Source organism: Apteryx mantelli, chromosome Z (assembly GCF_036417845.1).
Source record: "Apteryx mantelli isolate bAptMan1 chromosome Z, bAptMan1.hap1, whole genome shotgun sequence".
In the NCBI taxonomy this organism is placed as follows: Eukaryota; Metazoa; Chordata; class Aves; order Apterygiformes; family Apterygidae; genus Apteryx; species Apteryx mantelli.
The window spans coordinates 7817699-7889787 of record NC_090020.1 but is presented as its reverse complement, the minus strand read 5'-3'; the positions used below and the strand labels follow the sequence as shown (position 1 = coordinate 7889787).

At 44.5% G+C, this 72089-nt stretch overlaps 1 protein-coding gene across 1 annotated transcript; it reads left to right on the top strand.

Moving 5' to 3' along the window:
- The first annotated feature begins 22109 nt into the window (after positions 1 to 22109).
- Positions 22110 to 26256, top strand: DMRT2 (doublesex and mab-3 related transcription factor 2). The gene is made up of 4 exons (XM_067315677.1): positions 22110 to 22237; positions 22672 to 23079; positions 23171 to 23273; positions 25006 to 26256. Exons 2-4 carry the CDS (start codon positions 22690 to 22692, stop codon positions 26061 to 26063), a joined length of 1551 nt encoding a protein of 516 aa, XP_067171778.1. The 5' UTR covers positions 22110 to 22237; positions 22672 to 22689; the 3' UTR covers positions 26064 to 26256.
- The last annotated feature ends 45833 nt before the right edge of the window (positions 26257 to 72089 follow it).

The following is a 72089-nucleotide window of genomic DNA, read 5'->3' as shown; positions in this document are numbered from 1 at the left end:
CCTCACAGCTCTCAGAGGATGCTCTCCCTCTTGAAGCTGAGTAGAGCACTTTGCTCTTCAGCACTTTTGCGAATGTGGCTTGCTACTTTTTTCCCTTGAATGCTGTGCGGGAGATAAACCTGAGGGATGCAGAGCGGGAGCCCTTGCAAGCCCCTGCTTTGCCCACTGGCATCATGAAGATCCATAGGTCAATTTAAATTTCAGGTGTCTCATCTTCCCTCTGCATGAGATAAAACTAACTGTTACAAGGGCTTTATGGTTATCCTCAGAAAATTCTTAAAAAGCTTAAGTGCTCCGCAAATACCAGAGAGTATAAAATTTTGTTTTTGTTTTTCTTTCCCAAAGAAAACTGGGAATGGCTTTGCATTACCAATAGCACAACTGTGATCGCCTGCAGCAAGAGAGTCGGTTACTGGAGAGCTCAGGTCAGCTCACCTCGGATAATCCTGAGCCAGCTGCTGTCACGCAATGGCTAAAAGTTGTGAGCTTGGCAGGCTTGAGGGGAAATTGCTCACCCCTGTCTCTTCTGGGGCTGTGAGCACACACTGAGACTTCCTGCAGCAGGCAGCATTTCATCCTGGAGGCTGCGGCCCCCCGGGAATGGGCGAGCGTCACGGGAGGAAGGCGGTGCGAGTAGCACTGTCGCAGCACAAAAGTTAAGGCAGTTGTGGTAGGTAATGGAAGAAAGCGCTTTCCTCTATCGCTGCGTGTAGTGGAGCTGAAATGCCCTTCCAGACACATCTTGGTTTGGAGACTGGTCCCTCTGCCTTGCCCGTACGTTGCTGAGATTCCTTCTTGCTACAGTGAATAAAAACTGGAAGGACAGAGCAAGAAAGTTCAAATTGTATAAAGAACTATAAAAGACACATTGAAATATAGAGAAATATAGAGACACTCTTCCTCATTACTTGTCAAATCTAGATTTTTTTTTTTGTCAAGTGTTAGGGCCACAAGACTGATTTGACAAGGGATGCAGAAGTAGTCCTAGTGGGGAAAGATACCTGAGGGAATGCTGCAGTAAAAATTTAGGTTTTGTTCTTCTGCCCCTCCTTGTTAATTTCTCAGCTCACTCACTAGCAGCAGGCTCCTGATGGTAGAACTTTTTCCTAATAGTAAAACTAGCAAATTCACCGGGAGCAGAACTAGGTGGATTCTAGCTTTTATTATTGTCTCATTCCCCAGTAAAATAAGGGCCATGTCGTGTATGGCTACACTTCATCGAAAAGCAACACTTTTTCAAGAAGAACAGTTCATAAGCTACAGAGAATTATTCTACATGGCTCCACGTTTACTGCAAACCCCTTGCCAGGAAACTTTAACACCCTTTATAGATTTGGTCCAACATACAGTCAACTATTACATTTTAATGCGGCTTAGTCACTAGTACTCTTATTGTCAGCTACGTATCGGTTACAAATGTTCTCCTTTGCTCATACCCCTGCAATTTCTTTGTTCTTAAGGGTTTGCAGAGATATAAACAAGAGGAACTTTTGACTCTATATATTTCACCTCTTCTAGCTCCATTGCCTAAACATTCATAACTAAACCTTGTGGATATTGAATGAGTGACATGAAGTGGTCGCATTTTCTCTTGGCAGGAGGGAAGCAAACTTATTTTGAAAATTTTGTCAGAAACACAAATCCTTCAAAGCATACATGGCAGTATTTCTAAGGGGAGAAGGAATTTGGTTCCTCATACCCACTCACTTCATTTTGTTATTCACACCTACCCTGGGCAAATAGAGAATAGGTGTCAATCACTGCAGCCCACGTGCTTGGATGGGCATTGGGCTGGATTTGGTGTCACTTTGCACAGCTTAGGTAGGAGCATAAATGCGTGTAAAGGAGGGAGGAAAGGAAGGGATCAGTCCTGAACTTCAGCGGTTTCTGGGGAGTCGTGTTTTCTAAGACCTGGACCTGCACCGTTGGAGTCAATGTGCACATGGCTCTTGCCTTGAAAAAGGAACAGGATGATCTATAGCACAAGTCCGGCGGTAAGACGGGCTAGTATCTCTGACAGGCTGTGCTGGTTCCTCCCTCCTCCCTGTGGAAAGTTCATCACATGAGGATTTAGTAGACTCGTATGATGTATGGATATGGAAAGCTATGACTAACTCCCCAGACGATTGGTATATATTTAACATCCGAAATCACAAGCAAACATCCTGCTTGTTGAATTATTATCTGGCATTCACCTATTTCCTGATTTGGCCATCGCTGCTGGCTGCTGTTTTAACAGATTTTCACTTTTTCTGCTGTCCTGTTGGTCTGGCAGTGGGAGAAATAACTGTGGTTGTGGGTGTGGTGAGAGGGAATACGATCACCACCGTCCCGCTCACGGTCGGTGTGCGCTGACTCCTCACCTCCTTTACAGCATTGATCTTCCAGTCTGTTAAGCACACTTTCAGGACTGAAAACACATGCCAGGGACATGTTACTGTGACCTGGTTTTAATCCAGCTGTAACTGATTCAGATTTGTCCCTGAAGGAACTTCGGTTGCTTTTTTGTTACACCAGCACCCACAGAAATCTCTGATGCTGCAAAGCTGGTCTGTGACTCCAGCCCTTCAGCCCAAGTCTCCCTTCTCCTCCCTCAATTGGCAAAGCACAAGTTCAGCTGAAAATGAACTGTGTGTACAAGATATTTGAGAGCTCCTTGGGAAATGGACTATACTTTTGCCTTCCAAATGTCTGGAATTGCAACTTTCTTTGAATGCATCCCTGAGCTGAGCTTAGAGGAGAAACAGTCAGTCACAAATGACTGTAACATATATTATTCAAACGTATATCTACAGTAAATTCTGTCTTGCACAGCTTGACCTGGACATCAAAGGTATGGCCTTGTCTTCGCATAAAGTAAGGCAGCCTGGCAATATTTCAGCCAAATACTAGATGGATTTGAAAGAGCTAAAGAGAGATATTTCATTTGAAAAGGGAACCAGACAGAAAACGACTTTGTGACCCTGGATTTTTTTTCTTCTGACTGGTTCCTTCTAGCCAATGGCTCCATCTAGTGTCAGTGTAGTCACAACACCGACACTGTAGACACAACGTTGCAGTCACGACACATCCAGTGATGTGCCAGCTACAGCCACTGCAAAGATCATCCCTCTGCCTTGTTTTGGGGGGTCGTGCATCCCCTTTACTTCAGCCCAGGGACTCCATGCACTGCTTTGCTTACATGGGATTATGTTACTTTATACTAAGTACACCGTACATGTTTGCTATCAGGGTGGGACAGCTCTGTCCTCCCTAGTGCTGCATGGCCCTCTGGAGCTGTGCTGGGGTGGATTTGGCATTTGTTTTATCAGTCAGCTCAAAGAAATGCATGGGAGTCACCTGGGCTGGGTCTCTCTTGCTGCAAACTTGTATTTTTGCAAACCTAAAAGCAGGTGTAAAACAGCACCACAGGTGCTGGCTTTGCAGCCCTCGCTGCCCTTCTGGCAATCCCGTTAAGCTTCCACCTCACAGCCTGGAAGTCAAGTCTCAGGCATTTGCGAAGCGCTTGGCCTGACGTCTCCACGCTGCTGGCAGATGGGGAAGCGGATGCCACGGCAGGCGGCTGGCTCAGCGTGCCGAGGTGCCTGCTGCCTGCCCGGGTGGCCTTGGCAGCTCCATGACACCCCCGGTCCCCCGATGCCACAGGATGGCCCTTGGCGAGTGAAGTTCCTGCAGGGATGGATGTTTCCCTGGGGCCTTTATGTTGGCAGCTCTGCACTGCTGAACAGTACACCTTGCACGGTGGACCTGGGAGGGCAGCGAGCGCGGCGAGGGCATCGCAGCACATGACTGGTGTGCCCTATGCCTCCCTCATGTGATGGTATTTCTGCTCTGCAGAGTCTTGAGGAGGTGTCAGCGCTCACCTCTTCTCCTGGGTCCCAGCATGCGCAGGGTAGGAATCCTGTGTTCACAAGCATGCAAGCGAGGAAAATAAATGCTCTTGCAACACGCTCTGAAAAATCAATAAATGGGGATGGCGGTGTCAAGTTTTGCTGATATTGAAAACGACTGGTGCTGTGAACTCCTGGAAGAAGTGCTTCGTAACATGGAGCTGCCAAATGTTGCTCCCAGTTTCATTGCTGGCTAGATTTACTGTGTGGACTGATATAAAATGCATTACAATAGTTCGAAGCATGGATGATGACTGCCAGGTCCTCTATCAAAAGACAGGAAAGCCTTTTGATTTTACTTGTAGTATACTGAACTGTTCTCAGGTAGGAACTCGGAAAGATCCCTGTATTATGCACCTGCTTCATAATTTACAAACAAACCCAGGTTGTCAGAAGGGAAGACAATATCTTTGCCATCTCCTCCTGTGTTTGTTTATTTATTTTAGCCCATGCTGACTGCTGTTACCTTCATCTTTTCCATAAGACTATGTCTGAGCCAGCTGAGGTCTCTTCTCCATGCTTTTGGTTTGGCAATCAATTATTTTGATGGATCAAATGTCCTAGAGATCTAGTGGTGGCCATCACCAAATACGAAGGCATCAGAGGCCGTTCCCTGTTCTCTTTCCCACCCAGCCCCACCAGCGCACTGGTCAGACGTGGAGCATGTGCTCTGAATGGGAAGCTGCCAGGAGAAATCCTCTCCCTTCTGCCATAGATGCACAAGGGCCAAAGACAACTCACATGGTCTGTATTGGATATGAGCCCCAGATAAGTCCCTACACTGACAGAAATACAATGAGTTTTGAGGTTCTCGAGCCAGTGAGTTTGCTGCCATCTCTTCAGCAGGTCATATCAGAAAAGCTGAGGGGATCCCATCTGAAACTCAGCTAGATCACTCAGGGTCAAGTGCTGGTTCATGAGCAGGGGCTGCACTGATGCTTCCATATGACTAATAATTCCAAAAGATATTTTTCTACCAGCAAAAGGTAAAGCCTATCTTCACTAACTGATAAGAACATGGGTCCAGAGCACAAATACGGGATGAATTTTCCCCACAGTTTGTGCTGCATGTAATTTATTCTGTTTTTATTCTCTGGAAATAACAATTTAGTAGAGAAGATGTGTCTTTTGTCCCTTTGAAAACTTTCTTGCTTTGCCTGAAAGCAAGCTGTATCCATGCCTAAAGTTTTATTCAGAAATTACCTCACAACGGAAAACTACTCCTCTGAGCAAGTGAATGGAGGCACCTGGCATCAGCAGTGTGACCTCCCACAAGAGGATGACCAGCTGGTGACTCAAAGAGGGGCACAGGCATTTTTGTGTGCTCCGTGTACAGCAGGGACATAGACCTTTACTTTTCAGTGTACTAATCAAGTCAATCTTACACCAAAACTTCTACTACTAGCACTCCAGCTGCCTTCCTTCATGATGAACCCTACTGAAAACCCTGAAGCTACTGAAAACATAAACCAATATAACCTGTGAGGCTGAAGCTGTGCAAGAAGTTATTGAGGAGGCCATTTCAACAGGTTAAGGTCAAGGAAGATGTCACCATATTTCAAGTACTGTAGGGAATTCTGTATCAGTGAAGGTCATCTGTAAAGGTCAGTGTTGCAACACTATCTCAACCCTGCCCAGGATCAATGACATCAGAGATGATGATGATGGTGGTGAAAGAGGAAACAGTCAATTTTCATCGGTGAAGGCCGGTGAAGGCAAATCAGAAGGCTGGATCCAAACCGTTCAGCCTTGGTGGTTCTGTGTATAAACCACCGTCGTCTGCTGGCTGGAGCTGCTGGCTGTGTTTTACACTGATGAAGATAGGTTTGATGTCATGTTTGCTGCGACACCCAGAATTGTCATACAGTATTTGGTTGCATTCTCTGTAATATTTTAAGCTCTTCAAGAAACAAACTGCATGTTTCATGTTACCTAATGTCATCTTTATTCATTAACATGCTAGTTGCTGCTCACCTAGCCTTTCCAGATGCATGACTTCAAAACCCCAAGGTAACTTGTGAACAGATCCTCACATCCCTGTATTTTGCTTTCTCAGGGTATCCTCTGGGAACACTGTGTCACTGCACACAGGGAAATTAGCTCATAACTGAAGATAACCAGATTGTTAACATCGCTATCACATGCACACACACACACACGCACACACACACACACACACACACACACAACCATTGGTAATGGCATTGGGAGACAGCTGCAGAGAAAACTACCAAAGCTTCCAAACTCCATCTAGTGGGAGAAAATCAGAAGCAAAAAATGATGTAACAGGGTCTGCTTGCTTATTCATATGCTTTACACAAACATGTGCCATGCACACTCATACATGCACAACTTTACCTTGAACTTTTCTTTCGCAGAAAATCAAAGGTGTCAAAAGTGTTTTGTTTATCATATTTGGCTATACAAAGGGGTCCAAAAAAAAAAAAGAAAAAAAAAAAGAAAAAGGAAGAATACTTGAGGAAACCATATGCCAACCTTTTTGATCATAACTTCATCAAGCATCTTGGGGTGTCAGGACACTTGATATTGCCTTGCTCCCTTATGGCTTAACAGGCTTATTTTTTCTCAGCTTGCCAAACATTTTTGCTGTTATTCAGTAAACTGGTGGTATGGAGGAAAGCTAGCTAGTGGCTAACCAGTCCAGAGATGACTGGTGACACTGGTAGTCTGTGATACAGGTGGATGATGTGTACGACCTTTTAACTGAGGTTATTTGGCTACTCTTAGTCCTTGACTTCTTTTGAATTTTCCTAGCTGCTTTTGGATATGTAGAGCAAGCCTTTTTTCTTGATTACCTCTGATTTAAGCATTGCAATACATTCCTTCATTCTTATTATCATGCCTTCCTTCATTCGTAGTCAACAGCAGATTATTTCAGTGCACTCTGTCTGGGGATAAACTGTAAGCTTACCTGGAAGGTGAAGCTGATGCGAAATACAGCAGTTTGGTTGTTCCACGTTCTTGAATGTTTTGGGAGGAATATAGGAATGTTGTCACAGGATGCAGGGATGCGACGAGGAAGGCTAAGGCCCGTTTGGAATTAAATCTGGCTAGAGATGTCAAGGACAGCAAGAAGGGCTTCTTCAAATACATCAGCAGCAAGAGGAAGACTAGGGAAAATGTGGGCCCTTTGCTGAATGGGGTGGGTGCCCTGGTGACGAAGGATGCAGAGAAGGCAGAGTTACTGAATGCTGCCTTTGCTTCAGTCTTTACTGCTCAGGCCAGCCCTCAGGAACCCCAGACCCTGGAGGCAAGAGAGAAAGTCTGGAGGAAGGAAGACTTTCCTTTGGTCAAGGAGGATCAGGTTAGAGATCATTTAGGCAAACTTGACACCCACAAATCCATGCGCCCTGATGGGATGCACCCACGAGTGCTGAGGGAGCTGGCGGATGTCATTGCTAAGCCACTCTCCATCATCTTTGAAAGGTCATGGAGAACAGGAGAGGTGCCTGAGGACTGGAAGAAAGCCAATATCACCCCAGTCTTCAAAAAGGGCAAGAAGGAGGACCCAGGGAACTACAGGCCAGTCAGCCTCACCTCCATCCCTGGAAAGGTGATGGAGCAGCTCATCCTGGAAGCCATCTCCAAGCATGTGGAGGAAAAGAAGGTGATCAGGAGTAGTCAGCATGGCTTCACCAAGGGGAAATCATGCCTAACCAATCTGATAGCCTTCTGTGATGGGATGACTGGCTGGGTAGATGAGGGGAGAGCAGTGGATGTTGTCTACCTAGACTTCAGCAAGGCTTTTGACACTGTCTCCCATAGCATCCTCATAGACAAGCTCAGGAAGTGTGGGTTAGATGAGTGGACAGTGAGGTGGATTGAGAACTGGCTGAATGGCAGAGCTCAGAGAGTTGTGATCAGTGGCGCAGAGTCTAGCTGGAGGCCTGTAGCTAACGGTGTCCCCCAGGGGTCAGTACTGGGTCCAGTCTTGTTCAACTTCTTCATCAATGACCTGGATGAAGGCACAGAGTGCACCCTCAGCAAGTTTGCCGACGATACCAAACTGGGAGGAGTGGCTGATACACCAGAGGGCTGTGCTGCCATTCAAAGAGACTTGGACAGGCTGGAGAGGTGGGCAGAGAGGAACCTCATGAAGTGCAACCAAGAGAAGTGCAGGGTCCTGCACCTGGGGAGGAATAACCCCAGGCACCAGTACAGGTTGGAGGTTGACCTGCTGGAAAGCAGCTCTGCGGAGAAGGACCTGGGAGTGCTGGTGGACACCAAGTTAAGCATGAGGCAGCAATGTGCCCTTGTGGCCAAGAAGACCAATGGTATCCTGGGGTGCATCAGGAAGAGTGTTGCCAGCAGGTGGAGGGAGGTGATCCTGCCCCTCTACTCAGCCCTGGTGAGGCCCCATCTGGAGTACTGCGTCCAGTTCTGGGCTCCCCAGTACAAGAGGGATGTGGCACTACTGGAGCAAGTCCAGCGAAGGGCCACAAAGATGATTAGGGGACTGGAGCATCTCTTTTATGAGGAAAGGCTGAGAGAGCTGGGCCTGTTTAGCTTGGAGAAGAGAAGGCTGAGAGGAGATCTTATCAACGTGTACAAGTATCTGAAGGGAGGGTGTCGAGAGGATGGGACCAGACTCTTTTCAGTGGTGCCGAGCGACAGGACGCGAGGCAACGGGCACAAACTGAAACACAGACACTTCCATCTGAACATGAGGAAAAACTTTTTCACTGTGAGGGTGACAGCGCACTGGAACAGGTTGCCCGGAGAGGTGGTGGAGTCTCCTTCTCTGGAGATATTCAAAACGCGCCTGGATGCAATCCTGTGCAATGTGCTCTAGGTGACCCTGCTTGAGCAGGGGGGTTGGACTAGATGATCTCCAGAGGTCCCTTCCAACCTCAGCGATTCTGTGATTCTGTGATTCTGTGAAAGTTAAACGTTTTGTAGTCAAAACAAAATGTCTGTGTTAATGCCTAATGTTTCTAGTGGAACTAAGGTTTTCTTAGGATATTTTTCTCTTTATGCCTAACACTGCAGGTTACATCCTGCCTCTGGGGCAGCCCTCATGATGGGGCCTCCACTTTGAAATTCATCCTCTCTGCCTTAAAAATACCCTTACTGCAGCTGTTTGGGACATGCACAGGTCTAGAATTTGAAGTGAGAGAGAGGTAGCATGGATTTGATTTACTGGTGGGATGTTTTCTGGTATGCAACGAGCTGTTTTTTCTCTATTCTTTACTACATATAGCCAAGGTGCCTGCTAAAAAGACTCTGTCTCCCTGCTTGCTATTTTTATACTGGAGTTAAGTGGCCTCATAGGGATTGACTGATCATGCACCATGTCTAAATTAGCCATCATGTTTTGATATGTATTAATTAATGCAACTTGTAGAAATCTGGTTTAGGCACTACTGCTCTTGGCTGTGGACCTTTGATAATAGTTATGTTTGATACAAATATCACAACAAGTGCCTTGTGTCCACACTAGACCATGTAGTCATGTTACCCAACACATATTAGGATATAATGAGGAATGTAAGCTTAGACATACCCAGCAGATGCTGCAGGTGCTGGTACCTGAGAACCAGGATGGGAATCCAGAAATTTCACGGTGGGAGAAGACCAGTCGTTACAGGAAAGGACTAAAGTCATCAGGACAGGAACAACTAGAAATTTGCTTGGACCCTCTGTGGCTCTTTCCCCCCCTCATAAATAATAGCATCCAGTGAAGCGGAGTGTAAAGAAAAGCTTTGGGATTGAATTATATGTGGTACTTCCAGCCGGCCCTGTGTTTGCAGCATGAAGCGTGGGGATCACCTTGCTAGGAGGCAAGGAGTTGTGGGACCCGGGGTTGTATGAGATTCACCCAACATTTCTTCTAAATTGTTCTTCAGTTAATCCCTCCATTTAAAGAACACTGAATTCCCGTTGCTACCACTTTTCTGCTCTTTCCTGTTGTAATTCTAGACATTGGAAGAGCAAGATCCAGCTAGTTCAGGAACCTTTCTCTCGTTATGGGAAGAATACGCAATGCCTTTTTTCCCCCCATTGTAGTTCAAGGCACACTTACAGACAAATCATCAGTGAGAGCATTCATGTCTAATTTAGCTGGTCTAATTTGCTGTGGCTCATGTGCTTTTATGTTCAGTACAGTGACAGTAGAGGACAGTCATGGTTGTCTCCCATGACCTTGCCTCCTTATTCTAGGGCTTTGGGGAACTCCTTTTCAGGCAGATGCTCGGGACACCAGTGTTTTGGGAAACAGTTCCTGGGGAGAAGCTGGTTGCCCATCTCCAGCATGCAAAATTTGGAGAGTAATGAGTCCTGCAAGTGTCTGTAGACTGGTTTTCTAACCTCATGTTCAGATCCTTCTCAGCAGACCCAACCAGTGCTCTTCCTGCTTAGAGCTATCTTGCTGTGGTTTGTTTTGAGTTTGAGTAGGATCTTCATTTTATTAATTGACTGTTTTGCTTTGCATTTGCCTCCTTTCCAGGTCTTTGGCTGACCCGGGGCCCATGGAAGGTGCATTTAATAAAACAGCATTGCATTACCACGAAGTGAGTTCACCATGTAACACTTTGCTGGTACGCATAAAATGAAGACTAAACCTAGGACAGTAATACCTTGGATATGGCCTCAAGTGAATTTCCTTATGGACTTTGCTGCTGAGTGTTTTCTGATATTCCCATTAACAATAACATTTTTTGGAACACATCTCCTTTCTCCTTCAGTAGTGATATTGCACTAACGCACAACACAGAGAGTGAAGTTTATGTTAGCAAAACTCATTCCTTGACACGACTGTCAGTAGGTGAACATCATTGTAGGGATCCTGTGCAGGAATCTAGTGCAGATTATTTTACTGAAAGAAGCTTTTCTTAAAATTTTTCTTCATGTTGCATAAGGTATTTATGTTCACACAAAATAAATCCCTTCACCTGTGAGTAAAATACTTTCTTTATAAAAGGTGGCCTGTTCTAGAACTGTCTTTCCTGTGCCCTGATTTCGGACTCTCTATCCCTTTCCTATAATAAAGCTGCTGCTTTATAATGCTCCAGGTACCTTAAAAGGATAGTGCTGTGTTTATGACTGAGCACAGTTTGCGCTGGTAAAAGTTGTGGTTCTTTGCCATGGGCAACTGAGAATAAAACACTGCAAAATGTAATAAACAGATGCTCTGCCTGCCACAGGAGGTCCCAGTTTCTGCTGTATTTATATCCCAGAACTGTCCCTTTCTTCATATGATCAAGTTTTTTTTGTTAGAGATGTGCCAAGCCATAAAGACCACTTCAGCCTCTTTAGCTGTGTCTGCTACCTTTATATGTGAGAAGCAGGAAATGACTGCAGAGCAGAGCATCCTGCAAGGGATTATGATTGGACTTTCCTGCTTGTACTGCAGCATTGCTGAGAGGCTGCTGTCTTGTTTTAGGGGTGCAGCGTGCAAGGTCTGGTACAAAACGCAAGCCTGTAAGCTTGTATTGCTAATGTCACTGACCTGGAGGATCATTTATTTGATGATCCAAAAAGGGTTTTGGCTAAGGGCAGCCTCTGAGGAGCGATCATCCTGTTTCTGATGTTGATCCCTCTTGCCTGATGTACCACCAATAGGTGGCAAAGTGATCTGCGGTGCTAAAGTGCCTTGCCACATGCTGATCCGGCTTCTCTGTAACAATAACAAATTGGTCATTCATACCAGCACATCTGGCTTGTCCTGAGTGTGTTATTTATGGTGGTTCAGATGCTGACATGGTCTGACAGCTGAAAGGTAGACATGCTATGATGACATGCTGTATATTGCAGGCTCTGACATATCCCTGATAAATAACCTTTTAAATGTTGTTTTTTAATTATCCCAGATAGCCTGCCCCCTTGCTTTGTAGTTGTGAAAGCAGCATTGTTAACACTCTGTTCTCATTCACTAAAAAATAAAAAGAAAAATCACAGCAGTTCTTAAAGTGTGGTTGCAGTTGGAAGATTCTTCATGTAACATATTGAAAATATTTTTGCTCCCAGCAAGATGTAGGGTGGCCTTCCTCAGCTTTCAAATTAAAAAAGCATTTTTTGGACTATCAGTATGGCAAGATCAGCATGGTGTATGAAAATCCATACAGCATGTTGCTTCACATAGCAATTCAGAATGTGCTTGGAAGGAGGCTTCCTTTTGCAAGTGTATTAATTCCACTAAACCAAATGCAGAAGAAAACGATTTTATCGACAGATTAAGCTGACATGACTGGGAAGACACATAGACAAATCCAGTTCAAAGATACACATATTTAACCCACATGGTCTCAGTCAAAGTACACATATGTAATTCACTTTAACAATATGGTCCATTGAGTGTAAACAATTCAGGGACAATCTGGAATCAGTTTTGATGCTTCTTTTCTGATTGTAACCATCCATCTGAATTCATATTTCTTGCATTTGCAACACATATGCTCCAACACACAGGGCCAACTGAAAAGTCATTATAATTACATCCTTTACTACTGTGGGCAAATGTGGTTGTGCAAATCATTTGTGTTTGTAGCTACCATAATTTATGTGGAAAACCAAATAAGAAGAATAGGTGGCAAGCATCAAGTCCGTGGCTCTGCGAAGGCCTGCTCTACTAATTATTAATTGCTAAGAACTGTACCTGGAAGGTTGAAGGGTGATCCTATTTGGGACATTCAGGACTCAGAATCATTGGAGGATACTCGGCCAAAATCAGCACAGCCTACTGAAGATACTCACAGCAAGCAGTAGATTTGCTGGGAGGTCATGCATGGCAGCATTTGTTTTTGCATTATTTACATTACCATGCACGCAAATTTCTGTGACAGAATTTTTAAGGCTAATAGTAAGAAGGCAAGCATTAGCCTGTCAGGCCAGATTTGATGTGAAGGAGACTGAGCTGAGGAAGAAAGGTGTTTGCAAGAAAGACAGCTATTCCTGAAAGTTGTGAGGTTACCAGGTAATGAGAGAAGCAGTTTGCATGAAGAAAGGAAATAGAGTTGGTATTGTCTGCTGAAGTGCAGGTGTCTCCTTAAAATAGGTGTGTGCAAAGGCCGCTGGAACTGGTGACCTTCTACCACACAGCAGAAGGAAACTGGAAAGGATTTCCACGGGAAGGCACGTCTCCAGGGCGCCGAGCTGAGGTTTGTGCTATCTGGGACAGGGAGGGAGCAGTGTGCTCCACCTGGCCATGTAAAGGTGTGTTCAGACTCTCTTACTTGCCCGGGCTCTTCCAGAAGGGCTGAGGCTCCCTCAGAAGTCTGGCCCCTTGGTCAGCTGTTGTCAGTGCTGCTGATGTGCAGCTCCAGTTTGCAGGTGGGAGAAGTTCCTTGCTGGACGGTGCTGTCTGTCACCTTGCTGGCAACGGCGCTGCTCGGCAGGAGCAGGGCGAGGGGCTTTTGGGCCAGCAGGGAACAGCCCTGTTGCCTCGACCTCCTTCTCCTCCTCCCCAGATTTTCACCAAGAGACGTCCCCTGCACAGCTCTGTCGTGCCTCCTCTACGAGAGGAGTCGTGGCCGTGGATGGAGAGCTCCTGCTCGTCCAGGCGGGTGCTTCTTCATCCCCAGGGACACTTCCAAGAGACCTTTGATGTGAGGCTTCCAGCGCGACCTGGGGCTGGGCTAGCGAGTGGTCTGCTGGGGTCTGCCTGCGGCTCTGCACCGGGGCGGGCGTCCCCGCGGCCCGTATCGGGAGTGAATTAGAATGTTTCATTCTTGTAAGTGATACTTTTTTGAGTAAACATCCCCGGGTTCCTGTGATGTGTAACTAATGGAGTGCTAAACTCTCAGGACTGGTTTAAGACTCAGAAAGTACACGTGTTGCCAATCCATCATGTTCCTAATACTAATTAACATAGCAGGGACACAATAAAGCCCCAGAACCTGCACACATTACTCAGCTCACGTTACCACTCTGTAACAGTCTCTCTATTGACCTAACAAAAGCACACATTGGAAAAATGAGACGCGCTCTCTTCTAACTCAGCTAGGCCCATTCAGCCAAAGAAGAGAGTTGGGGACTCTCATTTATTATTGTCCATTACTATTCTGGTATATCATGGACTGGAATTCTCCAGTCATGTGCAATGACATTTCTACCTTGCCAGCATTCGTATGTGTTACATGGTGCTGGGCAGGAAGCCCTAATGCAGATGCAAGCAGCCATTGACTTTCATGGGAGTGCAATTGCACTGGAGGGCAGATCCTGCCCACACAGATGTTAAAGGACACCTTATTTGTCAATTTGCATCACTGTTCTTTGGAATTCAGTCACAATAAAAATCTCATACTTAAGCTGTCACTAATATCATTGTGTTTTGCATTCTCAAGCTTAAAATAGTCCCTGGGTAAACAAAAAGACAAAAAGGTAACAATTTGATTAAAAATCATTCTTGGCTAGGTGAATATTTATTTGTAGGTCCTAAAAAAATATTCTTCTTCTTTGAACATGTCAACACGCTCACAATACTTCCTTTTAATCTAAGGTAATTCCACTGATTTTGAGAGAGATACATGATGTAGGACTTCCTGCCCTGGATAAAAATTGGAAAGAATCAGGACAGCAAGAGATTAGCATATTCACATCACAGTGATCCCTAACTGGACGTGGTATCTGGCTCTGCGGAAGTTGGGGACAGGCTGCTATTTACTTCCAAAGTTTCACGGTTAACATTTTATAGTGCCATTTGCTGAAATCTCTAGGGCGACTCACCAGCACTGGAAGCTGGGATGTGTCTCCTGTTTTTGCTCATCCTTGTGTGGGTTGATTATGGAGAACATTAGTTTAATCACCATGGAACGACAGTCTGGTAAATCAATCATTAAAGTGATCATAGGTTTTGTAAATCAATACCTCACTACAAGCAAGCCAGGCTCTTGGGCACATTCTTGTGTTTTCTTACTTCTTGGTCAAAACTTTGAAAGAAATTTTTCCTGAACAGGCTGTTCAGATGTATCCTGCTCTCATAAGTGTATTTTGGAAAAGTTTTCTCATAACTATTTAGAAAAGAGAACTAACAATTTACAGTTGTATTTCACCAAAGTGAGTATCGGTGAGGTTACAAGTATCTGATTAAGCCAGACAGTATCCTCTGGTTGGACATTTTGGCTGAAGGGTTGGTGCTCCTGTGCTGGAATCCAGTATTGGATGGAAAATGCCCCCTAGGGACTGGGAAAACTGGGCCTCAGGATAAAACCCTTCAGCCGTGAGCCACAGAGAAGAGAGAAACCTACAGTATCAGATCAAATCTCAGGCAAGCAGTGCTCCCCTAGCCCTGTAGCACAGCAGCGACTCTCAGCGCTGCTCCGAGGTGAATAAGGGAAGAAGAACCCAGCAAGAAACTCTTCAAATGAAGTGTTTCACAGGCCATACCATCAGTGAACTGGTCATGCCGGGCAGGCTAAATCTCTGAACAGAGCATTGTAGTTTCTTTTAAGTCAAAACAAACTAAATAGGGGCCTTACCCAATTTCCACTACCGTCAATGCAGGAGGTTTTCTGTTGACTTCAGCAGAGCTGGTTAAGGCCCTGTACTCCTAAAACTGGTTAATTTTATGCAGTGAGTGGTTTGACACTTTGTATAGTTGATATCATGTTGGATGGCCAAAGACCACGAATTACAGAAGTGTCACAGATGTTAAATCATGGAGTATATGACAGTGTGCTTGCTATGTCATGTGATCTTAGCACAGTTTGTGGAATAGTCCTTTTTATTATTGCAAGTAATCATAAGTGCTGAAAAAATACCTTAAGTAAAATAGCATTTTGGAGCACAATGCATCCAATGTTCTTAATATATATACACATCTGCAATATGTTAAACTTAGACTTATGCCCATTTAATCTCAAGGATTTCAATGGGGTGTCTGTATGGAATGAGAGAAAGAGTTTGATCCCAGAATACTGAACGGCTGCACCTTTCAGGAAGGCTTTATGCTTTAGATTTTCACCAAGATTTGCACATGTGTCCTGTCTTTATGATAATATAGTCTGTATTTATTAAATACGTATTTACACTACATTACACACCTTCAGTGCTTTACCTGATGTAGGAATCATTTCAGGTGTTTGCTTTTCTTCAATGATTTCAGAAAACAGCAAAACCAGGTAAATCATGTGTGGCCACGTGCTTCCATTTTTGAGCCATAGTACCCAGGACCAAGCAGGATGGGTTCTCATCACAGACATGACCAAGGTACCTATTGCAAGCATCAAATTCAAGTCACTCAGAGAGCAGGTGCATGGCCGAGAGGAAAAGAATCAAGGTTGTTACAACTCCCCTTCACAGAACAAAAATAGATATTTCAGTCCTGCTCTCATCTTCTAGGGGACCAGTTCACAAGATAGGGCAGAGGCACCTCTGTTCAACACGCATGTTTGCAAAACCACTGCTTAACACTGCATCCAAGACAGCATCAAGAACAGGGCTAAAGTAGCACCAAATGAGATGAAGCAGCCCCTAAATGCCCCTTAGCGTACAGGTGCTGTGTCCAGCCAGGGCACCAGCTTCTCTGCTGCGGAGGCAACACCATTTCTTCAAAAGATGAGTCTGGTGTCCTGCTCTTCATTTGCAGTGACTCTGAGTTGAGTTGGGCGGCCTGGTGCTGAGCCAAAGAGACAAAGGTTGTCAGAAGACATATATCTCCCCCTCCGAGATGCCTGGCAGGAATCGCTGGGCGTGGGAAATTTCTTGGGTGTCAAAAGAGTTTGCCAGTCTCTTGTTTGAAGGTACTTAAAATACCTCCAATGCAAAGAGCTGCACTTCAAAAATTGTGCAGCTAGCTGCCTGTTTCTACCTCTGTGCCCTATTTTCAATGCTCCTGGTGACATTTTAGGCAGAATCAAGCCTTAACAAACCAAAACAAAAGAAAATAAAACAAAAGAGATATTGAAGGGACCAGTGCAAAAGTACTAGCTGAGTGAAATAACATATGTAAATAGGGCCAGATTTTGTTTGTGAAATGCGTGGCTGCAAAAACCTCTGCCATCTCAAACACCAGCTAAAATCATCTGGAAGGTGGCCCCATGCCCACAAATATTTACTTTTAAGTAAGGGAGCAGTTTGATATGTGCTAGCATCACCCCTTCTGTGCTGAGAGTTCATCCCTTGCTTTCCTGCTTCCTGAACCGGTGCCAGAAGGAGTGGGAGTTTGCAGTACCTGCAGTCCTTGCACCCCTTGGGCACATCTCCTGCTCCAGGGAATTACAGCAAAGGCTTGTTTTATTTTCATGGTAAGTTCTCAGAAAGGTGGAGGGCAAAATCCTCCAGAAAGCTTCAGTGAAAAGGTCACCGGAGTGGATGTATACACTGTGTTTTCTGCACAGTTTTCTGAGAGCCGAACGGTTTTTCACTCACTCTGATGCGCTGTGAGTAGAGCACACTTGCTCCTTCCACTTCAACCACCTCAGGTGTTTGCATATTTCGTAGCAAGCTCTTACTGGACCAGAGTCTGACATTTGTATTTGTGTGGTGCAATATTACGCTCTGTAAATATTTTTGTAACTAACTTCTGTGTTAATAAAGGTGTAACAAGTGGCCTTTAGTGGGGCTTGAATATTTGAGTATATAACCATGATCTGTGTCTATCTTATTTTAAGTGATACATGGTTCTCTGCCAGATTCTGATGCTATTATTTGTGTTGACAAATACCTCAGGCCATCCTATTAATTTCAGCAAGGCCACTCAGAGAGCACAATGCTGCCCAATAAATGAGAACACAATCTGGCTAGTTACGATTATGTGATTGAAGTTTTACAGCTAAGCACAGCATATCCTGCCCACCTTACTTGATTTAGCAGGTGTCTTAGTGGCATTTAAAATATTTGCATATGATTAAAATGTATCCTGAGGTGGGGTGTGGGAGGGAAGAATTTGTTAGAAAGACTTTTTGTTGTTTGGTGAAAATATGGTGATCGAAAACACAAATTTACGTTGCAGAGACTTGACCTTTAGTTTCCAGGACTGTAAAATAAAACCCCAAACCCAGCACTTTCTGCATCTGGTTGACATTTGAATAAAACTGCCAGAGTGCAAACAAGTTTTGAGACAACATCTCTAGCAAACTCTGCAGTGACTCAAAAAATATTTTTGGCCAAGTTACTTTTTAAGGCCATATGTTCAAAAAAATAAAACCCCAAACTTCACTAGAATTTATTGCAATAAGAGATTTGCCAAACTGCTTAAGACATTTGGGAAGATTATAGTGAAGTACATTAGTTGCTGACTTGACAATTTGCTATGCTCACTGCTTGTATATTGGATTCTTGATATCCACAGTGAGAGCTGATCCAACTTTCTAGTGAGTTTTAGCAAGAGACCTGCCAAATGTCTACTGGCTTATTAAGTGCTGGCAAACCAAAGGTCAGCCTTGTTTATGAGCCACAGCAAAGCCGCCGCTGATGGCACACATGCCCTTCTCATGGTATTTTTCTGATTTAAATTCAAAGTTCCAGCACAGGATTGGGTGAGGACGGCTTTGGACTGGTGTTGGAGTCTTTCTAGACCTGCCCTAACGTCCCCCGGCCACAAGCTCTCAGGCTGCAGAAGAGGAAGCTCTGCTTCAGCCGAGCTGTTTTGCTTCCCCGCTTCGTCTGCCGGTCACCACGGCTGTGTGATGCCGCTCGCAGGCGCCTGGGCCAGGCTGGGCCTCGCCAGCGCGGCCGCGGTCGGAGGGGGCCGCTCAGCCCCGCTGGGGCCCGTGGTGGAGGGTGACCCCGCGCACCCCTTCCTCCCCTCTCGGAGCTGAGCTCTGCTCCGGAAAGGGTTGTAGGCACCAAACTCCGCTACACTCTCTGCCTGACCCAAAGCTGCCTGTATCCCTGGGAAACTTTCCGTTGACTTCTCTGGTCTTCCCATCAGACCGTCCCCTACCGCGGCTGAGGTGGCAGCTCTGCCTTGCAAGCGCGCTCCTCGCCTTTACTGCTTTTGATTTCAATCCAGTTTTACACAACTGAAGATTATCTTGGTGTAACATGCAGTCTCCCTATAAAAGCTAACCCTTGCCCTCCTTACCAAAGTAAACATTTCTACAAAGGCAGTGGAATCACTCTCAGAGTCCATAAAATTTGCTTCCATATCATGCCGTAGTGAACACATTGCTGTCGACAGTTGTTTCATATTTATTATATATATTTATCATGTTTTTTTTAACTGACATGCAGGATTAACAGAAAACTCCTCCACTGGCTTTGTACATAAAGCTGGTTCAAAATGCGTCAAGCAAAGCTGTATTAAGCAGTTAGCACTTGACTGCTTAAAGCATTTAAACGTAAAACAATTAACACTTGCTTGTTTAAAACATTTTAACGTACAACCCGTTTAGAAAGAAAACCAGGTAAAAATAGAAAAAAAAAAACTCGGTAAAAAAAGAATCATCCAGGTTTACTTCACTATAGGTGCTGTTTACAAGATATAGAAGGAGATGGATGCAGAAAAAAAATCATATTTTTGTGGCAGAACACTGCAAAAAGAATCACGCATTTTACTGGTTGGGCCACACCGAAAAAAAGTTGTTTTCTTTTTTTAAATTGTTCTTTCGCTGCTGAAATCGCGGTGAAATGTCAGCTCCTCCACCGGAGCAAATATATGGTAGCTGTGCGTTGCGGGGAGGAGAGCCCTTTTAACACGATCCGGACCCTCGGCTAATGCGTGCCGCTGCAGGTCCTGCGCCCCCGGGAGCGCGCCCGCGCAGGCCCGCGGGACGGGACGGGACGGGACGGGACGGGACGGGGGGGCAATTTGTTTCAGATTAACGGGTAACATCTCCGGCCAAACGAGCGGCGGGGCTCGCCCGCGTTTGGCAATGCAATCTGCTGCCGGCGGCGCGAAGGGAGGGCGAGATCAAAGCATTCCTCCCGGGGAAGTCGCACCCGGGGTTGCCGTTTGGTTAGCCTGCCCTAACCTTGCTAATAAATTTCCCGGGGAGAAAAGGGGGCGGCGGTGGGGGGGGGGAGGGGGGAAGGAGGAGGCGAGCAGCGGGGTCCGCGGCACCTGCACCTGCGCGCCCGCCCTCCCCCAAAAGCGCAAAGCAGGTCCCGGCGCCGCCGCTTCCAAAGGGGGTTTCCCCTCGGAGTCTCCAAACCGCCCCAGAGTTGCTTTTTTTTCTTTCTTTCTTTCTTTTTTTTTCTCCCCCCCCCCCCCCCCCCTCCGCTTCGCTGCCCGCGCACCCCGCGGCGGCAAAACGCTGCTCCCGGCTTCAGCCCCCGGCGGCGGCGGCGGCGGCGGCGGCGGCGGCGGCGTGGGAAAGCGCTGCCGCCGCGCCCGGAGGCGCCTGTCCCCGCACGCGGTGGTCGTGGGGGGGGGGTCACCCCACGCGGGACACGGCCACGGCACGAGGACCTGCGCGGGGGCGGCGGGCAGCGCGGTGCCCGGCGGCTTTTCGCCGCTGCCGCGGGGATGTCGCGGCCGAGGCGCCGCTTCGGGAGGGGAAGAGGGGAAACGGGGGCTGGCGGGGAGCGCAAATGCCCGGCAGAAAGGAGCACAAACAGGAGAAGAAGAAAGTTATACAAACACGCTTTAAAATCGTGGCTGGATTTCACAGTTCCCTGTGGATAAAGTAAACAGGAGGCGAACTGTTTTGTAATTTACTCCCGCGGCCCACAGAATCTTTCTTTGTAATTTGGTGTCGGTTTACAAGCAAAGGGGACTTCTGTTTCCTAACCTAGCAGGTCCTTTGTCATGCCCGTGCCTTTTAAGAGGGACCCCAAGGGGGAAAGTGAAATTCCTTGGGTATTTGCCTTTTAGTCATGCTTATAAGTCAAACAGTAGCCAGGGTCTCTTTTGGGATGAATAATACCTGCCATGAGGGGATGCACTTTCCCCTCCCGCCTCTCCCTCCCCAGGCACTCAGAGGTGCTGCGGGTCAAACGCTCCCGCCGGCCGCGGAGGGGCGCGGAGCGGCGCGGAGGGGTGCGCGGAGCGGCCCGGCCCGGCCCGGCCCGGAGCGACCCGCTCTGCGCGGCTGCCCGCGCCGTCGAGGCCGCGCGCGGAGGCGGCGCCAGCCGGGGGGCTGGGGCCGCTTCTCTCCAGCCGGGTATCCCGGGGAAAAATTATTTTATTTTATTATTAATTGCTTTTCTTCTTTTTTTTTTCTCGCCTCGCCGCGCCCTCTCGGCCTATCCTCCGATCATGCAAAACTCGTTTTATTTTTTTTTTCCTCATGCCAGGCCCCTCGCGGGGGCTGGCAATTGGTCTGCGCACTCACCGTGCGTGGACGCGTGTGTTTATTATATACAGGAACACGATCAGTATTTATTATGCACACACACAGCTCAGGGAAAGCGTAAAATACTACCCGTTGTCAGAGAATCGTTTCGGCTGCGTATTCTACAAATCGTTAGTTTTCGATCGGCGCATTGGCGGCGAATTCGACGCTCCGCAGCGCATCTTTTTTTTTTCCTGGGGATACCCTGCTTAAATTTGCTAGCTCTTCCTTTGTCCGATGCTGAAGGTAGTCATATTTTAGCCATTTCTGTCCCCTTGGGAATTCCCGCTTTTACCTGTTGAAACAGTGCGCTCTGAAACACCACTGGCACGACCGAGGCTCCGTACATTATAAATTCGATCATTCTTCGTTTTTCCGGCATTCCCCAATTTCCGAAAAGCAGCCTTAGTCAGGGAGCAGGAGTAGAAAATTACTCAACAGCTCAGTGCCCGGTGGGAAATATCACTACGGGAAGGAAATGCTAAAAAGTAAACGAATATTGCGACTCGCCTTAATTGTCAGTGGGGCAGGAAAACAACGCAATTCCGTTGTGTTTTCCGACTCGAAAAAACACCCGATTACCGACACTCAGCGGGGCAAACAGCATTAACGGCAGCGAGCGAAAAAAGCGGCGCCGCTTTTACTATTTTAAGCCCGAATCTCCTCACCCCGCTCCTTGGAAAAGGGGAAACCGCTTCCCCGCCAGCGTGATTTCTTGTTTCCTACCACCACGCGCGTGAAGACTCCCCCCCCCCCGCCGCATTTATTTATTTTTTTCCCCTTTTTTCCCCCTTTTTGACTTCGAATCGAAAACGACCGTCCCCTGCGCGCCCACGCCGCGACCCGGCGGCGCTGCGCGCTCCCCCCCCCGCGGCGGCACCCACGCGCGAGGTGGGGTGGGGCGGGGCGGGGCGGGGCGGGGCGGCGGCGCGGGCCAATGGGGGCGGCGGGCGCGGGGCGCGGGACCAATGGGCGGCGGCGGCCGGCGCTGATAACGCGGCGGGCGCGGCGCGGCGGGCACTGTGCCGCGGCGCGGGCGCCGCTGCGAGCCGGGCGCTGCCAGCCCCGACGGCGCCCGCACGGCCAGGTGCTGCCGCGCTCGAGCCGCGCTGCCGAGGCCGCTCCGCACCGCACCGCGCCTCTCCGCTCCGCACCGCCGGGCGCCTGACGCGGGTGAGTGCGGCGGCCCCCCGGCGTGGCACAGCGGGGGAGCTGTGGCGGCGGCAGGCGGGTTTCCGCGGCGAGGCGAGGCGAGCCGCGCGGGGCCCTCGCGGGCTGCCGCCGGGGGGTGACAGCCCCGTGTCACGCGGCGAGCAGCCCTGGGCTGTCCCCTTCCTTCTTCTCCACCGTCCTTTCCCACGCGGCAGGCACGGGCTCCCCTGGGAAGCCGGGGGGAGGAGCGGGGTGGAGGGCAGCTCCGCGGGGGCCCGAGCAGACAGCGGAAGGGAGGGGAGGGAGAGGTGGGGAATAACCTGCGGAGCTCGCCGCGCTCGCGGCTCAGCGCGCCGGGGCTGCCCGCGGCGCCGCGTGCGCTTCCGACGGCGGCGGCGGCGGCGGCGGCCCGCGGCGGGCTGACGGCGGGGCGCCCGCCGGCCCCTTTCTTGCAGCGTCGGGCCTGAGGCGCCATGTCCGAGGGCCGCGGCGCCGCCGAGTGGGAGATCGACGTGGAGAGCCTGGAGCTGGAGGCGGCCGCGGGGCCCGGCGCGGCCCCGCCGGCGGCGGCGGCGGCGGCGGAGGAGGAGGAGGAAGAGGAGGAGGAGGAGGAAGAGGCGGCGGCCGTCGGGGGCGGCGCGGCGGCGGCCGCCCCGCGGCGGGCGGCGCCGGCGGAGCCGCGGAAGCTGAGCCGCACGCCCAAGTGCGCGCGGTGCCGCAACCACGGCGTCGTGTCCTGCCTCAAGGGCCACAAGCGCTTCTGCCGCTGGCGCGACTGCCAGTGCGCCAACTGCCTGCTCGTGGTGGAGCGGCAGCGGGTCATGGCCGCCCAGGTGGCCCTCCGCCGGCAGCAGGCCACCGAGGTGAGGCGGCGCCGCGGGCGCGGGCGCGGGCGCGGGCGCGGGGCCGCCGGGGCCGCCGGGCTGACGGCGCGGCCGCGCTTGCTGCCGGCAGGACAAGAAGGGGATGTCGGGGAAGCCGCCGGGCGCCGAGCGCCGAGCCGTCTACCCGAGGCACGCGCGGACGCCCAGCCTGCTGGCCAAGAGCATCCTGGAAGGTAAGGCCGGGCCGTCGGGGCAGCGCCGCCGCCTGCCCCCCCCTCCCCCCCCCGCGGACACCCCCGCGCCCGGCCGCGGGAGCGCGGCGAGACGCGCCGCGTCCCCCCCGACGTGCGCCGGGAAGCGCCGCGCCCGGGCCGCGGGGCCGCCGCTGCGTGACGTGTGCGGGGCGTGCGGTGCCTCAGAAACGTCCTGACGTGCGCCCCCCACCCCACCCCACCTCACCCCACCTTTTTTACTTCTCCTGCGGTTTTTCTCCTTTTTTTTCTTTTTTTTTTTCCCGTTGGAACCGATGTGGCAGAACCGCGGCTGACGTCTGTTGTCCCAGAGGAAAAAAAAAGCAAAAAAAATCCCCCAAACCCCAAATCCAAAATCAAAAAAAACCAAACCCCGCAAAATGCTGGCAACCCTGAGCTGAAATTTGAGAGTTACTGTTACAAGTTAATGTTCTTTTTACATGGCTACCCACCAGCAGTGTTTTGCAGAGCGGAATAATTTATTCTGTTATTTCTATTTGGAAATCAGTGTAATAAATCTGATCTCTCTCTCTCTTTTTTTTTTTTTAACTGAACATCTAGCACAGCAGCCCCGTTTACTCTATTATCAATAGTAAGATGTAGTAAGATAGGCTGCTGTTTTTTCTTTTTTACTTCTTTTTTTTTCTGCCGAAAATGTTAAGTGTAGAAGACTGACATTTTAATTATCCGTATTTTTGTGAGAGGGCAGATTCTTACTCTCTCTTCCACTCTGATTGTGCCCAATTTTATTTCTATGCCTGCTTTAACCTCTCTACAGGGTTGGAAATCGGAAAGTAAAGCATTACAATTTTCAGATCTGGTTTCCTTTTTCGAAAGAAAAAGTTCTTCTCTTTGCAAGTGCAATTCTGTTTGAAATTTTGTCCTGTTAGAAACCTCTCTCTTTTTCTTCTGCAGTTCATTCTTTTAAAAATCTTTTCTGTATTCTTTCCTCTAATTTATCATACATTTATTTTTCTTTTCTCCTAGTTCTCTTTGAATTTTTTACCATCTCTAACAATGTGCACATAATGATTCATCTTTAGAAAACAGAAAAGGCATCAGCCATCGATAGAGATATCTTCCCTGGCAATGGGGAAATCTGTGTGAGATGAATGGGAGTAAAAACAGGCAAAACCCTTTTGCCCTTAGTGGAGCACATAGTTCCACTAATTTGATTGGATTACTTTTCTGGGTAGAGTAAACAGGATTAAACACTAACAGTTTATTAAATGAACTTAGTTCGACAGATGCCCTAAGTGAATATATGGGATTTTTAGGTTGTACTTAAGTTTTCTTTAGTTCAGAAGAAATGGAATATTTGAATACTTTCCTTGTTCGTTAAAAATGCGTAGTTATCTCCTTCAGCTGCATGATGCAATACCACTCATAAAACACAGTGGGGTTTTGCTGTTTTTTTTTTTTTTTTTTTTGCTTTTGCTCCGTCTGCAGTTTTGGAATTGCTGTTTTCAGTGACTAAAAATAGCTCTGAAGGAGACGGTATGTGTCAGAGGAGCGGGGCTTGCTCATCTGTGTTGCAGCGCCCTTGCTGAGCGTGCCTGACGGCGCGCGGGGCTAAGCCCCTGCGGCACGCTGGTGTCGGCCGGAGCTGGTGGCATCCCGGGTTTGTGGCGAGCGCTCAGTGCGGGGCAGGACAAAGACAGCCGTAAGGATTTGCTTACCTGGCTTCGTTCCTAATGCTCCTTTGTTGTTTTAGGTTACCGTCCCATCCCAACAGACCCTTACCTGGGAGGGAGCTCACCCTTGCCACCCCCTGTAAGTGACAGGATGAGAAAGAGACGGGCTTTTGCCGATAAGGAGTTGGAGAACATTATGCTAGAGAGAGAGTATAAAGAAAGAGAGATGATGGAAGCTACGCAAGCAGCTGCCCTTTTCCTTCCTAACCGCATGGTGCACGGACCTGAGTACAGCTCGTATAAAACAGCCTTCAACCCTGCTCAAGTCGATGCTCCGAACAAGGAGTTTTGCAATTTTTTACCAACCTGCCTTGATCTAACCATGCAGTATTCAGGATCTGGTAACATGGAACTAATTTCTTCAAATGTCAGTGTAGCGACTACCTACAGGCAGTATCCCCTGTCTTCCAGGTTCTTAGTGTGGCCAAAATGCGGCCCCATTAGCGATGCTCTCCTCTACCAGCAATGCCTCTTAAATGCTACTACTGTCCAGGCTCTCAAACCTGGGGCAGGGTGGGATGCCAAGGTCTCACAAAGTCAGGACTGTCCCAGCACTGAGCAAGACATTGTGTCTCCAAAACTGGAAAATTCACTTGTTCTGACCCACACTCGAGACATTCAGCAGTCATGTAATGAGGTTGCATGCCTTCCTCAGGAAGCTCGAGAGAGGTCAGCTTTCTCTCCTCCAAAAAGGACTTTCTCTCAGATTTCTGATAAGGATCCTCTGGCTCCTCAAGAACAGATCCTAAGCAAGATCAGCAAAGAGAGCACCAAGCCCCCTCCACCACTCAAATACAATCCATTCCAGTCCCTGTTCCAGCAAACGTTTCCTGACAAATCTGGAGCAGAGTTGCGAACAGCATTTGTCAAAGAGACTTTTGAAGAAGCTTCTAAGAAATACAGAGAGTGCTCCGTTAAAGAGAACCAAAAGTACAAATTTACGATAGATAAATATGCAAAAGACTTCTTTGGGGCCAAACAGGCCACAACAAAACTTTCAACAAATGAGCCACTGTCGTTTTCAGTTGAATCCATCCTTAAACGACCTTCTTCTGCTGTTGCTAATGTCTCTCAATAAATACTGTCAGTGTAAAGAGTTTGAATGCTTTGCTTTCTGCAAAATTGCTACTGCTTGCCTTTTTTTCTTAAAAGATCTGTAAAGAGGAATTTCTGATGTAAATGGTAATTTTTCCTTTTCCTTTAAATGATGTACATAAATATGCATGTTTTCTCCTCTGAAAGAAATAAATATTTAATTTTTTTAAATGAAACTGCATGTACTGTGAAATGTTGTTCTTTAAGCAGCTCTTCAAATCATACAATAAAATGAGATTACCTACAAGCATACACATTCTTTGCCACACCAATAATATCTCCTGATCTCTGTTTTGACTCTAGGCTCTCACAGACAAGTATGCCCTACCTGCAAAACATACATTTTGTTTTATGTGCTATTATCAACATACCTATTAGCTATCTTTATAGTGTAAGCAGTCATCTCTGCTTTGTACCTCCGGTAGCTGAGAGAAGAGGTAGAGACTATTTACGTATGCGAGTGTAAATTTACGTTATTATTATTATTATTATTTTTAGTTAACTTCAGTGAGGTTTTGATCAGGTTCCAAATGCCTTTCTTATTCTGAAGGGGGGGGTGCCTACAAGCATAAAAAAGTGATTTATTCCACAGCTCTCAATAAAAGCTTCTGCCCCTGCAGCAGAAGTGTTACTAGACTGGGTCTGAGGAGGATGCCTCTGGTGAGTTTTTGGGCAACAGGTCTGCTTTTTTATTCAGCTGACTTTATGGCTCCTCTGGATTTTCACCCCCTAGAATATTTCCCTTCTGAAAACTTTTCACCGTTGACCAGCAGGAGTCTGAGATACTCGTTTTGCTTCTATTGAAATGACCCTTAGGCTGTAAAAATGATGCACAGAATCCTCACTGCTAAAAGGAGATTGAGGTATGCTCTATCTTAATTTTATAACTCTGTGCCCTTTTGTAGGGATAGCAGAAAGAAAGGTGGTTAACTAGCAGAGTTTGCCTGGAAAACCTGAAGTGTCACCAGGGTGGTAAGAAAAGACATCACCAGCTCACATTATGACTGAGCTTGATACTTCCTTAATTCATGATTTTTGATTTTTTTCCCTATATTGGGCTGTAGGTACATCTACTTGCTATCAGCCCTTTGCTTACCTTCCTTTCTTAACATTTTAATCCTGTTTTTCATTCTTAGTACTTTCAAAGGATAATTTCCGTCTGCTATTGATGAGCAGAATGTAATGTTTTTCTCATTTTATCATACTTACTATACAGGCTGAATGATTATTTTACTGTGAATAAATCTCAGCCTGATCCTCTAAATATTCCTGAAGGTGTTTGGTGTTTCTGTTGGGAGTAGTGCTGCTCAATAACACGCCCCTTTTCATGGACAGGATGAGCCATCTGTCACGGGTGCTTTTCTGAGCCACTTTCATGGTTTGATGCTATTGCTAGTCACTTTCCCTGTCAAAGCAACCAAGCCTGCCTTTGCTTGAAGCCCATTTTAATTCAGCTATATAAACTTTTTTGTTGTAATTTAACAGAATCTTGGGCACTGGCTAAAGATTCACTTTTCAGAAGAATTCATAGTGGTAATATTTTGCCTACAAGAAAATACATTAAAAAAGAGAGCAAAAATAGCAAAATTGTATTTCAAATAACAGTGGGATGCTTTTCCCCTTTTCAGACTCTGTCCTCTATTCAGTTGCCATTAGAGGGAGTTTTAACCTACTTGGGAGCTGAATCTGCTTGCTAATTTAGCAGTCAGACCAAGCTAAGCAGTTTTTACCCAAGGTAAATGGAGTAAAATTCTTCCTATTTCGTACTTGTTTGCTTTCACCGTGGCTTCCTTCTTTGGCTTAGCTGAACGTAAAATACTAACAAGGGATTTTTAACTTAAGCAATGTTTCCTTTGTTATTATAAATATGATTTGTTTTTCAAGCTCATGGCATAAACTAGGATGACAGATGAAAGGGAGTCCAAGCAATCCTTGTAGTAAACCAATATTGAATGCTGGAATTAATCCTGCGTAAATATTTTTTTGCCTGACAAAGAGTGCATCTAACTGTGCTCAATTTCATGTCTGAAATGTTTTTCCAGGAAGCCATTTGTTTTTATTTATCTCACACACACACACACACACACACACACACAGAAAAAAAAGATTGGAAAACCAACCCCCTCCTAAACAGTAGTACTTCTTGACTTTTTAAAGAATGGTTGAACTGAACAATTTCAAACTCTGAAGAAACACCAAATACTTTATATATATATATATATTTATAAATATTTGTATATATACACACATATAGATACGTTCCAGATAATTTTGTTCCAAGCACAATCAACAGAATGGGAGTGACATTTCTATTAGTACTTGCAAAAATTTGTGACCCTTGAGAAGAAACTTGAACAAATTCTGTTTGCTTCATTTAACAAATTACTCTCACAGGAGTCAGCATTTGGCCACACTGTCTTGCTGTTGCTCGCTCATTTCTTGCTTCGGTTCCATCAGTTATTTCTCCCCATACTTAGTTTCTTTCCATTTCGTGAGCAGCAGACCCTGCTTGAACTGTGAAAAACCTCTCATGCGGCTTGAAAGCTTCTTGCTCCCGCACCCGTTTTCCTTTTCTGTGCTAAAACCCCCCTATAAAGTCTGTTGTCCGTGGAGGGAGCAGCTCGAGGGGGACAGGATGCAGACGCGCGACACGTAGGTGTCCTCGCACGCCTCCGCGGTGGGTGTCCCCCCTCTTTGGGCCGGGCGTCTCCTGAGCAGAGGCAGCGACTTGTCCGTAGCGCGCCGGTGCGGCACCACGAACCCACGGGGACGGCGTCGCTCTTCCTCTGGCGGCCAAAAGCGTGAGGTGAGTCCTGGCCTGCGAGCGACACCGTTCAGCGGTTTGATAGTGACTCCCTATTTCGCACCCGCTCCCTGGAAAACCAGCCAGCTGTTAAAACTTCCTCTGCTCCTTGCTTCTTAAATAAATACGCATTCTGTGGCGTTTCTTAGCTGCGTGGATGCTGGGGTTTGTCGTCTCTGAGCAGCAGACACACATTCGCGCGGTGCTGATTGATGTCCAGTTGAGTTTCTCTCCAGATCCCGGTCTGATCTCACCCTTTCTTCCACGGCTGTGCAACGTGTTTGATGGGAAGCTCAGCTTTCAGGGCAGGATGACAGGTCAAGAACCCGTGCTTGCTGTGGAGCAAAAAGCAGTGATGTAAAAACCATACAAAGAACAATTATTCATTCAAAAGTATTAGGATTTAGGGAGGATTCGGGGGTGGGGGGGGGCTGGTTCCTGCTGGGCGGTGGGAAGCATCCCTGCTAGGCACATGCAAGTTGCTGGCTTTATCTCCGTGCAGACTTCCAGGAGGTCGCTGGACCAGTGCCTCTGGCCTGCCGCAAAGCTTATAGCAAAACTGGCCTTTCTCTCCGAGGCTTATGAATCAGCATGTCCAGCCGCCTGGCTGAGGTCAGCGCACAGTGTTCGGTGGGATGGCTGAATAGCTGGACACAAGTCATTCGGCTGATGTCAAGAGGAAATGCCTGTGAAGTCAGTGTTTGAACGCATTTGTGTTTTGGCCTGAGAACAAGATTCAGTCCTGTGCCATCTGCCTGTCCTTATGCTGTGACAAAGACCTCTCTGAGTTTTGCAGTCTGAGCTCCTCATCTCATCGGGATCATAAAAGCAAACATCACTTTTTGGCCAGCTGTGAAGGCACAGGTCCCTGTGACTGAACATTAAATAGCTCTCAGTTGCTATCGTTTTGGAATTAATTACAGAATTTGACACTCTCTCCATCTCTTTATTAGCAGGAGGGAGGTATGTTCTCATTTTGATTTGGCAATTTGTTGGCACAGTCAAGCCTTTCAGTTCCTGAACCCAAAACTTTCCGTTCAGCTGACCTCCACGTGAAAACTGGCACTACAAGTCCTCCCTTATGATGGATGAGATTCGCACTGTATCACTGAGCTCCTTCCCTGAGTTTTTGCCAGCTGAGCAGCATAAAGTGCACATAACTCCTCTCTTGACTCACAGATAGTAGTGACCAGCCGCTTTCTGTTTGCTTGCATGGAAACCAAGACAAACTGTGACTCATGCAAGACGGGCTGATGGGGAAGCATGTGTGGGCAAGTGAAAAACAGTGGTGGGAATGTCACTGTGACTGGGGCAACAGGAACCAGGTAGCGTTTTATGGGAGGAAGCATCCTTCTTCATAAATGATGAAAACATGTGAACCAGAAAAAAAGTCAAATCATTCAACATTGCCAATTTCCCACCACCACCACCATCACCCTTCCCCATTTGTTCTTAATGAACAAGCTGTCATATGTGTGATACATATGTATATGATTTTGCTGTTGAGGAACAGATCAGAAATCAGGTTTGTGGGCTGCAGCTGTCCCCTTTATTGTCATTTGGAGTAGGTGGCCCAGTGCCAGGGAGCCCAGCTGTTATTCTGGCACACTGGCTGTGGTATGGGATGTTGGGCTGCTCTGTGGGCACAGCCTGAGTGTGGGAGTCCACCCCTTGACCTGAGCTCAGCTCTCCAAACTTTGTATGGATGTCAGGGCATTTGGGCCTATGGAATGAAAATTCACAAGCTAACCTGTCTGTTATCACGTACACAGTGCTGTGACTAGTTTTTGCTAACAAATAAGAGCTTCCACAGTGACTAGCAGAAAAGAAAGGAGTGATTCTTCATATTCAGCTACGCTGAGACACTGCCCTCTTCCCAGTTTTTGTAGAAACTAACTACAGCTGAAATCCACCCAAGCAAAAAACTCTAACTGCACAGGCAAGCCTACCGGTATATGCACAAACTGATCAGGCAGCATAAGAGCCTGCTAAGGTATGTACTTATCTGTACAAGATGAAGTCATCAAATCATTTAAAAACAGATGCAAAGGTTTTAGGAATGTAAGATTTGACGTTGCAGTCATGATGCCTGGCTGACAGCTTCTGTATATACCTCGACGTACCTTGCCAAATCTGGACCTAAAACGGCAACTATATTTTTCACTTGTTCCTTAGCAATCCAGCTGGGTGGGAAGCAGATAAGTTGAACTAGTATCATGCGTAATGTACAGTGTCTACCTCTGTGTATCAAGAACTAATAGTGGCATCCACTGCACTGAGTCTGCCTTTCCCTCTACCCGTTTTATTTCTACACAAACGGTCTCATACAATGAGCTGGCTGTAGTCAATCTCCATTGCTCTGACTCAGACAACGTGGGTGAACCCTTCTACCCTCAGGAACGGTTTGCCTCAAGGTCGTCCAAAGCTTGTCAAGACGTGGTCCTCTGCAGGAAAGATGCTGCAAGTTGCCATAGAGTCAGAGAATCATAGATTTAGAGAAGACAAATATGAATACAGACATTAAAACAATATCTTAGCAGAATGTTTGTATAAGAAACATGACTCCTTTCAGGCAATTTTAGACTTGCAGCAGTGCAAGCGTGAATAGAGAGATTAAAAAAATCATTTAAGATCTTAGTAAGCAGCTGGAGATGTCAAATACACAGAAGCCCTACTTTAACCTGTTGTGGAAAATCACATTCTCTTCAATCTTTCGTTTAATACAGAAACTTATATTTAAACTAACAGCAGAAACTTGTTACCATCTGAATAGTCCTAAACTTGTAAAGACAGTACTACTTCCTCTGTTATATCATCAAAGGTGTTCATTAGCTGGAATTTCATACTAGACAACAGAATCACAGAGCCACTGAGGCTGGCAGGCACCTCCGGACATCGTCTGGTCCAACCCCCTGCTGAGGCAGGGTCAGCTCAGCAGGTTGCCCAGGGCTGTGTCCAGTTGCGGTCTGAACATCTCCAGGGATGGAGACACCACAACCTTCCCGGGCAACCTGTTCTAGGGTTTGGCCACCCTCACAGTAAAAAAAGCTTTTTCTCACTTTTTTGTGGAATTTCCTGTATTTCAGTTTGTGCCCCTTGCCTCTACTCGTGTCACTGGGAACCACTAAAAAAAGTCTGGCTCTGTCTTCTCCAGTTTCCCCCATCAGATATTCATACACATTGATAAGTAAGGTCCCTCCTGAGCCTTCCCTTTTCCAGGCTGAGCAGTCCCAGCTCTTCCAGCCTCTCCTCGTATGTCAGATGCTCCAATCCCTTCGTCACCTTTGTGGCCGCTCACTGCACTCGCTCCAGTTTGTCCATGTCTGTCTCATACTGGGGAGCCCAGCACTGGACCCAGCGCTCCAGATGTGTTTCACCAGTGCTGAGTGGAGGGGAAGGATGACCTTCCTCCACCTGCTGGCCACGCTCTGCCTAAGGCAGCCCAGGACACCTCTGGCCTTCTTTGCTGCAAGGGTACACTGCCGGCTCGTGGTCAACTTGTTGTTCACCAGGAATCCCCCCCACCTCTGCCCAGACTTAATACAAGTCATGCAGGACTTGTATTTTGCAACGCTGCTGTCAACTCCACTGAGATTAAATGACCTCCTCCCTATTAAATCATTGCATACTAGCTTCATGATGGAGTAAGTGCAAAAGGAGCTGACTTTCTGTGACTTTAGTACCTCAAGATCTGAAAAGCAAAGAGAAGATGAGTAATTGTGAAATTCTGAAAGCATACCAACAACCATACTGCAAACCTAATTTACTCTGAGATTAAAGTGATGCTAAAACTTTTCATTCCAGGCTCAAGATGAAGTAGTTGTGTAGACCATGACTAAAAAGTTTTATGTTAGGAAGGGCTAAGTTCTCTCAGCTGCAAACATAATTTCCATTTTGTCACTCCCTATGCCTTTCCCACAGCGTGATCTGTCTTTGCCCTTTCACAAATGGACTGACAAAACAGGAGTCTCATTATCATAGGTTAAAATGATTTCAGTTCTGACTCTAGCAAATGGATCTTGGATTTGAGTTCAGGAGTAAAGGTCTTTATACTGAAATTGCTCTGTCACTGATCCTCCACGAGGACGGGCTTGGAGAGAGCTGGTAGCTGGGTCAGTTTGGGAGGTAGAAATTATCATAGCGTGACCTCAGGGTGCAGAGAGACACAAGATCCAAACTTTCAGTGAGTGGTCTATCTAGCAGCTGGGGGGGGTCAGCTCCATCCCACTCCTACCTTCTCTTTCATGGCCAGTGATGCGATGGCATGGGGCACCATACAGAGCTCAGCATCCAAAACCTTCCTATTGCACTTGCCCACAGCAGAGTTGGGAACCACGGCCTGAGCACCCGAGTGGTCCTGACGGGAAAGCCAGCCTTTTTCATGCTGGGGGTCCTCAGGGGCCAGTTTTGGAGTATCCTGGTAGAGCTTTGTCTGACAAAAAGCTTAAGCTTTTTCAGACAGTGGAGTATCCCATGCTCATTGGGTGCAAAACTGCTCAGTTAGCAAGCTGCTGTATTCTGTGTGAGTGGCAATTCTGGGCTGCAGATGTAGGTGTAGGTGTAGGAGTGTGTGTTCAGCTAGGTATGGAGGTTTTAGGGAGAAGTTGTGTGAGGTAAAGAAGTGAGAGGAAAAAAGGTTTTCCAATAAAATTATTTTCTTCATTCCATTAAATTTCTTGCTGAGAATTAGAGGAGAGTGACTCAGTGGTTTTGAACTAAGAGCAATTGAGAGTAAGCCCATGAGACCATGAGCATTATCTGCAATAATTTAACCTCAAAGCAACAACAGTGTAGATGATAACCGTAAAGAGGTTTGCATCTAACAGAGGAGGATATGAGCAAGAGGTTATGCTGAGTGCATGATCTTCTGTAATTTATGGCAACCAGTAATAAGTCCAGGCTTACAGAAAGGAAAGGATACACATGTTAACAAGAGGGTCCCTGTAGCAATTTCTTGGTTCAGCTTCTGGCGTTAGCCCCAGGCAGTGGGTTCAGTGTCGTCTTGTTTGTGGGAGCAGGATGGGCCTTCTGCAGCTCAGTAATAAAAGGTAGCTGGTTGTTGCACTCCCTCATTTCTTAATGCTCACTGCACAGCAGCTCACACCACTTCCCGCAGCACCAGAGCACACGCTTGGTGGATGCTGGGCTATAGTATTGCAGAAGGGACACTGAAAGCCCTTCCTTCCTTGCGTAGCAGAGCTCACTGCATTCGCTTAGCTGGTTTTGCTTTAGCTTTTTCTTGGCACTCACTTTGACACCTGCAAATGCAAATCAAGTCCTTCTGCTAATGACTTATTTCTTGAAGTCCAGCAGAGGGATGCCTTTGAGTTGGATTCTCTGTTGCCTAATAACTGTTGGGCTCCTTCTGCTACTTCTCTCCTGGGGTGGGGACATATATACAGTCTGTCTCCTCTCTCCAACTGTCTGTGCCTGTGAAACTTGTAGGGTTTGACATCTTTGAGACTGCTGTGCTCTGCAAATGTAGCTGAAACTGTTCAAAAGTGGAGAAGAGTAAGGGATATGTACAATCTTAGTGTGGGGAATCGGGCTAAAAACAACTGCTTGTTCTTGTACCGCTCCCTGTCATCCTCCCCACACAGTTAATCTTATGTATTCTTCTATGCTTCTTGCTTTCCTGTCACACATTATATCCTCTGTTTGTCCTGGACATACCAGCAACTTTTCCAGCACGAGCACTGGGATCTGTACTTCTTTTTACCATGGTAGCTGTTGCGTACTGGAACTACCTGTTGTGCTCAGGAGTGGGTTCTTCTGCTGCAAAACAGCCTACCCCACAAGGGCTTTCTACAAAGCACCAGCTCAGCATGCTCGTGTGGAAGCCACAGAATAAACAAGGAATAATGATACATCTCCCACAGCTGGGAAATGCCACATGTGGATGAGGATAATCCGTTCATTAGGTTCTGAACATAAAGTCCCACCAGAGAGTATCATAAATCCTTGCAATGTCCCTGAATGCTGGATTTTTCATTTGGGCCTATGAAGGAGCTGAAAGATGTGTAAAATGAAAATCACATGTACACCAAAACAGCTCCATAGCACTGGAAGCTGGTAACATCTGCAAGTGAGTAGGCAAAACTGACACATAAAGATGTGCTCTGAGCCAATTTACAGCAAAGGGTAAAGATCACACTGCATCTGAGTCAAAGCAGGGTAGGCGCTGCTCCCTAGTGACTGCACATCCGAAGAGTCTCTTGTGTACTGATTACACCAGAAAATGTATGGAATACATTACAATTATGAATGTTCCTCTGGCATGTTATTTCAGAAAAGAGCATGAGAGTAGTATGAAATATAGGGCTCAGTCTTTCAACCTACAGTCATAACTGGCCCAATTTCCATTGCTGTCAAAGATGAAGCAGAGACATTTATCTCAGCACAGCCACTTGTTAGAAAAGGGAAGTGTTCTGACAGAATGAAGATTTTCAGCAAAAGTAGTTGCAAGCTTTGCTAAAAGTTTCCACTTTCTGGCACTTGTTTGGGATAACAGCTGAATCCAGAAGGCAGGTCTGTTATCTTCAAGCTCTCATGACAATATTCTGCTCAAGAACTTTCAAAACGTGGCCTAAATCTTTAAAAAAATAAAAGGACTAACTCTGTCATGTGGCTGGTATTTTATTATGCAGCTGACCTAATTCAGTATGCTTCAGGAATGTTTTGTCCTTGTTAATGTTTAAAATTGAGGAAATGCATGCTTGTGATAAGCAAATATACCATAATGTTCAGAAGATTGACCCCATGAAGCAGAAAGCTGAGGTACACACTTGGTCTTAGAGCAGAAGGAAAATGAAGGTCTTCGGCTGTGCCATATTAGCATTCTTATTACTAATAAAAGTCTATGACAAGAAGAAACAGTAGGTATTGGGGCTGGTGTTTGGACCAAAAGGAAGGTCAGAAGTCATGAGGCTTCATGTGTTCAGCATATCCCGGGTGACTGTACCCACATATGAGAGAAAGTCAGTTAACTTCTGGAAGCCATCCTTAGAGTTCATCAACATCAAGACTACAAATCCTCTTTCTGCCTAACAGTGTTCTACATTTTAGAAGGTCTAATGAAATGAGTTATAGGCCTAAAAGCAATCACCACTTTCAGCACCGCTTGGCAACCTCTTGTCTCAGCAGGGAGATCAGTGACTGACTGGACTGAAATGGAATAAATACAGGCTGTCTGCTCCCAAGGAAGGGGCACAGCAGTTCTGAAGGAGTTGGTGATGGTCTCCATTGCCCTCTGACAACTGAAGGGAATCCAAATTTGTGGAGCTGGGTCACAGGGAGTATCCAGTGTGGTAACATAGCCAGTCCCAGGGAAGCAACAGGAGCATTGGATGCTGTTTTATTTATTTATTTTTAAGAGTACATTTGCCCAAGAGAAAGGTTGCATCCCAGAAAGCTACACAGTATCTGAAACAGCATCTGGTAAGCCATTGCTGGTTATCCCAGATCTGGGCTGATTGCATAAAGCTCGGCTTAGACAGCAAAAGGATGGCTCCGGTAGTTTGGTCCAGAGTCACAGACCACGGGAAGGCAGCACACTGCTCACACAGCATTTGCATCTGTGCTTCAGGAAGCTCTGCTGTGAGTGTGTGGGAAGGGCTGGTCCTTTGGCCACGTGCCACAGGGAGTTTAGGAAAAGGGGCAAGGTCTTCTCGAAGGTCAAGAGCGCTGCATGGAGGCCTGCTGGGGTTTGGTCCCTAAATGCACTGCAGACTTGCTGCATGACCCAAGGGCCCAGTCCTGCTCCCACCGAGCCGCTGCCTCATCAATGGGTCAGACGAGTGCTTAGTCTGGTCTAAGCGATCTGCCCAAGGTCACACCTAAGACAGAGCCAAATCCAGAAGCCAGAGACATTTCAAGTCTCGTCTCTAACAACTAACCCACATTCTCTGTGGTAACGTAACCTTAACCAAATATAATAAAAACAAACCTTCGCATGCTGTAATCGCTAGACATATGCTCCCTTGAATGAGACACGTACATGAAAAGAAAGAAGGACAAGCCAAGGATAAGAAAGGAACCATGTAAAATTGCTTTAGCATGTGGCTGCTAACACCAAAATCCCCAACATTTATTGCATGATGTTTGGTAATGTAGTTTGGCCTTCAAATGCTTTGCAGAGTTAACAGGACAAGCAGGCCCCTGGTAAGAAGCCTGGCTTGGAGTTGACTGAAACATGCTGCGAAATGTGCAGTGCTCAGTTAAATTTCTTCAAGACTCTGCCTTAGGAGCAGCAAGCTGAATGATGAACCCAGACTGAACTTTGACTGAAGTGTTTACTTTAGTATAATCAAGTGACTGGAATAATAATAATAAAAAGTATCTGTCATTGCAATATCTTTGCAACAAAAGCTAGATAGATACTTTCAAGACTTCTTGTGAAGGACTTCCTTATAATTTACACCCCATAGCTGAAATACAGATTCTGATGCACTAGTACCATACATCTGTTCTCCTGACTTTTTAACCATAGAGTGCTAGTTTATTGCCGAGCTTAAGGATAAAAGAAGCAAGAAATGAAAGTTAAAAAAAAAGAAGTTTCCTCTCCGCTAAGTACATTCAGATGTCAGCCTCCAAAAGCCCTATCCAATGTTTCATTCCCAGATTATTCTACTGTTCTGGTTATGAGGCAATGTTGTTATCAAATAGGTTTAATCACAAAGAGACTTGGTCCTGGACTGGTTATAGAATGGGGAAAAGTTATTTGCAGATACTCTCGGTAAAGTAAATTAAAAATAGCTCCAGTATGTCATTGTCAAGCATCAAAACCTCCAAAAGAACAGATTTGCAAGGTAAGTATTCTTGATTGTGCCATCAGCCCTTGTTTGGCTTAAAGTTTTCAGCAATATCAAGGTTGGGGACAGGAAGTTCAACAGTGATTCGCATCACACATGAACATACAGCTGCTCCAAAGAAATGCTGTTATTATCAGCTGTTGCTTAAGAGGCAGCTAGAGCTGGTTACAGGACAGCTTTTCCTATTTGTGCCATCTTCCAGACAGAAAGAGAATAAATCTTTCAAGAGTTCACAGGAAAACAAATTGCAATTCAAAATCTAGCTGTGGCAAGACTGTCCTTTCTGGCAGGATCCAAGGAGCTCCCATCATGCACATTCCCACCCAGAATGTGCAGGAACGTGGCATTTATCTGTTCTTGCAACTGAGGCCTACCATGCAGTAGCGTAGGAAAGATATTGCTCTCCTGTTAGGCAACTCTTCATTGGAAATGATAGCATGAACCTCCCTGAAATGTTTTTTAAACAAAAGAGCACATTTCAGCCAGATTCCAGCTAAATCCAATCTGCTTCTACCAATTTCAGAGCCAGCCATGATTTTTATGGCTTTATATTTTTATAACCCCTTGCTCCTGCTTCTGAATCTGCAGGTATCCTGGGAACGTGGCATTTGGGTTCTGTTATTAAGACCCTGAATGTCTCAACAGAAACCTTGTGGTCCTACATAATCCTCAGTGTGAGTCCAGGGCTGTTGTGTAGTACCTTAAATTTAAATTTAAAAAGCTTAAATATTGCTCTGTATGCTGCTTTTTAGTATATAGAACATCTTCTTTCTGCTTTACAATCACTAGTTAGTTTCCTCAGTGCCATTTCTCTCCACAGAAAAGAATGCCTGTAGCGCCTGCAAGTCTTCTGACCAGACACAGGACAAAGCCTCTTCCTTACCATGATTGTCAGGTTTTATTTCCAGTTTAGAGCAAAGATCATGGAGAAACAGTCTTCTACAGCCAAAAAATATTTATGTCAGGACGCAAATTGACTAATTCTCCTCTGCACTTTACCTTTCCTTCTACTTTCCTGGAAGCTGCTTTCCCACAGTCTCCTAAACTGCTTTAGAGCGTCTGGTGGGACCAATCCCTCTCCATTGCTCCACTTTCTACAGCTGTGGCAGCACCGCCAGAGAGGGGCAGACTGCGAGCCCTGTCTTGATTACAGTGCTGCATTCAGATGCAGGTTAGTTGCTCAAAGCCTGGTAACACTTCAAGTGTTGAGATGGGTCTAGACACTGCTACTATTGTCTTCTGCTCACCAGCAACCTGAAGGGCTGTTGTAGGGAGGCCGCGCCATCCTCTCCTGGGGGAGTGATGGTGAAGTGTTTAAAAGTGCTCTCAGGAAAGCCACGTGCACAAGCTGGACATAAGGGGTGCTCTCGTGCTTCCCTGCCTGAGCTAGCTAGCTGTGAGCGAGTAGGAAATATGCTCTCTAAAGAGTTTAGAGAGGCTCAAATGGAGTGGCTGCGGCAGGAGGTTTACTTTCAGGTGGCTGTTTGCACAGGTGTCAGGTTGTAGGCTGTGATTACTTGCTTCGTGTTTCTGTGGCATATGTAAACTCTGCCCTAAGGGTGGCACAGCATGGGACCAGATAGCCCCACGAAGGGGAAGCTAAATGGATCTGAAATGTGACTGAAAGCCTTTCAGCTAAGCTGAAGGGATAACAGCTAAGGAGAGCATCCCTGCTACTGCCACCCTGAGCAATCAGCAACAAACTAGCATTAGCACTGACATGTAAGCTGTAATCATTTGGGCTTGTAGTTAGCACCTGTGGATATAGCTCTGGCAGCTAATAAATCACAGCAGTGCTGATGAGTGCTGAACTCTTATTTGGCTCTGCAGGCACTTGGTGCCAGAGCAGGATCTGGCCTTCAATTTCCCTCTGCTCATGGTGCCCACACACGAGAGAAATGCCGAATGGGCACAGAGACTGGGTGTGTAGAGTCAGTTTCTCCGAGGCAAACTGGAGATCCTTCTGTGCTTTCCCTCGAAGAAGCAGAAGGTCTTCTCTGGGCTTGGGACTGATGCTGCTGGCCAGTGCTAGGGAGAAGGAGACAACCGCAGTGCTGCCTCCTTCCTGGCAGCTTTGAGCTGTCTCCTATGGTGCATGAGGCATTGCTAAATTGCTCCAGCTGAGCATGCTCTCCCTCCCCAAGTCAGTATGTGCCTAATAAACAGGGTATTCCTGGTTTGCTCGTACCCTGAGGTTTCTGATGGAGGCTGTCCCTGGCCCAGTCCCCCAGCTACTCCTTCCTGGGCTGTTTTCACCCCCAAGGTAGTAGCTGGCCTCCTGCTACAATGGCTCCAGTGTAGGTGCATGCCCTCACCCTGCTGCCTTCTGGCTCACCTCCTGAGCACTGCTGGTTCCCTCTACCCATTTCGTGCACCAAGCTCCTTGGCTGTGGAGAACCCACCTCTGTCCTCAACTGGGGGCTCCTAGTGCCAGGGCCTCTGCACGGCTGTAGAAGGTGCTCATCTACATCTACCTGTGTCTTAACTACAGGCTGCAAGTCTAATCCTCTCCCTAGCCAGATCTTTTTCTTTCCCCTGAGAAGATCTTTGCTCACCCAAAGGCTGCTCCTATCTCCTCTCAGCTTGGCTGGGTTGCACAGCCAAGGACACCTTTCTCACTCCTTCTTCTGGGCAGCAAATTGTGCTCTGCTGTGCTTCAACTGAGCCTTGAGTCCATTTAAAGACCCATTTTACCTTCTGACATATACATTTTCCATGTGGTAGTATTGCTGTGTTTCAAGTTTAATCATTTATGTCTTTTGTAACCGAGATCATAGAACTTGAGGTCATCGTAGCAGCACCCTACTGTAAGTTCTTCACGCTAGATGTGAGTCTGGCCTCAAATATATCATGAGTAATCTGACTTTAGCAAATAGTGAGTTTCCATGTGGAATGGCATGGGGTCATGAGGGTGTGTGGAGGTGTGGTTGCTGTCTGGCAGTACTAGCTCTGCATCTGTTTTGTGGGCTCCCACTGAGCAAGTTTGCCCTTAGCGTATTTGGGTCCCCTTCTGTACCAGTGGACCAGGCTCTAGGTTGACTGGTCTGTGTGAACACTGCAAACAGACTCATTACCAGCCTGGTGGCATCCACAAGGCTCCTTAAAACTCTTGTTTTATTCAGGGGCATGCTTAAAGTCAGCTTTGAGCCCACAGCTCCTTCCCTGCAGTGTCATGTTCTCATGCTGATTAATACCACGGTCAGCTTTTTTTGTTGTTGTAATAAAGCTCAGATTTGTAAGTAGACAGACTGCTTATCTCTGCTGGTAAATAAGAATTGAAAGCACGGCTATCAGGATCTCATGATGATCTCTGACCAGGTCTTAAAATATTTTTCTGCTATTGCTGTCCAATATAACTGTATCACCGCTTTGAAGAATGCTGCCATAATGCTTGAGATGCTCTAATCAGGCAGCAGGGGAAATGTATGTATGATATAAAAGTGTATGATAAAAAATTAATCAACTGCAAACAAAGGCATCCCTTTTTTCTGCATAAAAATGAACATTGAAAAATTTAACAAGTTGTCTTTCAAAAGAAAATGTTTAGTTTAGGTGATGACTGACTCTCAGAAATATTCCTTTTTCTGCATCCACATACTATTTATAATTTAACAAAATAACAAATCATGAATTCACAGTAATCATGGAGAGGCAGAAGAGCAGTTTCCTCACTCCCATTCCATTCAAAGACACAATTTAAATTATTTTTGAAAGTTAAACATTCTCAGTTTTGGGGTAAGCACTGAATTAAAAGTGTGTTCTTCTCATCCATGCAGTTCAGATTAGGAAAAATGGGACTGTTTCGTGAAAGATCCCAGGGAGTTTGTGTGAAATGTGACTGGACTGCAATGCAGCTGTGAGACCGGCCTGTCCTCGCTGCTCTCCTCAGCTTGTTGCAAAGTGGAATTGCTTGCATCTGTGCCCCTACCCTTTGCTTAGCCCTTCCTGAAGCATCAGCGACTTGCTGTTGCTCCCTGTTTCCCTCAGTGCCCACTAGATGACGCCTGTGATTTTAACAGGACCTCATAGTCGTAAGGCTGAGAGATTGCATAGCTTCGTTCCTAGTTTTCCGCATTTTATATAAGGATGTGCGTATGCGTGTGTGTTGCAAAGAGGCCTGGAGCAAGGAAGACTAATATACAGCGATGGAGACGCACACACTGCAGAGATATATTTTATACATTCATGCCCTATCTCATCTAGCTCATGGAATGCTTGATTATAAAGAGATATAGTTAAATAACTTCACCATTTCTTCAGCAGGAGAAAACATTTTCACCCGACCAACACAACGATGTTGAAATGCACAACCTGGGACAGAACTGATGAAGAAAAAGGTCTTGAAGTGCAGCACAACAGTAAGCAGGTACCTTGCTGGTACTCCACGTTGTGGTGCCTTTCTTGTAGGTGTGTCCAGGAATAAACAGAAAGAAGGATGAAGTCATTACTTGATGAAGTCTTTTAGAGGTGGTAATGCCTCAAACATGCATGCAGCAGAGCTAAGTCAATGTCCTAGTTACAGAATAGCAAAGGACACTCCTTTTTACCTACCTGCCTTTGCTGAGTTGGCATATTTGAGACTATAAAATCAAGACATGATTTTATTTAAAAAATACACAGTGTAGTTAAGACTAATGGTAAATAAAGACCGTAAAACTAGATTGACTAACCATTTGTGCCTAGTAACAGCAAGCTCATTTATTTAAATAATCTTGATTGTTTTATAACAGGCAAATACAATTTCCTCCTCTGGAAACAGGTGTTCTTGTTTTATTTGGTTATTCTGAAAGCAGCATTGAGAGTGGGGGTAGGGGAAAACAAGGGGAAAATTAAAGCTGTCATACATGCCACAGCAATGTGTTCTCTATACCTGGGCAATACAGTCTTCATTTCATCAAAGGCTAAAGCTGCAAATCCTGTCATCTGAAAGCTAAACCGTGTGGTGGCTGTGATAGGAGTCTGTAGTGAAAAATCAAGCACAAAACAAGGGCAGCCGTTTGCTCTGGTGGTCCCCTGGCTCCTGGGCCAGCATCTGGAGAGCCTCCAAAAGAAAAGGTGGGCCTGAAAGGTGGGATTGAACTGGGGGACACACCAGGGGGAAGTAAACAGTTATGGTGCTAAATACAGGAAACAGACAGATGTACTATCATTTCAAAGATTTTGTCTGAAAGAGGCTTCTCTCCAATACATTTCGAAGAATTGAAACTGTTTTCAGATTAAGCTTTCCCTAGCTTTTCTTTTTTAACCTTGGAACTATCATGACTGTCAGATCTGGTCTTCCTTTGCTTCGTTAGCAATCCTCTTGGGACTTTCAGAGACGCGAGCTAGGAGCATTGTCAACCATTAACCGGAGGAGCAACAGTGCTGAATCTTTACCTAGGATGTCTTTTCTTCTGGGTATGTGTAAGACATGCAAAAAAGGTCTAGAAAGTTTTAGGCAGCCTCAATTAATCTTGTTTCCCCCTCTTTGCTCTCAGTTTTTGCTGCTAACCACCACTTCTACATGTGTTTATAGACTCTTCCATACTGTAAAAACTCACTTTAATGTAAAAGAAACAACAAACAAGCAGATAGACACTCATCTCTCCAAAAGACAAAAATGTTCAGGCTCTCTTTGTGCATTAGGAAGAAACAAGAATGGGCACAAGTCCAGCATTTTTACTTTTCACAGTTCTGTCCAGACAGCTCAGGTGACCACATGTCTCCGAGAACCATAAAACAATTACGAGCCTTGCATTCATAGTGTAGACAGGCTCCAACATGCGACTCTCCTCAGATCTGTCTGAAAAACTTTCTTTCCACCCCAGTGGTACATGTCTTTCTCTGTAGCAAGGCCTCAGCAGAACCAGGGATTCAAGAAAGGGAGCAGATGTCTATAAAAGAGCCTGAATTGCATCCGTTTCTACTTAGTCAGAACAGAGAAAATCTTTCTTAGGAGAAAATGTGTAGAAGTGAGCATGAGGTTTTAACATCCTCTCCCTGTGTTCACTGTCCTCAGGCATGACATGGGCAAAGTCCACTCTGTAGTTCTTAAAGTAGGCTGGTTAGTACATTTTGTAACATAATGTGCTTTTTTTGATTAGATGAGGCCTATAAGTAAGTTTGCTACGCATGATTTTCCCCATAATTAAATTATTTTATATTCTTCTGCAAAAGCATTTGATTGATTCTCCTCTTTCCTATTGGGTCTCTGGATAAACAGACAACTTGAATTTTTTGGTCTCGACTTGGCATCTAAAATACAGCTGGAAAAGAGCATGCCTGTTTTAAAATCCCAAATTCAGAGTCACATGAAGGAGGAAACAGGCTGTGTAGTCTTCCCTTTGCTTCCAGTTCCGCATCAGAGCGCCTCATGGTCGCATACAGCCTGTGAGAACGACAAGGAGCGAGCAGCAGTTGGAGAAACACCACTCCGGCTGTGCCGGGAACAAGAGATTTGGGTGCTGGGTTGGGTTTGCAGTAGAACAAGAGCTGAATGGCAGCCCTACTTCGGCTGGGTTGTTTGTCTTCTCAACACCGAGCGTAAGCAAGCCTGGGCATGAGTAGCAGCATAAAGACATTGCACAGAGGCCAGAGCTGGTACGTAAACCTTAGTCCAGACAGCTCTTCGTAGGGCTGTGGTGTGACCTGAGAGTAGTTTTGCTGGAGAAAATGGCATTTTATTCGATGGAACTTCTCTGAGACTGGAATCAGGTCCAAGAGAGGGGATGACGTGTTCTCACCATCGGTTTTGTGACAAGCTGTTATGGAAAACATTTCTGCTGTGGGATGGCAGGAAAACCACTTATTCCTTGTGTTCTTCCTCCTTTCTGAGACAGTTACATTTTCCTGTTGTGCTTGGGGGTGTGAATTTCCATAAGAAACATGTTCTTCCTCTTCAGTAGACCTAGTCATAACACACAAGGCTTGTAAATCTCAAATCCATAATACTGGCCATTGAATTCAAGAGGCACGAACCTCTTGAACGAAACATGGATTTTGAGACCTTGTACCTGGATGTCTACAGCCCATCTCTCAGACAATACTCACAGGACCTCACCCATAACAAGCTTGTTGTTGCACTGGTTCCAGTTTCACTACAAGAGTGTCTATCCTTCCAGTGACCTGAGAAAGAAGAACTCACCAACTCTAATTCATGCTGAATACAATCTTATATGCTTAGGCTCTTTGAAATCGATAGGAGCATTTGTATAAAAATGCGCTATTCAGCACAGATTAGAAACACAGAACAAGGCAAATAAGAGGGATTGCAGAGTTTGTTGCATATCAGCTGACTTCTTCAATGCCATTCAATCACATGCCAGGTAAAGGTGCTTTATAAGCATTATTTTGGTGGGAAATGTGAGCCATATCCCATAGGATTCTTCAAACCAAGAGTTACTCCTAAGACTTTAAAAACTATCCTCACAGTAACTGTTGAACTATTTAGATGGGGCAGATTCCTCCCACCTCTGGTGTTGCAAAGAAAGGGTCTATCCCTTTTCTTTTGCACATTATCAAGCCACAAGAACCTACCTGTGCTTCACAAAGAGAAATGTTTACACAGTGTTTACACAGGTGGGCTAGGCAAGGGGGTGTGAAGGCTGTTGGCAGCTGTGCAAAAGGCCGACATGAAACTGTGAGAACATTTTCAGGGGTGAACTATGTAAAATACACATTTTTTAAAGTTAATTGAATTCCATGCTTGTAAAAGATAAATATAATACAAATACAACAGGTCAGAGACTGCAGTCTGGTGCTTATAGCCTGAATATGGCTCAGGGTGGCTCTTCAAACCTTCCCGCAGCGGCTGCAGCCACTGTACCTCCACCCTGACCAGGAAGGATGGCTTGGGGAGGGTGAGAGCTTAGCTCGCTTCTTCTGCCCTCGCAGGCCCTGCTCTGTCTGCAGAGGCTGCTGCTTGTGCGATAGTCTGAACAGCTGGCATGTAATGAGAATATTCTGGAGGAATTCAAATCAAGGACTTAGATATGTGGAGGGGTTGCGCCCCTGCAGGCATTGTTAGAATTGTAGTGGTAAAAACTGCATTTTGGGGGATCTCTGCAATGTGAAAAGAGAGCAGCAACATGGAGGAGGGAGGGAGTGAAGGTATGGCACCTCGTGGACACCTTATGCCTCCCAGGTTGTGGGAGCTGGTGTGGTGTTAGAGAACAGCAGGAAGAATGCAGTTATTGCATCCCAGCCCGTGCAGAAGTGGACGGAAGCTATGTGCAAAGCTTGGGCATGAGGCCTGTGCTTAGTGAGCCTTCTTATCCGCTGGGGCTGGAGGGGCAGATAGGAAAAAATAATAACCACTGTCACCTCAGCATAGGGCAGAAATGGGCCTTGTGCTTCTTTGTGTTCCCCTGCTCACAGAGAAAAGATCGGCCAAGGAGAAATGGGTTGAAATGGAAATCTGCTAGAGAGAGTGGGAAGCTAAACTCATGGACCTTTCTGGAGTTGTGCATGGTCTGGGGTGGCGTTTCATTCACGTGGTCGCTCTTGCATGCATCATTCTTCAACGCAAGCTTGCATGCAACGCTCCTCGCCTGTGCTGATGGGGCACACGGTTGAGACCACATGTGCTTCGCAGGGCAAGAGCTTCTTAGAGGTAGCACGTGTGCTTTTCTCATGGATCGGGAGCCTCTAATCAAACAAACACTGATTACTGCCATGTGTGGACTAAGTCCAGACGGGGCTCAGACCCACCAAAACTTGGATGGACTCTGGAGAGAGACACTTTTCTGTTCTACACCTACCGTGGATCCCTGTAATTTTCTATTCCTCAACCCAGGATGAATCCCTGTGGGGGTCAGAGTGGGGGAAAACCCTGCTTCCCCCTTGGGAATAATTGAACATGCAGTGTATTACCATCTGCTGCTCTGCTGTGGGTTGAGTATATTCTTTCTCCACAGATTTTGTTTATCTCTGCGCTCCCCAGTTGAAACGAACATGCTGAGCAAGGAAGTCTAAGCGAGTGGGCCAAAGCCACAGGAGCAATCAGTCTAGGGTCGTGGTTTAGGACTGAGGATTTCCTGGCTCCCTGTCCTGTGCTCCAGCTACCAAGATGAATTTCTCACATGGTTAGTCATATATTACCATCCTCCCTCCAAGGTGTGTGTGTGGAATGGCAGCGATTAGAGCTTGTTTCCCTCCCTTGCCACACTTTTGCTGCTCGTTTTCTGTGTCAGTTTAAGCTCACATTCACAAAAGGCTGCAAACTTCCACCTTTTTGCATTCCCCCAAGCAGCCGTGGCGCAAGAAGCATCCATGCCCAAGGGAGGATTTTGAGGTATTTTTTTGCCTCTGACCAGCACAAAAAACTTCACCTTCCTGCCAGAGCTTCCTGAAGGAATAACCCACCTTCAGGCCAATTGTCCTGGCACCACCCCGTGTCTGGCTCGCCTTCTGGGATGGTGTTTGCTGCTGCCTCCTGCCCCCTCGTGGGAAAAGAGCTGTGGGCTGAGCATCCCTTTGCACCGACCCAGAGACCTTCCCTGGGCGCTGGGGCCGGCACGCTGTCCGTGTAGCGGGAATATCTGCAAGACCTCTCCCGGGGCAGGGAGAGGAGCGGGGAGGCTCCGGCTGCAGCGCGGTGTCTGCAACTGAATAAACAGAGCAGCTCGCAGCCGTAAACCTGGGGAGGAATTGTCTCGGCACCCTCCTCTGCGGCGTTTGCAACATGCCCTCGTTAACTGTGTTTTGGCTGCTTGGAATCGTGGCCTTTATTGTGCCAACTCTGCTACCTTTATAGGCCTTGCTACTTAAGCTAACAAAAAGTTTGTAAGGGAATAGGATATGAAACACATAAATAAAAGTATCAGGTATCCCTAAAACATGTGTGGATTAAGCTGGTGAAAAGGTGAAATTTCTCTTCCTTGTGAGTTAATGTCTATTTTTCTTGGAAACTATACTTTGAGGACTGCCCCCCTTTCTACTAAAGTGATAAAAGATATGTTTTCTTATCTGAATGCAATGACATCTTAAAAGGCTCTCTTTGTTGTATTTAAACCTGCATGTCAACAATTATGCCTCTTATACAATTTTCTTCGTATTTACTTAATATAACTCTACATTGTGTTGATATAAAACTAGACAGCATACTTTTAACTTCTCAGTACTTTTGTTGGATGAAAATCTTTACAATGCCAGACTAATCTTTCATGACTGACAGCATATTGGCGTGGCATGACAATTTAAATCCATGTTGGAATATGTTAATCCATCACCTGGCATTATGATACTTATTTTACTTTTGGCTTCTAGATGCTGTTACTTTTGTTTCAAGCTGAGTGTTTTTAAAGGTTAGGTGTTTCACTTGCAATTGTTCTTTAAAAAGTGTTTTGAAATTGTTTATTCCTAGATATCAGGAATATATCCCTGAAAGAAATAAGAAAAGCCCTGTGGACATATTTCTTTTCTTTGGACACATTTTGAACATTACTTCTCTTGCCTGTGTTGAGTAACTTACTCTGTTAGTAATTTACTCCATGAGATTGAACTGAAAAGATCTATTCTATGTCTGTAAGGATGAAAAATTGGATAGTTACTTTCTGCTAAATACAAAAAAGGCCCATTTTTCAGAAAAATGTCACTGAGGTGAACTATATTTAGTGCGAAAGTGAGGGAGACTTTCGCATGTGGAAAGAGGAGCTAAATTAAAATTCCTCCAAATGCATTATTTTTTCCAGCGGTACCTGCCAATGAAAATTATGTCTGGCATTCTGCAAAACTGTGCCTGGGAATCTTGACCTTGATATTGAGACGCTTTCCTCATTTGTTAGAAGACAAAAAACATGTCATCAGCTTTGTTTTGTTCATCACTTTTTTAGAAAATATCACACCTTCTGCTCTCCTATAGCACAGTTTGAATAAAGGATTTGCTAATTGACACTTCTCATCAGTTTAAATCCCCTTCTAGTCAAACCAAAATGGTGAGCTCTTAAAAGGTGACAACATGAACTTCTACCTGGAGAAGAAGAGAGGCAAGGGAGGGAAACCATTCCCTAGGGATCCAATGAGACAAATGAAGACTGATTCATCCGCTCATCTCCAAGAAGGCTTCTTCAGGGTCCTCACTGAGCTCCTGGGAAAAGAGCAGACACACTGACACCTTCTTACCTCAGCCTGGGACAGAGCAAAGCTAGGAATTCACCTTTTCCTCTTCCAAAACACACTTCCTTCACTGTGAAGACTCACAAAGCTGGGGCACAACATTGGTGCTAGCTCTGAAGAAGCAAGCCAGCTAAAAACCATCGCTGAGCAGGTTGTTCTTCAGAAAGAGGTCATTCATGATCACATGAAAAGAAGATGGACAGAAAACATTTACAAGTGAAAATAACATATAGCTTTCAACAAGGGTAAATACTGAAAGAAAAATGAAATGGAGAATAGAGTCCTCTCCTCCACAACAGAAAAAAAAGGAAGAAAGGGGGGGGCAAAAAAAGAATATGCAACACAGCTATTCAGGGGATGTTACTAGGTAAGTTTCCATGCTGCAGGCTGTCTGATGATGCAGTCAGAGGAGTGTTATCAGGATCTGTTTTGAGTACAGACAATGTGAACTTTACTCACCAATATAACTACTGAAAACAATTTATGTGTGTCACTTTTGCTCACTCATTTTCAGGGATAATGAGTTCCTACCAGATTAGTCTGTACAACAACTTCTGCTACCACTGTTGACTAAAAACAAACCAAAGAGAAATTAAGATTGTGCTATCTACAGCCAACTTGAAAAACCATTATCTAAAACAGCTAACACAAGTTTTTTTTAGTCCAGTTAAAGCCTGTGTGTGGACTGAACAACAGATAGTGGTGGTTTTTGACTCTTATATGGCTGGTGCTTATAACTGGACAATGCACTTGGTACAGTTCAATGGCTTTAATGCTTCAGCAAGAGGCATTCTTGCTTCTGGTTTAAGATGTTCTAGGTACTAAGCTTGCAAATAGTCCAGGGAAATTGGTTAGCCAAGTGAACATAAGCTGTGATCATTAGATGGCTGGTATTTCAGAGGAAAATGAATTCTAGTTAAGGGGACAAAAATCAGAGGAAAGCTTCTGTTTTCTCATTGGTAATATAACTGGAAAGAAGCAGGAAGTGGTATGTATAATTTAGACAGGAGAAAAAGGCCCGAAGAGGAAATGGAAAGAGAGCAGAGATGACCTAATACGAGTTCAGGTGTCACAAAATGAATGGCAGTAAAATGGAACAAGCAGTGACAGGCACATGTTGCAGCTGGAGACCAAAAGGACCTCTCTGACCAATGAGACCATCCCCTTGAAAAGGCACTGCTGCAATTTAGGACATATCAGACATGCAGCTGGCTCATGAGGAGGTTAATTAGCTGGCAAATAGCTCTCTGCAGCCATGCTGAAAAACCACTGCAGTTAATGTCTGTTGAACTTAACAGCACTCACTGTTGCAAGACTGACCTGAACAACCTCGGCTTTCCTGGCTTGTCAGTTTTGGAAGTTGCTTAACAGTCCATTCATTATAGCAGTGGATTAGTGCAGGATGAAAAATGTATCATTCCAATTCTTCTCTCCCAGCAGCAAGCAACTAATGCCATGACATGTTAAACATGTTTATTCAAGCAGACTTTATTCCTTTTATTTTTGTTGAGTATGTGCAAGTTCACCTTCACAATACACAAGTGTTGCCAGCATACTGAGCGCTCAGAAAGAAATGGGTATTGTCGGCTGCATTTGAATGGCTGTTCAACACAGCAGTGAAAGCATACAGAGCTGTGGCAAAGGTCTTGCAGGTAATAGGTTTTCAGGAGTCGTTCTTGAGTTCTCTTTCACAGCTGCTCCTGTTATATAGGCAGTGGCATTTACATTAGCAATCAGCAAAGTGACCACCCACCTAAAATCTTATTCATCTGGGAGTGCCCAAACAGTGCACCTAAAAGTGCAGTCATAACTCAGTGGGAGCCTTGACTTGCTATGAAGTATTTTTCATTACTCATTTCAAAAGAGATGAAAAGCTTGTTTTGAGAGTAGGAGACTGTGACTTCTGCTTGCGTTGCACAAAAGCATGCTGGTGGCTAATTTGTTCTTCAAGGTGCAAATCTGAAACAACTCACTGGGTCAACAGGACTCAGTAAAGTATAAACTGTTCCAGGTCTCTGGTGAGGAGAATTTTTTTGCTGTCCTCCTCCAACTCTTGTCTGGCCTGGGCTACAGTTGCATGGTTTCAGGCTGGTATAATGCCGATTCTGAGCCAAAACCCAGTGTTTATTTATGCCTAGATCAGAATTTGACCCAAGAAGCTCCCCAGATAGGAAATGTGTTTTCCTTAAACAGTTTTAATATAGTATTACAGACTCTTTAAAGGAATCTTAATACTAAAAGCTCAGGAAATTTACAGATTAATTTTTAACATCATTTTATTTGTTCTTACGTCTCCAGCCCACTCTGTATTTCTCTTATTCTTTAGTGCCTCTCCAGAAGGCTCCTGCTAATTCCATCCAAGCTGCTCACTATGTGTGGTCCACTGATATTGTAAGATTTACAATCCCTTGGTAGTGTTTGTTGACTAACTGTGTCATTGCCACATAGATCTTCTGGTGATTAGGCCTCAAATACACCAGCTCTGTATAAAGTATATGGATGATCAATTATTTGTGTTTTGTTAAAGCAAAATATAACAATTCCCTCTGTATTTCAGAAAAATTCCCCTGTTCTGTATCTATATCTGTATCTGTATCTGTATCTGTATCTGTATCTGTATCTGTATCTATCTATATCTAATCTGTCTATACATGATTATTTTAATCATCCTTTGTATTTGGATATTAGCAAGTAACCAGCAAAGTCATGTGAAACATGGAGCTAGGGAATGTATTCAGGATGGATCCTGTGATGATGCTGCCATCTGATCACTTCTGCTCTGATGGTGTTGAGCTGATGACGTTGAGAGTGAAAGTGCTGCTCATTATGGGCTGCTAATTGTCATCAGAACTGTATTGCTTCTCCTTTAATTTTTAAGAATGGAGAAAAACTTCAAAAAGCTATGGAATTCTAGCTATGCTTTGTAGCTTATGGCATCAAGAGAACATTTCTGTGCATGCAAAAATTCTGACTCTTGAAGTTCTCATGAAGAATTTAAAAGACGCAGAAACTGCAGACCCATATCTGGCATCAACTGGAGCATATCTGTGGCCTGGTAAAAGCTACAAGCTTCACTGGCATGACAGGAAAGGCCTTGATAACTGTGCACCAACATTTTTAGCGCTCACTAGAGTAATGAGCTCCACCAATACACTCCCTAGAGCTTTTACCAAGCTTTGCTTGAGCTGCTCTCGTAGGCCTCAACACCTCTTGGCAGAGATCTTGGCAGAGGGTGTGCAGGAGGGCTGATGCCACAAGCACAAATCCCTCGGGCATATGAGGAGGCCCACGGCCAGAGCAGGGCTGCTGTCTGGGGCTGTGCTTGGTGGTCTGGATAGTTGACAACTCTTCTTTCCATCCTCCTGTTGCTGGGCCTGATACTCATTTCATCACCCAGGGGAAATGAAATAGAAGGAAAAGGCAGGGAAGAACTGCAGGGGCAGAGGAGTATAAAGTAAGAGTGAGTTTGATTAAAAAAAAGAATGAATGAAGAAGAGGGAAGGTAGGGAAGCCTGAAGAGCAGTGTGATTTTGAGAGCAGAGATAGTGACATCCCTTACACAGGTTCAAGACTTGATCCCACCAAGATCACTCTCAGCATGCAGTCCACTCACACTCAAAATATGGAGCAGAAACTGGACAGCATCCAGCAGCGGCAGTCAGGAGTTCCAGTTCTTGTCAGGCAGTTTCTTGATTGGAAAGAAGTTAATGATCCTTTGAAGGAAAAGGTTGGTTTTCCTGGCTTGACATCCCTTCTGCCTCCCAGAGCTTCCATGTAACATCTCTTGAAGCAGATCAAGGGGCAACACAGATGATGCAAGTGGAAAGCAAACTGCATCTAAAAGGAGATTTTTTTTGCTCTCAAAAGGAGGAGTGCCAGCAACTTCATGGAGTCCACAGTGACATGCTTAGTTCTAGTGCCTGGATTGGGAAGGTGCACAGATATGATAATGTAGGGCATTGACATTAATTCCTAAAGGTAAATAGCTGTTTCAGTAGGTTATCTTCTTAAAGAAATATTATTTTAATTTTGGTTCATTTCTAATTTCTTCATAGCCTAAAAAGGCCTGAATTTCTTTCCTTGTACCTGACTCTGCCAAAAAACTCCATTTCTCAAGAAAAGGAGGGCTTGGTCAAGTTTGCCTCCCTAGAGGTCTCACTCACTTCTGCTGGTCTCTTTCCACTGTAGAAATAGGCTTCGCATCCTTGATGCACACTGGAAATGTGAAAGAGTGGTTGAGGTGTTTGATAGAGAAGACAGTTCCATTGTAGGGTAACTAACTGGGATGTGAGGATTCAGTGTGTTTAAGGAAGACCGGAGCAATGGAACTGACACCATTGAAAAGACATTACATGGTGAATTTATTTCTAAGCTAATGAGTTGTGTAACTCTTTCTGTTGTTACTGTTTAAATATTTGAGTTGTCTAGGACTTTTTGATGTTCAGACATTGAGTCAAAACAATAGAGGGCAGGAAATAACATTATCAAATATATTTCTCAGACTTTGATGCTGTGACAGAAACGCTCATAAATGATCTGTGATTCATCAAACCTTTTCCAACACTTGTGGCTTTTAATGACTATGAAAGGTACTTCGTGGGCTTCAAGATGAAAATTGCTCAAAAGGAAGTTCTTTGATTTGGAAGGAAAAGAAAATCTTCGTTCTACAGGGAGTCTCAATAAACTGAGGTAGGACAATACAGGAGAGAAGATTGTACATAGGTATTTCAGGCTGAATGTATATTATTTTTCTTCAAAGCATCAACTTCTTTCAGTCTGGAATAGCTTAACTGTTAGGACACTACTGTAATAAAGGTACAAACTTACAGCTTCACTAAAGATCTCTTTTTCTGTGAATAGTTTGAAAAAGAAAGGATACAGGCTTGAATATTTTATTATTCAATATTAATATTTAACATGTATTTTTCAGAAATTACATGCAGCTAAATAACCAATATATTACATGTGAAGTCTCCACGGAAGAAAAGAAGATGGTTAAAGTCCATATTGACACAGAGTTTTCTGCTGATGATTGATAAAAGCGTTCCATCAAAAAGCTTTCTTGGTCTTGGCTCTGGATGTGATACCATAAAAAGCCAGTCACCTTATCTTGAGATTTTTTTTTCCTCTAGGCTTGCACTGAAGCAGAACTTTGTCAATGAATGGGTTTACATCATTAGCACTGGTGTTTGGTTTCCTGAAACATAAGAGAAAAGAGTGTTTTTGATGGGAGAGCAGGGAATGAGGGGTGAAGGAAGCAGATAGTTTCTACATGATTTGCTAAAATAGAAAGGCAAATAAAAAAACCAGCATGTTCCACATGGCGAAAATGCATTTATATTCCTGCGCAATCAGCTGGTTGGTGATCATGTCTCTTACTTATCCATTTAGATCAAAATGCACTTGCCATGTGACTGAGGGTATATATGGATGCAGGTGCGATTTGTCGGTGTGTGTTTTGCACTGGTCTGCCTTTGAGAATATTAGTAGAGAAAACATGAATATTCACTGTTGTCAAAAGATAATGAAAGAAAAACTTTCCATGAAAGAAAATGAAAGATATTCTTTCCACTATTAGTGTTTAGTTATCCTGGCAGCCAGCTCATTTGCTTCTGCTAGGTCTGTACTTCAGTTGTGAGAAATTATGGTAGACTGTGGTCCAAAAGTTTAAGAAGTTACCACCCATCAGCTAAGACACTGCAATATCCATTGGTATGCTCTTTCCTAGTTAGCCCCAGTAGCAATCTAATGTGACATAGTCTAAACTTTCTTCATTATATCTAACTTGCAATTTGACAACCTGACACAGACAGTGTCCTCCTGACATCCTTCACTCCTTTGACCTTGTCTAGCAATATCGCAATGTCTCCTGAGGGCAAGCTGTGAGCCAGAAAGCAAGAACTTTCAATTTTCATCGATTCTTTTCTTTTCCCATTTGGGGATACACAGTTACATTTTCAAGCATTAACTACCAAGGTGAGCTTGTAAAACCAGCACAGGCAATCAAGTATTGCATGTACAGACTAGGTAAGTAGACAACACGTATTACTTAGCAGTGTACATTGATTCTTTTCGTTGTAGCTGAGCAAACACTGAGAAATGATGTACTCAAATGTTAAATTATTTGGCTTTAGCCTTGCCAAGCTTGTTTCTTTCTGTGTGAACTTTGCTTTCCCAGAGGTATTCTGCTCATCAAATTTTATTGGCACCTGTGCGGATGTAGAGAAGATTATTTACGTAAATATTTGTTAAAACTGATTTTTCAATAGATGGAGGTACCTGTGTGGGTTGTAGGTGCTGGATCGCTCAGCTCATAAGGGTCAGAGCCTCAGCAGCATCCATCTGGCATCCCACACAGTTCGAGGGGAGGCAATGTTTGCAAAAGCAGCTCAGATCCAATCTTTCAGCTCCTTGCTACTTAGGCTGCTGAGTGCCAGTGTGATCTTGAAGAAAACAATGAGCATCAGATTACGGGATCCTACAGTCATCTTGTGTCTGAAATCCTTTCCACTCTCTCGTAATGCAGTCAAATCAAATGGCTAAGAAAAGGCATGAGAGGGCTCCTTGACTCGTCTTGGTGTCCTGCTCCACCACTTTAAAGTGTTTATTTTGCTGTGTGTGCTTTTCTCCCTGGAAGCTTGTCAAGTGGCATAGTGGGACCCTCCTTTTCAAGGACAAATATTTTTAGGATGATAAAATTAAATAACATCCCTTGCTTGCCTTCCAGAACATTAACATTATGAAGAGTGAGTTTTTCAAAGATCTTGATGGGAAGATATTTTGTCTATCAGTATAAAAAATTATAGGGTTTAGAAGCGCGTGATTGTCTTAAAAAAAAAAGTAAAAACGAATACCCTTCAAAACTGTTAAAGCAAAACATAATGCAAACATATATTTCGTCTTGTTTGAAAAATGCTTTCACACTTTTTTATCTTGAAGCCACAGCCTATTCCTCTTTCATGACCCTTTTTTTGGTTACAATGAAGGTGCCATAGTGTTTCATGTGCAAAAGTTACTGATACTGTAACTAACATTTAGGGTATTGACTTAGGCTCGGTTTGCAATAATTGATTTACTACCTTGGGTGAAAAACCACATGGAGCAGCATCTGAGGGTAAGTATGACCAATGGCACCTGTACTCCTCAAAGCAAACAGTACCAGAATCTCAACTCAGCATAATTCTACTCTCAGTTGTATGTGAAAAGAATAAATCACTGAACTACTCCATGGAAAGAATTTTATTTTTTAGAGGAAATCAACATTTTTCATACACTCCTCAATAGTTTAGAGAAATATGGGAGCCAAAAAATTAAAAGGCCCTTGTGAGGCTGTGGATTTGAGCTACGCCATTTGATTTGTCTCACTGTGGTCACACCTCAGTTGCTCAGAGGAGTCTTTGGAAGCATAACAAGACCAGTCATTAAGGTGTAAAATCCATCGTGTTGAAACAGCGAAGACATATTAAAAGGTATATTTTCCTCTAACTTTTTTTTTTTTTAAAGAAAAAGTTTGAATTACAAGGCAGCTAATTTTGCTTCGTAGTCTATATCTATTTCTTCACATACCTTTCAGGACTTCATGATGGAATAATAGCTGTAGTTGATTCTTTAAGGAACTTTTGGTAGATCCAAAATGTGACTTATTTTTAATTGCATATAATAGAAAAATTCATTGTGCATTTTATTAAATTTACTTCAAAATAAATAAAAGGATAGATTACAGTTAAACAATGTTTGTTAAAGAAAATTTTTTTTTTCTGATGGAAAATGCTTCCAGTGAAACTGAAGTTTTCCTCAAAGTACTTTTTTGTCTTGCAGAAAATAAACATCATCTCCTTCCCAAACCATTTTTCTACATTGTTGGTTATTTGACAAACACCTTTTTGCTTTTTAAAAAACATGAAAATAAAAGAGAGTTAGAAGTAATTTTTGATAATTCTTTTTCATTGGGAAAAATACCATTTTCCAAACAGCTGTGTTCCTTATAGTCTTACTGTTATAAATCAATATTTGCCAGTAATCAAAGAAAAATATATCCGATATCAAGCATATTTCAGTTTCAAGCTTCCAAAGGATTATTATAAACAACAGCAAGGAAAAATACATGCCAAAATGTATTAAAACACCTGAGGGCCTTTCTTAAGTGAAAAGTAAACTCTAACCTTACTTTTACGGATTGGGTTTCAGTCACAGCCAAGACAAACTCATAAATGTGCTGTTCGACTCTTCTGGTTGGACCTTCAGGTAGTGCGCTCAAATCCCGGGCAACAAATACCCACAGCACAGCGCTGCAGGGCACGGCGCCTGGAGCTGTGGAGAGGGTTTCTTCAGCTTGGAGGGTTTTGGTGGAAATGAGTACCGCACACCAAGGAGGGACTCGGCTGGCCACGACCAGCTGAGCCTCGTGGCAGCTCCCTGTCCTCCGTGCGGGGTGCAGACACGTGGCACCACAGTGCGCATCGTATTTCCCTGACTTAGGGAAATACATCTCTGGAGACTTTATGTGGCTTTTGCAGGGCACCTCCACACAGGTGAACTCTGCCTTGTGGGATGCTTGACCTGCATGCTGCTCCCAACAATTGTCTGTGAGCAGGTAAAACTGCTTGGGAATGCTGTTCCCATTTTTTGGCTAGGTTTTGCCATAGGTTTTGATTTTCACTCAGAAAATACCAAGACACTTTGAGTGTTTTTAACATTACACAGTATCTTTCTGAACTTCTGCAGTCCAGCATTTCCTCCGTCACATTAAATACACAGGTATATCACAGAGATTTTATTCTGGCTGTGCATAATAGAAGTTATATACAAACCAGGAGCTCAACTTTTCAGGCAGAAAAAGCAGTAAAGAGTCCAGCCTAAATGATGCAATTGTTTCCCAGGTAGACACCTGAAGATGCAACCAAATCACCATTAGGTTTTTTGCTGTTTTCCAAATTTATCAACTTCTGTTCTGAGAGAAGTACATTTTTCATCTGTTCTTATCTGCTGGCTTTTTGTTCTAGTTTGGAAAGAAAACAAATGCCAAATTACTGGAGTTGCCAGTCAGTTGTGGATGTCAGCAATCATAATTTGCTGTTGAGAGTCTGGGCAGTGGCTGACATGATAACAGTGTATACTTTTTGTTCTTCTGGCTCGGTGAAGGCTGACTTTCTTCAACAAAGATGGTCCAGATAAAGAGCTCAGATTTGTTTCCTAACGCTACCTTCAGATATCTTCCTAGTATTTTTAATAGGCTATTTCTAACAGGAGCTCCCAGAAGCTGTTGGCTGCAGCATTTACAGAGTGTAGAAAGGAGAGTGACAAAGTCAGTGTAGTTATTTTTATCTGACTGACAACTTGTGTGCACCTGGTAGGCTAGCTTTTCCTTTCATGGCCTGGCTCTCAAAGTGTGTAGGACCTACATGCAAAGACATATTCTCCTGTGATAAAAAAGTGTGAATTCCTGCAGGAAAACCATTCAGCAGCTTAGCATTATGTTTTTCTTCCATAAGTAATCCCTGTCAGAGGTCTAATGTCAAACTGTCTTCCTCATGAGAAAACTATTGTAGGGCCTAGTAGGCAGCGGCCTGCTGCACAGCTCGGAAGAAAAACCTTTGAGATCATTTCCCATAAACTCTTGGTGAACCTTGTAAAGTACTGGCCACTCTGCATGCTGCAGTAGATGGATGTGACCTCCATTTATCTTTTATATTATAAATATTTTCTGTGATTTAAGGCATTCATTGCTTCTTTTTGCTGTCAGGGAGATGAAGGAAATACATTTCAGTAGCACTTTACAGAATGTACTTATCTTCAGTCATTGCTGTAAATATGCAATGATCATATTCTCACTGTGCGAAATAAATCAAAATGTTTTGCCAGTTAGTTCACTCAAGTCTTTTCCCTTGTTAATAAAATTCTTAGCTACATCACATTTTTAATGCATTTGACTATTTCACAGCTATAGTTAATAAAGGAGTGATGGAATAAAATGAAAGTCCACTGAGTAACGTTTTCATGTTGTATTTAGGACATCTCTTCTCCCTCTCTCTCTCTCATTTGCAAAGTGCCTTACCCCTCTGTTTTGAACAGAGGAATGAATGCAGGATTAGAGGTGTCAGTCATGGACATGTAATGACAAATAAAAAAATGAAATATGATCATATGGAACCTGGGGGGGACAGTAAAACCAAGGAAAGAAAAATAATAAAGAAGAACCACAAAACCATCATGTAGAAGATGTAGATAGCTTAAAAACAGATATAGCTAAAAGGAGGTCTTCAGAAATGAGAAGGGGTGGAAGGAGACGAATGAAAGGCAGGAGCATGCCAAAGAGTCTGCAGTAGAAGCGAGGCTAGCAGCAGGTTTCAGATGCTGGGCTAGGCAGATCACTATCTCCAGAAGTGTGTAGACACAGACACATTCATGTGCTTCAGGGTGTGACTCTAGACCTTTCGTGCCCCTAATTTGCTAGGGTGATGTCAAGAAACAGGCCATTGCAATATTGGGGGATCTCATTAGGTCTACTTAGGAAACGTGTTGTCCTTAGTGGTATCTGGACTTACTTTCTAAAAGTAAGGTTAATAACAAAGGTAAACACCGGCCTCTTTGACTCCTGACTCTGAGGCTGCTCATCCACTGTCAAAAAATAACCCTTCCATGGCTCTGTAGTGCAGTGCGCCTGAGTAGCTGGGGTTGTTGGCAAGCTGGGTTTCTGTGAGGTCTCTGCCTTTGGGACCCTCTCTAGCTGGGAGGATGCCAATACTACTGAGGCTCCTGGCTTAGTCGCAACGCGCTGGGTTGGTATGAAAGCTTATGGGAGCTTTCCGGGTGGCTGCTGGCTCAGCACTCGCTTGTTGTTAAATAGATCAAAGCAGGAGGCAGCGCTTAGGAGCCGCGGTGGTTGTATGTAGTCCCCAGTGCTATTGTCGTGCAAGCGGATGGTGCTGTGATGGGACACAGCACATGGAAAGAGGAGAAGAATACTACAGGTATGTACATGCCTCAGACATATGTGTGTTCATATAAAAGGGGAGAGAACAGAGAGGCGATACGAGGAGGAAATACTCGTCCAGCTTTTCCAGCTCCCTCTCCATTTTCTCATGCTGTGTCTCCATCAGGGGCTTTGCCATATCAGCCTTGCCCACGTGACCGTAGGGTAGCCTGTGTCAGGGGCTAACACTCTGCTGTAATTTGTTGGGTTTCTGTTCACCTTTGTGCTCTTTCTCTCCCTCTTGAGTCCATCATCATCCCTCTCTCCTCCTGGGGACACCATTTCTTTTCCCCTCTCTCTCCTTTGTCTTCAGTGTAGCTCTCTTCAACACTCTCTCTCTCCCTCATCTGCAGACAGTGGTTTGTTTTTCAACCCCTGCTTTCGTTTTTCAAATACCCCCAAAAAATCACCTGGCCAAAACCTTCCTCCTTCTGCAAGTGACATGGCTCTCGGTGGCAGTGCACAGTGTCCTTGTTGCACCTCCGTCTCCCTCCCACAGTCTCTGCAGTTTGCATGCAGCACTTCGTCCTCTCTCATGCTGCAAGCACTGCTCTAGGTGTGCTGAACGGAGCCCAGGCAGAAGATGCCAATCTGTTTCACTTCACTGGCTCTACTGCCACGGGCAGCGCTGCTGTGCAGAGCACAGTGCTGAGCGGTGGCAATGGAGGGGGAGTGGCAGGAGAAAAATTGCCTGGTAGAAAATGTTTCCCTTATAACATTTCTGCTGTGAAACCTTGAACCAGAACATATGCGGTGAGTTGCCTAATTTGAAAGTATCTGGTTTAACTGGGTTTGGATTTCTACTGAAAATACTCACTCAGCCCTCATCACAATCCTTCACATTGTGTCCACAGAGTTTACAGAAACACAAAGTTAATTGCTTGGGTGTTCCCACAACTTCTCTGGTATTAAATTTAAAATAACACATGAGGAAATGTGTTTGAAGTTGAACGTAGGTTCTTTTTTACATCCTCAGTTTATAGTACACAAATGTTATTTTTATAAAAAATACTTCCTGGTCACTACAGTAGCTGGCAGATCTCATTCAGACTAAATGCAGAGGTTGACTTCTCTCCAGAAATGTCACTTTCTGCTCAGGGTTGACACACTGTTAGGACAACATTGCTAATTGCAATGTAACTGTTCTGTGGGAAAACAGAACTACTGTCCAAAGCTGTTGATGTGACACCATTATCAATGATAGTTACATACTAAAGAAAAACATGGTAATAAACAATGGAAACATATAGAGATGTAGATGCTAATGAACATCAGAGAAATCATGCCAAATGCTCTTTGATGGGATAGGCTAGGAAGATCTCAGACCATGGAAGAAAATACTGAATGAACACTGAATGACAGTCTGTTTTTGTCAAGGGTTTCAAGCACCATTCATTCTTGGGTGTATATCAGTCCATGGTTGCTGACACAAAAAATAATGAGATTTTCTTGGGATTTGTTTTTTCATTGGCTTATTTATGTATCTTTTTTTGGCTCTGGAAAATTTCAGTGGACAACTGCTATCTGGTTTTCATCAATGCTTGAGATTCTGTACTAAAAATCAAATCCAACTTAACAGCTTTGTAAATTATGTAAGAATGCATATTTAGAGAAGAAATATATAGTCATTGGTTATTAGCTACTTTATTTTAAAACAAATGCAGAGGAAATATAAAAACAATATAAATTCTTTCCCATTCTTCAGGACTCTCTTAATGTCAGTTTCTAATTGTCACACAACCAAGCCAACCTTTGGATCTCCAAGGCCATCAACTAGTGATGTCCCAAGTTCTGTAGGAAAGGTCATATGGGAAATGGCTTTACTCACATATCTGTGGCCAAGGCCATTTTCCAATATGTCTGGCAGCCTGGGCTACTTAGCATAGAAAATGGACAACTGTACACACAAAAAATGTGTATAGGTATAGCTGACCTTTGGCTGAGTACTTTGCACCAACCATACATAGGCCTTGCCGTTGATCTGTACAGGCTTGCCTGATGTAAGTGTGAGGTTGTCACTGCAGCTTTGTGGTTTACCTGTCTGGGACTAAGGAGGCCCCCAAGACTTTCTGATAGCAGCTGTCATCAAAATGGCAACTGGCTTTTATGGACCCCAGCTAGCCCCAAAGTTTGGCATTCTTTCCCTTTTTCAGGTGGGGAGAGGAAGAGCAGTAGCACTGTTTGTGGAAGTAGTACCTCTGTCACCACACAGAAAAAAATCTTTTCACAAAAGATTTTTACAAAAACTCTTTAAAAATCTTGAAGGAGAATCTTCAGCCAGGAGAAGAAAAGGAGATAGTAGCATTGGTACTGGATCAGACCCACAGAGCCTCTTTGCCACTCACTTCCTTGCCTGTGGGACAGAAGAGATGAATGTCAAGGCATTCCTTCTCATGGAGACCTGTAATTACCCTTAGCAAGTTTTACAGATACCTCTGATCATCTGAATTGACTCTTCCTTTTTGAATCTCTGCTGTGAGTACTCAGAGTTCAAACTTCTGTTTTGTTCCTCCATGCACACTAAGGGAATCCACATGTCTTAAGACATATATTTTGCAACTTCCCTTAAATGCTGGCCCTGAGGAATAACTGCCCACTGTGTGATGAAAACATTCATGTGCCATGATCCTTGGGAGGTTTTTATCTGAGTATTTTTCTCAATCCATTCGTCTGCAGTTACTTCCCAACCATAGATATGTCTTTTGGACATTATATTGAAGTAATGATAATTCCCAGAAATAATCACTCTTTAAGGGACAGAACTCCCCAGACTGGAGATGGTATAGCTTTAAAAATATCCTGTGCAAAAGTCCAATTCTTTCTCTATTCTCTTCTGTTTTGTCCATCACCCCCTTTGTGCTACAGGTTGGATCAGAATGATATTGCTCGGGATGGGTGCAGCTCTCATTACAGTTCTCTCAGTCCTGCTTTCTCCATTTCCATGTCAAGCTTATGAACATGTGTATTTGCTGCCTGTGGGGCGTTATAAATCCCTTCAGAGCAGAACCAGAAAGTAGTTCAGCTCTATAGATTCATAGGAAATTACAAAGCTCACATTAAGAGCAAGTATTTGTCATAAAGGGGTCAACAGCAAGTCGTGACTGCTGATGGCATTGGAAACACAGTGGGTAAAATGCATTTCATGTTATGAAGAAGACAAACAGCAAGCATAATGCAGGTGAAGACAGACAGGTTTTCCTTCAGCAAAATATCTATTGCCTCTGGACAAACTACTTCACTTAAGAAAACCCTAAATCTAACCTATGGTATCATATTACCTTTAAAAGGAAAAATAAACTCTGGAAAGTAACATAAAACATTCTCTAATCAAAACTATTTCATCACAGTCAAACAACTCAAACTGGTTAACAAAAGCTTTTCATTTCACTTAATGATGACAAGCAGTAGAGCTTCAGAAAGTCAGATTTGTTTTTGGAAGGGTAGAAGGTAGCTAACAAAAACCACAGGTGAGAAAGGAAGTTTGTCAAGCCCAAACTGGGAATTGTTTTATGAACTGTTCCAGCAGAACCTTAATCACTTGACTCATAGGCTAGCCCTGAGGACTTTGTTTTGTCCACACATATTTTCCAATACATGTTTAAAGTTAGAATTTGGTTTAACTTTTAACCTTGACACAAGGAACGTGCACTACAGCTTTTCCAGTAAGTACCTGGAGAAATATCTGGAGATTTGCTGCCCTCAATGGGAAGAGCATTCTCCATTCTTTGTTCATGTATAAAAAAGAAAGAGAGAAAGAAAGAGAGCCAAGCATATGCAACATTCAGCCTTTATTCTTTCTCCCACATAGTCTGTCTTCCCTCCTTAAGCACTTCCTCAGAACAGAGTTTTCAAAATGCTACATACATTATTTTCTCCCTCCTCTTTCAGGAAGCTGTCCATCATAAACAGCCTTTTGCCACCGTCATTTGCGATAGCAAAATTAACCACAAATACCCATGGCCTTCTAACCTGATTAATGTTCTGTCGTGCTCCTTACAGTCGATATCACTGACTAATGCAAGATGCATTGAAGTCGTGTTTCTCTCCCCTCTCTCCTCCCCCTCCTGCAGCTCTTTATTTGTTTGTGAGTTAATTTATTTTCCGTTCTTCTGCCATTTACAAAATCTTACAGATCCTTTGCAGGAAGCAGGGTTGATGTAATGGGTGCAAGTCTTGTGATGACAGCAGGTTGTCATCACAATGTGTTTTTTTTTGTGACTGTGATTTCTTGAGAGACTGTTCTAAAGGATTTTGGTTGCTTATCAGCTTGGGTTCTACTGATCACGTTTCAAAAGGGTACACATCTCTGCATCCTACATATCCATCGTTAATTTTTTTGATTTTGGGGGGATGAATGTATTTGTAATGTCACATAAATATAAAGTGGTCCATCACTGCAGTGCAGTGATTTATCTACCCAATACATGCAGGCTACATACAGCTGCAAGGATTGTCCTGTGCTACTGTGATCTTGAAGGGATCATCAGGCTGTATGTACTTCAGGGAAGTCTTTAGCTGTTTCTCATAACACTCCCTGGACTTTCTTATTTATCTGTCTCTCTCTGATATTTCTTCTACAGTGTTTTTGCCATTAAACTGTCTGTGATATGGTGAAAATGGAGTGTGAGGACACATAAGCTGCTTAGCCCTGGGTACGGGGCTGCTGAGTGCGTCAGCGCATTGTCTCTGCAACCAGCATGGGCAGTTGCTGCTGCCCAGCAGTCTGAATAAATACTCTATGAAAAGGAGGCAGTTTGTCATGGTAGGGCACTTTTCAATGCTGAACCCATGCTTGACGCTGCTGCTCTGTATTTGCACTGCCTCTTTTTGTAGCTTGTTTTTCTCAGCATGTTTCCTCACAGTTAACAACCGTCCACATTTAATCAGCATACAGAAGCTGTGTTTTCCAGTTACAGGCCCTGACATATTCTTCTGGATGAGCTGAATATCATGAAATATGTGCTTTTATCCAGGATATTACTCATTTTTTATACCCAGGGTGCCGCTCTATACACTGTTTCCTATCTGTAGGTGTGGCATACTTGTGGGCCAGATAAGAAATCCCCCAGGGTCTCCTCATTTTGATAAAATGACAGAATGGTGCATTTGCACAGTCAGTCATGTTTTCATGAAGTTTGGCAATAGATAGGCCTATCACTTTCTCAGACTCTTGACTATACCTGTTGAAAAGTCACCCCTTGAAAACTGATTTTTTTCTGCAATAGATGTGTTTCCTGAGCCCCTTTAGGAAAACACTGATTTCATCTAGCTGGCTGCTGAGGAACAGTGTTGCTGTAGTGCATGTGGTGGCCTATCTACATTATGGTTAAGATGCAGGTTGTTCTTGTTTGGGTTTCCCTTCTACCCAAGCACACAGTGATTTTGCAGCTATCTCAGTGCAGCCTCAAGAACACCCAGCTTCTGAATACATTACCTGTCATGTCCAGGAGCTGGCAAGAACGTTATTTTTAATTTCAAATTTTTTTTCCCTCAGTGCTCTCAGTTTCTGATCTCATACACTAGCAAAAGCGAACTTTTTCCAAGCTTCACATCCAGCATTCAAGTGTAGAAAGAGAGAGAGCAAACTCAGTGTATGGCTGAGATTTTACTCCTTTGCCCCCATACACTGTCCTCTATAACCCTGAAAACAGGGTTTCAGGATTCATGACCATGCCCACACATGGGTCTGACTGTAGTTTTTAAGGTGAGGTACTGATGAGTGCTGCAAACAATCCCAACAAAATCAAACTGAACAATAACTAGTAAGGAAGCAGTGATGCGAAAGCAAACTTTTGAAGCCCAGATCAGCAGCACCAACAGGTTCTTTACAGTCTGAATGAAAACAGGTCCTATTACATCCCCATAATTTCCATGGAGCAAGTGTCAGTGATCACACACAGTTAGCAGTAATTGGTATGTTCAAGGCAGCCTCAGGAGAGCCCAATGATTAAATACACAGTCACAGAGAAAGAGCTATGCTCTTGCCCACGCAGGTGGTTCAGTCAGCTCAGGAAGAAGGTCTAAGGTAGAGCCAGTACTAGGAGATACGTGTCACATTCCCTGCTTTGGAAATCAACAGTTTCTGGCACTGTTAATCCACTGTCAGCTACAAGACCTAAATCCATCAGCCTAGTTAGAATTCTATCATGTAGTAGGATATACCACAAAACTTGAAGTTTCATTTCATTTCTGATAACATTCCATTGCTACTCTGAGGAGATTTTGCTAAGGCTAAATTTTATTTCTGCTTAAAAAAAAAAAAAATCTGCTGAACCTTATCCTTGTGATAAAGGATAGAAATAATCATTTTATTTTTTTTCTATAATTATTAAGGGATTTAATCCAAAAAGGTGATTATTTCTCTTCTGAGTTTCCTGGATAGTGAGCTATCCAACAGGATAGCTTTTATGACAAAATCAGGCTACACTAGGGTTCTTGTAATAGGAATTGGTCCTACATTTTTAGAAACAACCACTCCTTTGCCAGTGCTTGCAACTTGCTTGCAAAGTTTTCCAAAGATTTTAATGCCAAAACTACTATAATGACTTTTCAGCAGAGCTGCTTACCCACCCAGACTGCTCCGATCAGGAGATGTTGTCACAGTTCTCCTGCAGATGGATTAACTCTTTCCACCGGGAGCAAGCCTAAGCGTGTGAAGGTGCTCCAACTCATACTGCTGGGAATTTTCCTCTTGACCTTTCTGGGAACAGACCTGGATCCTAAATCTAAAAGAAAGATAAGGGAGAAGGTAGTGGAACTCATTTAAATGATGGCAAACTAAACTAAAGTACACTATATTGAGGTAAGTTATCCAGCTGAGCTACTGACCCATCAAAAAATTATTTTGGCAATGGAGCCACTGCCTAGTTCTGCCTCTAAAGACCTTCAATTTCTTCACCCCATGAGATGAATTGTCACGTATTGACAGATTTTAGCCAGTTCAGGGAAATACATGAGGCAAAATCAGGGACCAGGTTATAATTCCTGGAATTCTAAATCCCAGTAACATCTCCTGGCACTGCAGTCAATCTCTGGGACTGCCCTGGCCTGTGCCAGCTGAGGAGAACCGTCTGCTGCGTGTCCTGACCCCACTCCTGCCTGGACTCTGCTTGGTGTGAATGTGGAGGATGTGGGGCAGGAGTGCTACGGGGCTGAGGGGCTTTCAGGAGGTGTGAGGAGGCTGAACCCACTTCTCCAGATCTTCTTCATTTAGAAGTGTACTGCACACATCATATGCTAACATATGATTCAAGAATCATTCAATGGTTTCCACCTGTGGCTTCAAGCAAGTGACTGATGGTAGGGAGGAGAACAGAGGAGTGAAAGGGGATGTGGATTTTCTAAGCGTCCTGTCAGAGATGATGGATGCTGTAAGAACATTTTGGCCTTTTATTGGTCATACTGATCTGGTTGTTCTGCTTTTTGTGGCGGAGTGCACTGAAAATTAAAGTCTTGCATGTAACTCTAAAAGCTGCCTTTTTACTTAATGCTGCCTATGTTTTGTCTGCAGGCGAGGGTCTAGTGCACAGTAAAGGGAGCTGATTAATTGCTTTTCTTTACAAGAAATTGCACACAGTTTTAGTAGTTATGACAGCAGAGGGACTAATTGCATTCACTGGACTCAGGCATAAATAAACAATATCTAAAGACTGATACAAGGCTCCAAAGAGATGTAAAAGTGGTCTTCTTTCCACCTAGGTGGTGACATCCGAAGCCAGTAACTGTTCTCATCACCTTGGAAACCAAAGAATGACTTTTTTCTAGTAGAAATGATATTTAAAAGTTGGGAGATATTTGTCTTAGACTCTGACTTCCTTTTCAGTTATTTGTGCACATACACTAAAAGCCAATAATCTTTGAAGGGCAAACACCTCCATCAGAGGTAGGAGAAGAGTATATGAGGCTATTTTCTTGTCACAGTGTTAAACAGGACAGCTTCTTGGCATTCTGGAAAAGAGGAATTGACAAAGAGATATGGTATGGAGTATTGTTCTGTGGGACTGAATCTGATATTTTGAAATGTGAGGTCATGGTTTCTATGCTAATTGGAACCTGGATGAAGAAACCATTCATTCTTCAATGAGATCATATTCCCCTGTTCCCCATATACCATACACAGAAGATGTATGGAGAAATTAATTGCTACTAGTAGACATGCATTTTTAGTTCAAGGTTTCTGTGCTCCTGAGTTTGGAGAGAGACTTTTATTATAATTATGGTTTGATATAAAATATTATGCAAAGAGAATTTATCATTGTTCCTACCCCTGTGTGGTGCCTTTTACAAAGCCAATGCTTTTTACATAAAGATATTATTTGAAAATTTGAGAAACAGAATTATAATTAAAAATAAGAAGTGAAATATTGCTTGGCTATGAATAAAAAATCAGCTCTGTTGTCCTTCATTTGTGGGCAGGATAAAACTCCCTTAGGATTACTCCAGTGCTCAAAATACAGTTTTCTTATCCTATTCAAGACATCTTACTAGATTCCTTGTTAAATGGAGAGATTGAATTTCATTGGGATTCTCAGTCTACCCTGACCTTTTTAAGTAAACCATAATAAAAAGCACAAGAAGAATCTGATACCATGAGGGTACACCATATTTGGGGCCAGCAGGTGATATTCTTTGATATTTGTGGTGACCATCAATCTATCATTTCTGTGCATTGTGTACACTGATATCAGAGACTTTCCACAAACCAAAACAACCCCAAACCCTCTGAAATCTGTGTAAAATTTCATACCCTTTTTGCTTGTTTTCTGACAAAAGAATAATTCTTTTCTTTCAAAGATCAAAGACTGATACCTTATGTGGGTCTGGCACAAATAACTATGTCTCCTCAAAGTGTTAAATATTTATTTGCTGCTATTCAAGTGCCAGACATAATCAGTTAGACATTCTTACATACTTTGATGGCTGTGGAAGATGCTGGCGACAATGATGTTTCTTCAAGGTTATGATTAGGCTGCATTTGACACAATTTTATAGGTTTGTTTTGTGTTTCATCCTGTTAGCATTGAAATCTGTTATAGTTTTGGCATGGATTTTAATAAAAGCAAACCTGGGAATTCTTTGTATTTCATGACAAGGCTAAAAAAAAAAAAAGAAAAAAGAAAAAGGCATTTCTGAGCACAGAGACCAAAGCATTTAATGGTAAATGATAGCAGATTCATCACCAGGTTAGACACTTGAAATATGGCAGTCCACTTTGAAAAGTTACAAAACCCATTGCCTATCATCATTCTCTGCCGAGGATCTATTGCATCTGCCTGTCAGTTCATATGTAACTTGAATCTCTTGACACAAGGAAAAAGTAAAATAAAACGCTGTGTAAAAATCACTGTGGACTTGCAATGTACCCAAATATGATACTCCAGTTCAAAGAATGGTGTTTGAACCAGACTACAGTTACTGACAAACATGTTATTAATGATCAACCATCAAATGCTTTTGATTAAAGAGAGAAATCCTGTAGCTCTAGAGAAGGCCATTTCTCTTTTTCCCTCCTGTTATAGTGGAGGTACTTTGAGAAAGGCAAACTGCTTTTTTAAAAGATTAATTACACCTGCACTATATTTTTATCCTCCTTGGACATTAAGAGAACAGAGAAGCTGACTTGACTTAGTAGTATTTCATCAACAAATGACACAGAAAGAAACCCCTCAGTCACAGGAGTTTCAGTGAATAAGACTATGTGAAATTACTCATTTACACCGAGAATTCCAGCTATGTTCCAGCCATTTTTTAGGACAATTTTGTAAAAAAAATAACAATTTGGCCTTGCTTCTCTTGACTAGAAGCATTTCAAATGCACTTGGATGTGTACTTAGTGGCGCAATGCTCCACAGGGCGCAGAAATAAGTGACAAATTTTCAAAGGTGACACCTCAAGAAATAGATGAATCTGAAATTTTCAGATGTATCAAGGCAAATCAGAGGCCTGAAACCTAGGATAAACTGATGTTTGTTGTCTACCCTGCTCGGGCACTTTTGAAGGTCCCATTCAGCCCCCATATACGTGCTTAAATCCCTTGAAACATTTCTAAGGCTGTTCCAGCATTGGCCAGCCCTGGCCCAGAGCCAACACAATACACCCGATGAGCAGAGCACAGCTGAGGGAGAACACTCTGTACAGGGGAATAAACTGTTAGAAAGCTGTATAGGCAGGAGTGAGCTCCATGGAGGGGCTTATTCCTCTGCCTCTCCCACTGAGCCATGGACGTATGGATATATATCTATATATAATAAATAGTATGATAAATAATAAATAGATATATGGATATATATCTTGATAAGTACATGGTTTATATGAGGTGTACGCGTGGTAACCAGACGTAGATGTACACAGAGGTAGGTACTGTTCTGTGTGCCCTTGAGCAGGATGTCTGTTCTCATCCTTTGGTCTATCAAGCGTTCAGCCCAGATTGCATGTACAATATTCTGACCCTTTCCATCTTGTGATTTCCCCTGCTGGTATTTTGGGCCCACCATGCTGGGTTCAGGCCTAGCAAGGCTCTGACACCTCCGCCCTCGAGGATCTGGGTTTTCACCTTCAGTTCTCGAGCTTCGCGCCTCTCCCAACATATGACTCCGTACACGAACTGCATTCTCCTCAGACAGCAGGACATTGCTTAAGAGGAAAAAAACTACAGGGAGAGGGCCTGACTTACGCAGACCTGCTGAAGGTAGATCTGGCAGCGACCCTACCATGTGTGTGCAATCGGCTTGCACGCGTTGGTGGGGGCGAGGTCCCCCACGGGCATGAGGCTGCGATGCACCAACAGATAAACTGCAGCTGTGCTGCAGCTGCGGGGCAGAAACCCCCACTACCACGGCCTGCCAAGGGGCTGGAGCGCCAGCGATAGGAGAGACGGCGGGCTGAAACTCCCGGCATCGCTGGGGCTGGTCAGGTAGAGATGACTGCCATGTCCCTGTTCTCCTTGGGCCTCTAATCGGGTAGATAAAGATCAAACTGCATCATACACCATAAAGGTGCTGGTCATGCGTGAAGTAAGTACAGACCTCTGTGCCTGTGCAGCAGCCACTTGTGTTTTTTTAGTCTTCTGAAATGATCCTGGCACGGGACTGGCATGGTGGAGAAGGCATGAATGTCACCTTTCCTTGTGGCTGCTGACTGTGACAGCAGAACACTATTGGACTAATATATTCAGCGAAGTTGCTTTTTCCATATGAAGCAGAGTGTTGTTTCTTGGGTTATGCTTCTCTGGCAGAGTCAAGCATTTGCCGCAAGACTGGACATATTCATGCTCAGGCCCTCATCCTGCAATCTGATTAAACTGGAGGGAGTCGTGCCTTGTGCGAAAATGAAAAGCCCTCATGGGGTCTCTGTCTAGGTAACAAGATCTGCCAGGGTAGAACTGATCGCCGATCTGGAACCAACAGCTGAAAACCCAAACTGATTTGGAATAAAATACAGGATGGAACCCCCCCCCCAATCTTAAGAAGACCTTGAAATCCTACTGTGCTCACAGGAAAATAATTTTTCAATGGTTTCTTCCAAAAAACTGTTTTCAGAGTTTTCTGCCTTTTCAGGCTGACTTGATTTTTTTTATTGTATATATTTTTTTAGTTTTAACCTGGACAATATTCCCCGAACTGTAGACAAAGCTGCAACTTGAGAAGATATTTTCCTTCTGCAAAATGGTTTTCAATTTTTCATTGCATTAAGGAGTTGTAGGCAATCCTGAGGTGGCTTGCAGAGAATATGATAAATTTGCAAAGCATACTGTACTTAGAGAAAAAAGATGGAAAAGTTCCTCCACGCTTATTTTCTCCCCCATTTATAATCATTAGGCTTTAAATACCCCATACATCTCTGTCATTTAGATAAGAGGCATTGATTGCTTAACTGCTGCACAGACATTTCATACACCTGGTTTTAGATGACATTTCAGGGGTAGAAAGAGAAGGAAGTACTGTAAAAAGTGTTCACAGTTTGCAATGTCAAACTTTATTACATAAAGTCATAAACAACCCCAATTAGTAGTATGTAGGTTCGTAGCCAGGGTTTTAAGCCAGCACTGGCTTCATTAAATGTTTCCTGCAGTGGAGCAAGGCACTGGGAAATATAAACTGAGCCCTGATTTATAATAAAACACAGTAAAGTTTCAGAAAAGCTTTGCTTTTCCTTGCAGTTGATTTCTTGTCAGGGTCCGGCAAAGCCTGAGGAAGGGGTTAAGTAGAGGTCTTGAGGGACCACTTGACATCTGCTACACTTGTGACTTTTTGATCTTGTTTTTTTTCCTTGCTTTGAGGGATGGCCTACAGTAAAGGCCATGTGTGCGTGTGTGTGTTTCCCAGAGATGGC

Bases quoted from the DNA above. Each gene is read 5' to 3' on its own strand.
- DMRT2 (XM_067315677.1), top strand. From the start codon at position 22,690: ATGTCCGAGGGCCGCGGCGCCGCCGAGTGGGAGATCGACGTGGAGAGC. The intron at 23,080-23,170 runs GTGAGGCGGCGC...TGCTGCCGGCAG, and splicing joins GCCGGCAGCAGGCCACCGAG to GACAAGAAGGGGATGTCGGG. The intron at 23,274-25,005 runs GTAAGGCCGGGC...TTGTTGTTTTAG, and splicing joins GGCCAAGAGCATCCTGGAAG to GTTACCGTCCCATCCCAACA.